Below are 72,089 nucleotides of genomic sequence, written 5' to 3'. Positions count from 1 at the left end.
GTATACTCCATTTATGCAAAGCACGCTTAAAATTAGGCGGGTCGAATAAAAGCGGCTGCCGCCTCAGTGTTGCGTCGGACGAAGCCATCGGGGAAACAGCGTCTCACGTTCCTCGTCACAACACCTCTATTTAGATTGCTTTGGCTGCGGGCTTCCTATATTTCGCATCATAACTCCGGGCTGCCACGATAAATCACTATTATCCAGTATTAAATCGCCGTTATAAGATTGTATGTACGCGACGTAATGTTCTACCTGCATTTGGTAATTGCTCTGCACCGAATTCTTGGAACGGTATTCTACCCCTTTACCGACACGCGGTGACGTAGCGATGCTGACTACGTGTCGCAATGAAATGTATGACTAATGCCTGGTTCACTCAGTTGCTGTTACGGTGCGGATCAAGTGCGGGGATGTTTATCGTACGACATGCTGTTCACACACATGCGCTCTTGACACCGTAAATGCTTGTGTTTGACCAATCACGGTTGTGTTTGCACGCATACCTGGGCAAATTACTTCTAAAATATAATTCAATTACATTAATTAAAATGTAACTGGAGTAATGGGTAAAGTTCATTATTCATTACTTAAGTCGAAATGTAATGAAATTACATTGCAATTACTACAACAAAGTAAAGATATTACAAAGTCATTACCGCGAGCTAAATCTTGACGATATTGCGAATGTGGAAATTCATTGTAAGACAACACTATGTTGTAACAACAATATATATTTGATTCTGCGCCAACTGAGTGCGTCACCGTTCATAGTGGGCGTTGGAATTTAATTCTGTTTCTGCCAAGTGCCAACACAGAACACACACTCGATTATTTTGTAAAAAAGTAATGAGTAATGTCATTAGAATTACTGCACAAATGTAATTAAATTGCATTACAAACTACATAATGTCAAAAGTAATGCATTACATTACAAATTACCAGAAAAAGTAGTTACATCACTACCCAGGTACGCCTGCATTCCACCAAGCCTCCGTTCGACAGACAACCATGAACGGGCAACATTGATGTGGTCGGCGAAACTTTGAATTCTATTAAGAGGGAATACCAGTTCCCTCTCCCACGTGCGTTTTCCAAGGCGCGCGATTTGATGCCTTTTCTCAGCAATCAACGGTCAAATTTTGATCCCTGTGATATCATTGGAAACAGGACGACGAGATCTGAGGACGGGAGGGGTCGGAATATTAGAATTTGTCTCAGGCTTCTTGTGGATACCTTCCAAACTTTGATCACAAAATAATTGAGCACAATTTAAAAATTCCGAGCCCCACATGTTACAGATCTTGTCGTCCCCTTTCCAATAAGACCACTCGCATTAAAATCTGACCGCTGGTTACGGAGAAAAAGCTTCAAATATGTGCCATACAGAATGCATGTGGCGAGAGGGAGCTGGTATGCCCTCTTAAAGTGTATCATGTCATACGAAGCAGTTAGAGCTTCTTGTTTCGCCAACGGCCTTTCAACCCACAGGGATACACGCGATACATTAGATGCCACAGGGGTGGCATCTAATGTATTGCTCCGTGGACGAAAGCGCACTGGGCAAACGCGATGCATCCTGGACAAGTCCTGGTCGCACGTCACAGCCAACCTCAAGGCACACGTGACCTTAAAGATGGCCGCGCCCGTGATCGACGGTCACACGGTTTGTAAACAATGAGGTTGTCGTTGCTGCGTGACGTTTTGGATGTCTTTCGACCACCGTGATTACTTTTATCCGATAATCTCGCTGTAAAACGCGCAGTTTAGCACATAAGGCCTCGTGCTGTTGACGACTTCCAAAGATGTGATGACGACCACAGCGTTAAGACTCACTAGAGCCGATGCGATGTACTTAAACTAAGGAGAAATGGGCTACCATGTGGAGGAAGAAGCACCGCATACTTTACGCTGGCAAAACACGTTCATCTCTTGGCTTTATGACGACGGAAATGTGTCGGTAAGTGGCAAAACAACATGCAAACAAAGTCACATGACCTCAAAATGACGTTTTCTATGAAGTGCGACAAGGCGGCGGTTCGGCCAGAAGCGCCCGCTTGAGGGTCGTTACAAAGATGGCGGATTTCTGTCACCCCTATGTTTCAACCGAGGCAGCCATGTTAGAAAAGCGACGGCAACAGCCGAGCAGTGCTGCGCCTGCTGTCATTGGCCAGCTGCATAGATGTGCAGCCAGCTGCATAGTAACACGTATCGCATAGAGTTCGGTTGAGCTCAACTGTTGCGGTGCGCGTTTCGGTGCTTCGTTGCCATGACAACCGTCCCGCAACGCATCCGTAACGCATGGAAATGCAACAGTGTGAACCAGGCATAAAGAGGGTCAAAACCCGGGCTGGTTGGTACCGCATGCTAAAATGGATGAAACCACCAGTGCCGAGAAGAAAAAGGGCGACGAACACACGTTAAAGAGGCACTGAAGTGTAAAGACTTGTACGCCTTCCGCCTCTTCCGCAAAAACTGTCACGATGGGTAGAGTCCTGCGACTAGGTCTCCTTAAAGGTGTTGTGACACTTGGTTTCCAGCTTTCCCAGATAAATACGAAAAACTATTCTATCACCCGATATCATCCCATATTCAAGTTTTTAGGTCCAGGACGTGAACACGTACGGAGAAAAACGGCCCCGAAGAAGCGACATGGGTGACGTCACACAGAGGCAGCGAGGGAAGACGCGCGTCTCCCAAGCCAAAATGGGGGAGAGGGGTCCGTGAGGTCACACCGTGGGTCGTCGTTTCGTGGCTGCGCCTATTTTCCGAACCAAGCTAGCGAGAGGAAAAATTATTTTTTCCACGCTGTTCTCATAATGAGTACGACGCATATAAATTATGCTTCAACACATCAGAGAAAGTGTCGCAACACCTTTAAACGATCTCTCGCGGTGATAGGACAAGTTTTTGTTAGGGTATCAATGAGAGCCTGATACGCATCGTCGTGCTTTTCGTGAGGGGGAGGAAGAGGGAAAGCGTAAACTTCGGTTTCTTTCGCTTGAAAATCTTGAACGAGGCAAAGGACGAATCATGTTCCGTTGTGTATCGGTGTCAAGGTAACGCCATCTTTCATTTCGCGAGGAGAAATTTCTGCACTTTTGTACCCCTTTAAAAAGGCGACACGTTGCCCTCAATCGTAACCCTCAGTGCGGCATTGTGTCGCCCGTTTAAAGGGGCACTCAAACACAAAAACTTCTCGCACAATGAAAGATGTGGTTACCTTGACAGGAATACAAAGGGAACCGAATCGTCCGTTGCGCCGTTTGTGATCTATGAGCGAACGAAACCGCAATTCACGCTTTCTCCTACGACACCCAGTATTTCAATTCCAAATATTTGAATTTTTTGAATGTTTTCAAATTGTTACCGAGTTTCAGAAAATGTTAAAAATATTGTCAAATTTAAATATTTCAAAAAATTGAAAATATTCAAATATTTTCAATTCGGATGTATATAGAAATACAACACTTTCGTTCCGCAACGTTAATGTATTGCATTCTAGTGCCCGTTCAATGTGTGTCGCCGTCATCTTTCTTCCCGGTAAGGAGGGTTCTATCGATATTGGTAATATATTAAGACTTTTATTTCAGATTTTTCTTATATTCTTCCTCGGCTTCTGCGGACAAAATTGGCGTGCATACGTGCTGATCCGTAGCATTCTGCTCATAAGACTTTTATTAGTAGACCACTTTACTGTTTACAAACAAGAGGCGCTATCTGCGCATGCGCATTGTTGGTATGGGCAAAACACACTGAACGTAGCCGTGCGAATGCTTTCCGCAAGTGCGACATCGGCGGTGTTGCACTGCTACGCAGCTGTCGACTGTCTGTTTGCACAATACCCAAAATACGAGTACTATTTCTTGAGCTACGAAGGAATGAGACAAGTGTTGCTACAAGACGAAGTTGTTTATGAACGGTATACGACATGACGATCCCTTTGAGCTGCACGTCGGCATCTGGACAGCCCTGCCACAAAACATTCCGCCGGTCACAATCGCATTGTAGTTTATCTAATATTTTCGCAGAGCCAGTTCACTGCTGATACTGTGCAAGCGTACAAGTCACTGGAAGCACGCAATTACTTCACCTTAGGCCAGCTGTTTGATCGAGACGTTTCTGAAAACAGCGCGGATTTGCTACCGTGCACGGATTCATGTTAGCGTCGTTTATTTGTACACAGGTGTCGTGAGGAAATCTCACAAAGGCGATGTCAGGGAATATTTTAACTGATCAAAACGATTCCAACACAGAAAAACGATACACAACCAAACGATTTTTACATTCTGCGTTGCGTGGAAACTGATGAAAAGTGATTTCGCCACGCTTCCCCATCGCGTTGTGTACCCGAGGGATACACAGCTTTGCGGCATGCCTACTTTGCATGAAAACGATCACCCCAATTGATTGCTGCTTTGCCCACACGAAGCAGACGACCTGCTGACTTCAGCGCCGCCGCAAGCCGTGACGTCACCCGCCCCTGAGCCCCTAGGTCATGGATTACGCTTCGCCGCCGCGCAAAGCATGCTGGTGGACACTATGAGCTTTATCAGCCTATCAGCCGACGCATTTTTCCCGCTTCTTGCCCACCAGAGCAAAATATAACCTCGAACCGGCCTTCTCGTAACGTCACATGTTTGTAAAGAGAGGGTCGTCTATACGAAGGAGTCCAGCGTTTTTTTTTTTTTTTTCATTTTTCCCCAAAGGCGTCTGGTGCAGCGCAAGAATGCAGTCACGTGATGTAGCTTCCGATCTGTTGTAGCGGAACGAATAGACGTCGCCGCGAGCGACGTCATAGTCACGTGACCTACCGGTACTCCTCGCCCACTGGTGGGCAAAACAAACGCATGCGGGCGTCGGCGCAAGCGGGAAACGTGAAATATACCATGGCATAAGCTCTGTATTTTAACTACCTGTAAGCGGATTGTTTTTGTGTCGTGATGCCACTTAGCTGTTGTGCAATCGGCTGCACTAGTCGTGCACGGGCAGGCAGTGCCTTAGTTTTTTCCGCATCCCCAAAGCACCTGCGAGACGGCAGAAATGGCTCAATGCCATTCGGAGGAAGGACTGGAAGCCTTTGAACGACGATCGGGTCTGTAGTGCTCACTTCATCCGAAGTACGAGAACAAATAACAGTGTCAATTTTTCTTTTTATGTGTCTCACAAAATGCGTTTTGCCGCTGTTAGGGTGCACTAAACAACTCCAGATGGGCGTGTGTTGCTGCCGCGCCGTAACTTGCAGGCTGTCCCTCTGATGCGGAAAATCACCCAGACTGGGTACCGACCGTGTTTTCTTTTCTTGCTACATCTTCGGAAAGGCAAGCAAAGAAATGCGAAAGGTTCGAGAGAGCAGCCAAACACCGGTGTTACGATGTGCCAGGTAACACATTCTGAAGGGAGAGTTACCTCGTGTGCGGTTGACATCTAAAATGCAATCGATTTTATGCAGGTAATCGGACAGAATCGTCACCTGCAACATGGCATACTGATGATACAACACTCCAAACAGGTAAACATAAATCAGTGAGCAATCGCATATTGTGCCATTCTAAGAATGCAAATATAAAATTAGCACAATTCTATACAGAGGAATGCTGTCGTGGTGCCGATACAGCACCAGGAAATTTTGCTGCAAATGACGGTAATTTTCGTTATTCACTGGTCAAATTCCTCATCCTGACAAATGTGGCTTTAAACAGTGGAATGTTATTCTGTTTTTTTAATTGTTCGTTTCTTGCTTGTCTTGTTATCTGTTTCCAGTGAAATGTTGTTTTCACCACCACAGAGACCAGTGGCCAAAGCAGGACACACACAGAGGAGCTACTACAGCAGAAGATTCAAGAGCTAGAAACTTTGCAAGATCGAATGGCCCAATATCAGGAAGAATGCCAGACATTACGTAGCGAGAACCTACGACTAAGAGAAATGACGATAACATCCAAATGGGGATACAAAAGTCTGCAGGGGAAGTCTTCTACAATAGCGTACCTCACAGGGCTTACAAATGAAGAGGTTTTCAAGTGGGTAGCGGAACTCTATGAACCTGCAAAACATTTGTGCCAGAAACTCGGTGCTCATGATCAGATATTGCTTGCCCTAATGAGGCTTCGCCTTGACCTCCATTTGTGTCTTCTTGCCCAAATGTTTGACGTCATGACAACAGCTTCCGAGATCTTTCAGTATGTGATAGGTGTGCTGGCGCGGGAGCTAACTGGGTTGATTGTGTGGCCCGATGACACTGCCTTCTATGTATTCCTACCTCGCCTGTCCAAGAAGAGACAGTTCAAGAATGTAAGAGTGATTGTGGACTGCACCGAAGTACGCATTGAAAGGGCCAGCAGTACTACGATGCAGAGTACAACATGGACTAGTTACAAGCATGCCAATACGATGAAATTTCTTATTGGTATCACACCAAATGGGCTGATATCCTATGTGTCCGAGTGCAGGGGATGGAAAGTGAGCGACAAGCAACTAGTTTAAACTGAACTGATTTCACGCAACATCTTCAGTATGGTGGTGCTGTAATGGCTGATAGAGGGTTCAATGTTGCAGAGGAACTGGGTGCACTAGGAGTTCAGTTGGTCGTCCCTGCATATACAAAGGGCAAAACGCAGCTCAGTCGTACTGAGGTGTACACATCTAGGGAGATATCTAGGCGACGAATTCGAGTAGAGCAGGTGATTGGCCGTATGAAGCGGTACCGCATGTTGAGAAATGTTGTACCATACCACCTGAAAGACTACTTGAATGATATCATCAGAATCATTGCAGCTCTGACAAATCTCCTTCCGAAGTTTGCATAAGATGTTTACAGCTCACTGCTGAACATGGAAAGTGTGTTGCTCTTGTCCTTTGCAAGATTCCCACCATTCATGGTTTTCTGTGGTCCTGAACTTTTGCAGATTTCGTACATAGATTACAATGTTTTTATGCTTGTGTGTTTTGAATGTGTGAGTTTTTAAATAAATGTGTGTAATACATGCCACCAGTTCTGAAAAGACTGCTTTTTCTTCGAGCTGAAGCAAGGGAATCACAGGATCCAGGTATTGAAAATGTGTGTGTGCACGTATACAGCTACCCATTCTCGTTCCCCTGTTGTCCTTCAATGTGCAATTGGGCTCTGTACCGCCATCTCGGCGGCGAACTGCCCATTCCATCATCATTAATTTGTCTGTGTGCATGTGTGTATATAAATACGGAATGAAGGAAATGAAGCTAGAGGTAGGGGAAGCACTACAGTAGATTATTTGCAAAGACAGAAATGCAAGACACAATAAAGCTAAAAAGGAACAAAGGACAGACTATGCGTGGCACGTCATCAAACTCTGCAGCACATAGTCCCTGAAAAATAGCTTCACTCTCTCCTTGTGCTTCTCCATGAATGACAGGTCCCTCCTAATTCGTGTAACCACGAACTCTTGGGTTCCATTCTCCCCTCGACTTCCTCCCACCAAGCACACGAAGTCACAATAGTTCACGTCAACGCACTCCATGCCAACTTGAACCTGGTATGCATAGTTGTGGTTTGGCTTCAGGCTTTAGTTTTCATCCAAGTAAAAGGTTTTGTCCTTCACATTCAGGAGATCCATACCCCTGTATTTATAGGAGCACTTTATCTCCAGTATACCTTGTCCACAACAAAGGCAGTACACTAGTCCATCAGGACTTGCAGCAATATATCCAATGTCTTTATGAACCTGCAGCCCAGACTGCACACAGACAAAACCTTCGTGGTTCCTCTCCATCATCGCAACATATGCTTTTCTTGCAGTGTCTTCATTTTCAACACCAAACTTTATGGCTTTAGGCAATTTGTGCCTTCTCTCAAAGCTGACAAGTCGTGGCTCAATGATATCTTGCGCCTTTCGTAGAAGTGATGCTGTACTTTTGCATTTGATGATGCTATCAAGCGTGGAAGCTGTTACTCGCCCGCACCTTTGTTCATACCACGCAAGGCACTGCCTTTGCTCTCTTGTGGCACGTTCTACCGCAGTACACTCATCAGCACTGAGGGAGAATGTCTCGGAGATGCGTGCCACCTCTTCTTGTGACGTCTGCATACCCCTCATTTCAAAGATGGTATTCGGAGGAGCGGCAGCATCACCACCACATTCCTCAGCACTGTCCGTCTCTTCATCCAGTGAAGAGTACTTTTCAAATGCCGTGAATATAACGGCATCTGGAATGACATTCTTCAGGGAGTCGAGCACATCAGGGTAACACGTGAAGGATGGGGCAGTCGCTGCAGTCCTTCGACTTTTTCCTGCTTTTTGCAACCCTACCATGTTTGTGCTCCACATAGCATAGGTGCTTCATGCGAGCGGGCTCTACCTGGAACAGATAAGTAAAGTGCCAGTATCACATCATATTTGTTTCTACAGACACTTATTTTGGATGATATGGGTACCACATAATGAATGTGAAGGCTTAAATTATCAGAAGAAAACCTGGTGTATGTTCAAGTACAGTCAACCCTTGATTTGTAAACACCGAGCATTCCTTGCGAAATCTTTCACAAAACCAGGAATTCACAGGTTTGTAATGATCGGAAGGCGTGAAAGCATGACAACGACACGAGGTGCCACGAAACCTGTAATCACGCATAACTCAATATGTTCAGTTAATTGTAGAAATAGCTTGCATTTACCTTCTTTCTCATTGATCCTACTTGTTACCATAATAAGCAATGAACAGTAACGCAGACAATGATGGCACGTGAGCAAAATAGGCATGAATTAAAAAAAAAGGACATCAGACATCAACAAGACAGTGCGGTCTTACCTTCTCCCTATACTGGTTGTTCCATTGGCAAAGGATGGAGGTAGACGATCGCCTCAGCCCAGATGACACGTAAAATTCTACTTTGAACAGAAGAGCTGCCACATGGCTGCAGACTTCACCAAGCCTGGAAATAGATGGATGTGGGAGCTGTCAAGTGGATGAAATAGACGCACAACAACACACTGCTCACCAACCTATCACGAACTGGGATACTGCTACACTCCATGTCAAAACGCGAACGCGAAAGAACACATTCCATGTCCACAAAAACCATCAGCTAATTAATCTGCATTGCTTCTAGTGTAGCCTGCATTGCTAGTCCTTTTTTTCGGTCATACGTCTCGTGCTCTCAAAGTGTCCCCATGCATTCTTGTTCGTGTTTCAAATGGAAGCATCCGCGCCTGCTTGTCGGTATCTGCGCACAAACGGAGATTATGACGCAGGCTTAAAGGGCAAGGTTCCTAAGTAGTAAACGTGCTTACGACGTGAATGTACTTACCCACTCATGCGTGTACAGTGGGCACTGATCACGCTGCCGTCGTCACTTTTCACAAGCGTCCACGTAGAGTACTGCAGCGAACGCTGTGACGGAAGGAAACAGACTGAATATTGTCCTGACGTGTCCTTCGCACATCATTCCGTAGGCCTTTGAGGGACTTATACGCTTTCATCGACTCCTGCGTGAAAGGGCCCGGCGTGGTTACCAGGTACACGTAAATGTCCCCAAACGTTACCGGCGGCCACACGCTTGGGTCGTCTGCTCAATCTGTGAGACTGTACGGGTCAATGTACTGATGTCCATCGACAGATATATTCTCAAAATATCGCTGCTTCGCGTCTGCAGGCAACGAATTCACGTACGTATCGGTAGCCGCGGTAGCCATTCCGTAGCCGCAACAGCAACAAGCATAGCTCCGGAGGCGGCCGTTGCCCACCACTACAGCGCTGCAATCGCTCCGGCGTGAATGTTTACATAAGACGGGGAACTCTATTTCTTTTGATCGCATGTCCAGGAACGCGACGGAATCGCAGGCTACGCGACTGCCTGTGTCAGCTGAAGAAACGGGCTTTAAAACCATTTTACCCATCGAGCTTTCCATGTCGTTTGAGTGTTTTCGTCTCGCGAACAAAGCGGATTTTAAACCGCTGGGCTCAGCGCGTTTTCAAATTGAAAAGACGCGAGTGCCTCTGCAGTAGGCAGAAATGCATGTGTATTTTAAAATCTGTTTCATTCGTTTTTAGTTTTGTTCCATTTTCCTGTAAAGAGGAACAGGTTCCATTCAATATGTAGCCCTGTTTCAATATTTGTAAATGGAGTTGATTTAATCTAGAGGCAAGGGGGTAAAATGAAAAATGTTTTTGTCCAGATTTACCGAGACGAAGTGTAATGTACTGGTATACGGGGTTCGGGTCTGTGGAGATGCAATTTTCCAGAAGTTTCGAATTGCCGTATAAACAACGTTCGTAATATTGAGAATTGAAGAAAAAAAAATTATTCAAAATCGAAGCCTCTTCGAAAACGTTTTGTGCGCCTTGGATACAGAGCCGTTCGGATGGAGGTGCGAGAAGGGCAGCCGCCCTGGGCGCCCTCGCCAGAGAAGGCGCTGAACGGCAGGCCCTGGCAGGCCCTGGCAGAACGGCAGGCCCCGGTTAGACAGTATAAATAGGGAATGAAGAGAATTTGAATTTACGATCTCTGCAGTGCGAATGACCGTTTTCTGTACTTTGTTAGAGAACTTCTGACGGCAGTGAAGGAGGGGGTGGGGGCTTCATGCTTACCCTGCCCCAGGTGCACACACGCCTCGGGAGGGTTCTGCTTGGATACATTAGCATACATTAGAGAACAAACCATAGTGTACGTGACGGGAATTGACTGACTGACTGACTGATGACTGACTGAACTGACGTGACTTCCTTCTTTCACCATTAAGCCACAGTGTAGTACAAATTATATATATTTTAGCGCACAAATAAAAAATATGACACGTTTATTTCAATGTAATACCCAGCGCGAAGTCCGACTAGAATTTGCAAACGGATGGAGTTGTCACTTAGACATGCAAAAATTCCGGCAGTTTTAACTAGCTGAAATATAAGAACACCTTTCATATATTTTCTTCACAGAGGGAATTGAAACAAAATAGAATTACTGGACATAAACTAATTTTCACGGAGTATGGTTTATGAAACTACGAGAGTTCACCATGGAAATTAAAACAGGAGCGCATTTTATTTGGTCAAACTCAAAAACGCGTCTCTGCTGTTCATACTGTGGCTTAATTTGCGGTTGAGATTATGTTGAATCCGGTTGATGATGATGTCACTCCGCGATCTCATCTAAGAATCAGATCAGATCTCACCTAAAAATACGTGGCCTCTTTCAATAGTCCATTTCCTTCAATTATTGTGCTCCATGAAACAACGTGCCTAACCATACCGGAATATCAATTCACTTCCCTCTAGCGAACGCGTTTACCACGAAACAATATCATTCAAAGAGCATAATCCCCGTGAGTCTCTCGTTCATCATTAGTACGGAGTCACGTCATAACACTCCAACGTATGGCAGCACCGCATTCCAGGCACTGGAGTTGGGGGAGATTCCGCTCTCCTAGCCAATGACAGGCCTCCCCGAGACAAGCTGCAGCTTGCGAAGGAAGCGGTTGCGGGAACATGGCAATGACTTCGCGAAGTAATACAGCAGTGAAAACTCAGTGTGCACATGAAACGGAACATTGCGGGCTTTTGGTATCCTTTGATCCGGCTTCCTTGCGATTAACGAGTGGAAACATGTTTAGAATTGACCCCACGTTTCGTTTTCGTATTATTATTTTATTTCCAACATATAGATGAACGTGCACGGGCTGATTGATGGCGGACCAAACACTGGCTACGCAACAGAGCAGCAGCAGTACACGGTGACAGGGATGTACACACATATACAAACATTGAAAATATCTTAGTTTTATGAGGATTGTGGCTGTGTTCCTGAGGAGTGGGTGACGCGGAATGTGGGCACGCAAACGTACGAAGAATGCAGTTGAAGAAGAACCGTCTCGAAAGTGCGTTCCATGGCGTAGCGGAGGTCGATTTTTGGCGCACTCAGTTTCGTAAGATTACAAGTTTCTGTATTTAGGTGAATACCATTCACAAGTTGAGCGTTCTTTAGCAGCGGAATTGTTTGTGTCTGGGATTTTGTTCCAGATGACGTGCAAAGGGAGGGCGTTGTCCATTTCCTGCCACTCTAAGAAAAAAAGGAGTAAAACGGGGAGTAATTGCAGCTTCTACTCCCCTAGTCTACAATTACTCCCCATTTTAGTCCCCTAACCCGACATTTAGTCCCGACGTTTACTCCCCAGGACTGCAAATTGTCACTAAACTTCGAGAATGGCCTCTTGAATGCGACAGTCTACGTAAATATGTGCCCTTTGTCAATCTGAACGACATAAGGCTGTATAACTCAGACAACGTAGCAACTTTTCAGCCACACAGAGTAAGAAACAGTTAGCGCATCTTTCTTCGCAAATTGTGCCCTAGTATGGCGCAAGAGCTTATATCACTCGATATATCACGGTTGACGGTTTACTTCAAAGTATTTTCATGCATGCACACCAATTATGTACATGGGACTCTTACAACAGCGCCTGAAATGCGGTCTCCACTCTGTGACATTCATTTACTCCCGTGCATTTACTGCCGAAAGGGACTATTTTTTGTGCCAATGCATTTAGTCCCCAAAAGGAGTAAAAGTACTCCTTTTTTTCTTAGAGTGTGGTGGCACTAGTATAGGATACAAACGAACGCATTATGTTACTCATACTAGGCGTGTATTTTGCTCTGAAAGAAGGAAGTCACTGAAAATGTTAGCCAGCTGTAGGACTCGAACCCGCATCTTCTGGATTACCGGTACTGGACTCTACCAATTGAGCTAAGCTAACACACCTCCCCATCCACTTCCAAGGTTGCGCCATTTGAATCATCATCACCGCATCACCACCAGCAATGGGGTAGAGTATCGCCCGTGGCGATGAAATTCCCCGTTCATCATCTCGAAATAAAGTTTTTTTGTTGTTTTTCCTCTGCAACTGAAGCGCGGAAGGTCGCGCGTGCTACCCGTCAGTTCCACCCACGCGTTCGCCCAGTTCTCGAGCCCGTCACTTCACCAGCGGTGAAGGATGGCGTGGGAGGCTCGAACTATACAAGGCGACCTCGAACTCGAACTCGAATACCGCCCCAGCCTACGCCTGATGAGACGTCAGAACCGCGTTGTACGAGTTCGACGGAGGGTAATCGTGCGTGAGTGCCGACGCGCTGTCGGATTAAGCGAGTGATATCATGCTTCCTACATCGCGCGTCTTTACACGTCGCGTGAGTAGCAGCGTTTGCATACACTCTAAGAAAAGAAGGTAGAAATTTCTACCCATCTTGGTAAAACTGTATTGCAACCACATTTCAGTAGTAATAGGTCTGGTCCATTTGACGGCAACCCCGCCAGGGCAGCGCCACCGTCGCGTCTGGGCCGAATCACTCGCTATTTTTCCCTGCGCGGCGCGTGTGCGGAGGGTTGTCCACGTGATTATCGGCGGGGGAGGGCTGCGTGCGCGCGTACCCTCTCACATTTTTTAGCCTGGGCAGACTTCTTTGGCCTACTTCACATATTTTTCCGATACAGCAGGTGAGCGGTTTACATGCAGAGACATGCAAAGAAGGGTCATACACAAAAAGGACAAGTGAAAATATATTTATTAATGCCATTCAAGTTGAGATATATTTATTAAAGCCAATAGTGCTGGGAATTGTGCCAATTGTGATGCCAATCAGGTGAAGGAGAAAAACGCAGCCGAAAAACCTTCACCACCTGTAACAGGGCGGTGCTCGGGTGGAGGGTTGCTGTGGTGGGCGGAGCGTGACCGGAGGGCTGCGTGCGCGCTTACCCTTCACCCTGAGCTGACTTCTTTCAACCTTTTTCCTACTTCGGCCGACTTCCTTCCCGCGACAGGTGTGTGGCGCTCGAGTGGAGGGCTGCTGTTGTGGGCGTCGCGTGGCCGGAGGGCTGCGTGCGCGTTTACCATTCAGCCTGGGCCGCCGACTTTCGTCATTTTTCAGCCTGAGTCGACTTGAATCGTAATTTTTCCAGCTACAGCAGGTGTGCAGTTTACATGCAAATGATAGCCATACACAAAAGTACAAGTGAAAATATATTTATTAAAGTCATTAGGAATTATGTTATGACTCTACGTGAATGGGAAAAACTTAGCCAAAAATCTGACATAGAAGGAACACAATACACGTAACAATACTTATTACAGGTATGATACATTAGCATTGAATAGGTATCACAAATCAAACACAATTTTTTGATTAACAGTAATCACAAGTTTTCAATGAATCAGAAGGGATAGCGCATTTAATCAAAGAAGATATTCTTAATCAATACGATTACAATCAAAATTACAAGTGCTATTATAAAAAGTCTGAGATGTTAGAATCTGATAGGTGTAAGTAATTTCAAGCACAATAGCTAAGTTTAATATTCCAATATGACACAAATTTAATTAATCAATTTCTGTTGAATTGAATAGCGCAGACATAAGGCAATAATTTGAATCAACACCTAGCATTAATATAGAACCAATCATCCAACATGTAGGGAATTAATAGCTACACCATATCAAAACGAGAAACGATCACCACATTTAATCGAAGAAGATATTCTGACTCAATATGATTATAAACAAAATTATAAGTTGTATTATAAAAAGTCTAACATTCCTATACGTGAGAACCATCTTTGCAATAGCGGGAAGTTCTGATAGTTGTATGTAATTAACTGTGAACAGCAGAGACCCTGGAAGACTATGGGACACGAACACAAGACGAAATAAAATCTATACCAATACATTGATTAATCAAAACAGCATAGTAACCTATCATCCAGAAAATCAGAAGAAAAAATCAAACTCATCAGGAAATAGACATGTTAAAAATGAACTTCACCACATAGCACGCTCCTAGCCAACAAACAGAACAAAGAACGACACGAACACAAGAGGAAATAAAATCTATACCAATACAAAGAAGATATTCCATTTCACCACATACCACGCTCCTAGACAACAAACAGGACAAAGAACGACACGAACACAAGAGGAAATAAAATCTATACCAATACAAAGAAGATATTCCACTTCAGCACATACCACACTCCTAGCCAACAAACAGAACAAAGAACGACACGAACACAAGAGGAAATAAAATCTATACCACTACAAAGAAGATATTCATAATCAAAACAACATAATAATCTATCATTCAGTAAATCAGAAGAAAAAATCAAACTCATCAGAAATTAGACATGTTAAAAATGAACTTCACCACATAGCACGCTCCTAGCCAACAAACAGAACAAAGAACGACACGAACACAAGAGTGAATAAAATATATACCACTACAACGAAGATATTCCTGATCAAAACAACAGAGTAATCTATCATTCAGAAAATCAGAAGAAAAAAAATCAAACTCATCAGAAAATATACATGTTAAAAATGAACTTCACCACATAGCACACTCCTAGCCAACAAACACAACAAAGAACGATACGAACACAAGAGGAAATAAAATCTATACCACTACAAAGAAGATATTCCTAATCAAAGAACAGAGTAACCTATTATTCAGAAAATCAAAAGAAAAATCAAACTCATCAAAAAGTAGACATGTTAAAAACTTCACCACATAGCACGCTCCTAGCCAACAACCAGATCTAATGATATCTGCCCTGATTTGTTGAAGACGGGTGCCGATAGATGTATGGAAGACCACGGAACACGAACGACACGAGGAAATAAAATCTATACCAGTACAAAAAAGATATTCTTAATCAATATGATGACAATCAAATTACAAACTGTATTATAAAAAGTCTGAGACGTGAGAACCATCATATCTGTCATAACATTTCGAGCGCAATAGGGAATCTCAATTTCATATTCCAGCATTACTCAACTTTTAATTTCTGATTAAGTGAACAGCATAGACGTAAGGAAATAACGAGAAACAACACAATCAACAGCTACAATCAATAGAGAGCCAAACCTGCGCACCATCCAACACATAGAGAAATAATAGCTAATCAATCTATCAAAAAGGCGAAATAGCACAGACTTAACGCTGAAGAACAGAGGAACACGCGGCGACACGTAAACATCAACAGAGGAAAATAATCTATCATTGAACCATCATAAAATCGATCAATATACAATTTTCATTCTAACAAACACTACGAACCTTGATGGAGGTATCCAAGACATAGGAAATATGCACGGTTTTCACTCTTTTCCTCAAAGCCGGGAGACTTTATGTCTCTATCTATGTGACCATAGCACCGCGCATGCTTTATCACTCAAAGGGTTATGGGCTATATTTCTTCGTTCAGCAAACGGGGTGCTCTAGAGGTCAGATAAGAGAGTTCAAAGGCGATATATTTTATTGTGCAGAGCAAATAGATGTCGATATCACTCGAGGGTGTCACTATCTTTTCGCATCCTTTCCCTGAAACGGAAATCTTTCGTCAAAGTGGTTGACAAGTCGGCTCAGTTTGTAGAGATGCGATATTGTTATTGAAGATGTAGAGAAAGTCCAAATTATTAATTGGTAGCAATGATACTAAATGAAAAAGAGAAACAAATCTAATTACATCAATTCTTGTAACATCTTGCAATAGAAATTTCTAATGAACCACACAGAAATATCAAATGTGAAATGCAACTCAGAGTTATGAGGTATTCCCGTCTTAGAGGTACTTACTTATGTCAAGCGAGTGAACAATTGGAACAAATACAAGACAATAATTATCTCGAGCGGTAAGTTCACAACTAATAGAATACCGGTCGAGTGAATACTTGAAACAAAATCAAAACAATAATTCTCACGACAGGTGGAGATTATAGCATTCTAAACCAGATAATAAAGTTTTAATCAATAAAATAAACATAGATATGCTTTTAATTAAGTGTAGATGTGCACTTGAAAACAGAAGAGACAATTGCTCTACATTGAAAAGATGGACAGATTTTGTATTCGATACCATAAGTCATGGGAAGATGTGATCAAAAACTACTTCGAAAAGGAGGAGCCGCGAAACGATTTCATTATCGCTGCATTTCAATACGTCCTAGACATGGTCGTATTCGGAGATAGGGTACAAACTACAGAACTGAAGGTGCAAGAATTTATATGCCGAATCTACAATACTTATAAAAATATCTGCACATCAACGTCGGAAGGGCCACTGGGATTGATGGCGGAGTTTTTGAGGTTTGCCAACAAAGAATTGAAATACACTAGACCAGATGTAATTGTAATCATTGCAAGGGGCATTGCGTACATCAAGAAAGCAGTCGGATCAAATTATCATATACAAGCGGTCTATATCGCACGATTCATTACGGATTTGTTGAAATTACACATATCTGAGATGGAAAGTACATAAAATCTTATCCCGTGATATATTCCGCTACCACGGCAACGCAATTATTTTCTTCTACCAGTCTCTGCAACGATGTCGAATCAACAGAAGTTCAATATTGTCGCGCAAGGTCTGATGCATTATCACCTATTGAAACTCAACAAACATATCAATTGCGGTGGACCACCGGACGATTTTCATCTAATACTCTCTTGTACGCCATTCAAGAATCTTCATACAAAGAAAGGAAACATCGATAAGAGACTGTGCAAGTTCATCGCGACAAAGTGCAAGTTGTAGAAGCAATACAAACACGGCGACAACATAGCGCCTGCGTTAATCAACGCTGGATTCAAGCGCCCAATAATCAGAATAAACTATTTAATGTCTTCGGAATTCATCAATGAAGGCAACAAACGAAAACTTCAGAGTTTGAAATAGAACTGTAATTTATCGAAATAAACAAGTGTATAACTGAAACAATAATTGTAATCTTTGTTATCATTATAATGAATTCTGCGCATCACAGTGAAAACACCTTATGATTAGATTGAAGATCACTAAGGAAGCGAATATTCCACAATTTGTGTAAGAATTCTCATATGGAATGAGACCAGACCACCAAATAGGTTTTACTCGACTACACTCTGTACGAGTTCATCACCCGAAGGATAGAATTGCCGGAGAAGGATCGGTCATTGAAATTTAGAGACACGATACATCAGCCTATGATTACAAAAAAGGATCACTAATCTCGTGTGAAAACTTATCATATTTCTCAATCAGTTGCACTAGCCCAGACATAGTAAGAAAAGGCGTCTTTGACAAACAACTCGATTGAAGTACAAATAAATAAATATTTTTGTCAGCACAGTTGTCCATTTGTATGACTGGATAGGAAAAATGAGCCGTCCAAGATATGGCAAAACGGGAAATAAGGCAAGGTAACTCATCACGACGGGATAACTCAAAGCGTTCGCGACACACTGTCATCGACTTTTACAATCGCATTCGGGTTCAGTGCCTGGGAGATAATACGAAGGCTTCGCGAAAAGCGAATCTATTATCAGATGCCACAATGCAAACGAAAGATTTTACGAGCATAACGTGCAGGCCAAGTCTACATTTCTAAACACGTAGTCTTCTTAACACACGACACAAAAACGTATATGAAATAATTTCAAAGTGGCAATCAGATTTTGGGAGAAGCGGATCACACAACTGCCATCAGAAATGCTTAACCAGTATACAATGAAGATGAGCGTTATGCATAAACACAATGGAAGATATGTTATATTAATTATAATAAGCAGATCAGCGCAGGTCACACATAAACGTAGATCCAATTCACAAAATATACTAGAGATTTCCCGTAACCATACAGAAAAACTATCACATTATTTTAGTGTCATAGCATCCGGGCACTACAAATGGAAAGGCCATGCTTTAATTTTATAAGTCTTTAGCTCATGACATTGTAAAACGCAAATTCCACACTAATCATTTTCTTCATTAAATTTTCAAAGTCGAAACTGCACGCTATTTCTTGCATTTTTCTAAAGATATAGATTAAAAAGTTGTGCATATACTCACACATATTGTGGATTATTTGCTAAAATTTACCGATTCACATTCAGGAGAAGTGGTGACTACCACACATCAGTAAGAGTTTAATTACAATTTGAACAGGTATTGCGATTTATGATCAGTGTTGTAGAATGTGTAATTTCACAATATGCAAGCTTTAGGTCGCTCACTTTGACGAGCACTCTTTCACGATGTCAGAGAAGTTCTTCGAATGGATTGATACTGTAGCAGCAGCGTCATAATCATCACCAGCACCGCCATCGGTTACGCGCAGCACTGCGCGTGACCCGAGCTTTCGTTTTCGGTTCATCGCCATTAACCGTCATTAAACCCATCAACCTCAGTAGAGCCTGGTCGCCTCATTTCTCGCTCTACAACTGGTGACCCGAACGTGATGTCTTAGCGTTCCACCATCATGAACGGTGACCAGCACTCCACCAGCTCTTCGCCTCCCAGCCGGCCACCGCCACCTCTTGAGGCTTCTGTGGCACCGCTCCGCCTGCCGCCTTTCTCCGCCGCGGACCGTATTCTGGATTTTGCTGGCCTTCCATCACCAGAAACCGTTGCCGCCCTGGCCCCCCGCACCTCCCCTCCACCGGTGGACGTTGCAATCAATGCCATCAGCACGTCGCTCCAGCAACTCCAGACTACGGTGGCGGCCCTGGTGAACCGGGTGGACGCCATTCCCCCGCAGCGACCACGTTCCCCTCGGCGCCCGTTTTGCCGTCGCTGCTCGCCATCCCGTCAACGGTCTCCTTCGCCCTCTCAGCACCACTTCTGCTGGTATCATCGAAAATTCGGCGATGCCGCAAGGAACTGCCAGGCCCCTTGCTCGTGGCCGGGAAACGCTCCCCCCAACCATTAACGGCTGGCATGGCTGGGGGCGACAACAGCCGGCTCTTCCGGATCACGGACCACGTGTCCGGCTGTCGCTTCCTGGTGGATACCGGGGCTGACGTGAGCGTCGTTCCACCAACCCCCGCAGAAAAACGACACCGACAACCAGACTTGGCTTTGCAGGCCGTCAACAAGTCCACCATCTCAACTTACGGTCAACGCTCCGTCACCCTTGACCTCGGCCTGCGCAGAGTATTTCGTTGGGTTTTTACCATCGCCGACCTCCCCTTCGCAATCCTTGGCGCCGACTTCCTCCACCATTTCGACCTTCTTGTGGATATTAGACGCCAGCGCCTCGTCGACAACACTACTTCTTTGCACGTTTACGGAGCTCCAGCGCATATAGCCGCCATTAGTCCCACCATACGGCTACCGTTGCCCACTGCTTTCGCCGACATTGTCACGGAGTTCCCCGCTGTCCTGCGCCAATCGCACGCCTCTTGCCCACCTCGCCACAGCGTCACTCACCACATCGTGACACGGGGCCCCCCTGTCTTCGCTCGCCCCAGACGGCTGGCTCCGGAGCGCCTCGTCATTGCCAAGAGGGAATTTGAGCACATGCTCGAACTGGGGATCATTCGGCCTTCCTCCAGCCCGTGGTCTTCCGCTCTCCACATGGTGCCCAAAGCAACACCTGGTGATTGGCGCCCATGTGGGGACTACCGTGCACTCAACATCGTCACGGTACCGGACAGATACCCGCTTCCCCATATTCAGGACTTCACCGCGAATCTTGACGGAGCGACCATCTTCTCCAAGATAGACCTCATCAAAGCCTATCACCAAATTCCCGTCCATCCCCCTGACATCCCGAAGACTGCTATAACCACCCCTTTTGGCCTCTTTGAATACGTGCGGATGCCCTTTGGCCTGCGTAATGCTGCGCAGACATTCCAACGATTCATCAACGAAGTGCTCCGCGGCCTGGACTTCACATTCGCATACATGGATGACATCCTCGTCGCAAGTCCATCTCCGGAGGCTCATCGCGCCCATCTGCGCGCCCTGTTCTCGCGCCTGGAGGACTACGGAGTCTCCATCAATGCCGCGAAGTGCGAGTTTGGCGTTACCACCCTTACCTTCCTGGGACACACCATCACCCCGCAAGGCATCCGGCCACTCGCATCCAAGGTCCAGGCCATCCGAGACTTTCCTGCCCCCACTTCTCGCAAAGGACTTCGTTCATTCCTCGGCCTCGTGACTTTCTACCGACGTTTTGTGCCTCGCTGTGCTGCCTTGCTCCAGCCTCTCTACGCAGCTCTCGGCGCTGACCATCCGAAAGAGGCCCGTGCTGCCACTCTGGAGTGGACACCGGCAGCAGAACGCGCGTTCGAAGAGGTCAAGCAGGCCCTGGCAGATGCTGTGCTGCTCCACCATCCTCGTCCTGACGCCGAGACAGCGTTGTTCGTCGACGCCTCCACTGCTGCTGTCGGCGCAGTCTTGCAGCAGCGTCAGGATGGCCACTGGAAACCTCTCGGTTTCTTTTCCCAGCGCCTCTCGCCAGCAGAAACACGCTACAGCACCTTCGGGCGTGAGCTCCTCGCCGCCTACCTGGCATGCAGACACTACCGCCATTTTCTCGAGGGCCGCCCGTTTGTGCTGTACACCGACCACAAGCCTCTCATGTTCGCCCTGCGATCGGCCTCCCTCAACCACTCGCCTCGTGAAACCCGCCACATGTGCTACCTCTTGGAGTTCACGACCGATGTGCGACACGTCGCAGGCGAAGACAATGCCGCTGCCGACGCACTCTCGCGGCCGGACGTCAATGCTCTCCATCCGCCCCCCGCGGTCGATTTGGACGGCATCGCCCAGGCGCAACAGGCTGATCAAGAGCTCGCCGCCCTTCGCTCACCCCCCGCCTCATCCACCACTTTTCGGGAGATCTCGCTCCCCGGTTCGACGGCAAGTCTATGGTGCGACACCTCTACTGGTACCCCGCGCCCTTTCGTTCCCCTGGCCTTCCGCCGGCATGTTTTCAACGCCCTCCACTCGCTGTCCCACCCTGGCGTGCGCGGCACGCAAAAGATCGTCGCAGAGCGCTACATATGGCCTCGCATGAATGCCGACGTCCGTGACTGGGCGCGGGCCTGCCTGGCCTGCCAGCGGTCCAAAATCTACCGCCACACCATCTCGCCTCCATCGCGGTTCCTTCCGCCAGATGCACGTTTCGACCAGGTCCACATCGACTTGGTCGGCCCGCTTCCTCCGGCCCAAGGCTACCGCTACCTGCTCTCGTGCATCGACCGCTTTACCCGCTGGCCGGAGGTAACGCCGATCCCTGACATCACGGCAGAGACGGTGGCCCACGCATTCCTCTTCTCCTGGGTTTCCCGATTCGGCGTCCCGTCCACTGTAACCACGGACAGAGGACGCCAGTTTGAATCGGCCCTCTTCGGTCACCTGTGCAGCGCCCTCGGAACCCATCACATCCGAACCACGGCCTACCATCCGGCTGCCAACGGCCTGGTCGAGCGCCTTCATCGGCAGCTCAAGGCTTCCCTCCGCGCCACTGACCACGGCGACACAACCTGGCCCGAGCGTCTACCCTTCGTCCTGCTTGGCCTTCGCGCCGCGATCCGCCAGGATGACTGCAGCGCGGCCCACATGGTCTACGGCTGCCCGCTCCGCCTTCCCGGAGCATTCTTCAGCCCATCGGCCCCGCTCGTGCACGACCCTTCCTCCTACATCGACCGTCTCCGCCAGCTCTTCCGGGACCTCAAGCCCACGCCTACCCGCTCCGCTCCCGCAACACGCGTGTTCGTGAGCCCCGACCTTAATCAAGCCACCCACGTCTTCGTCCGCCGGGACTCTGTGCGCTCCAGCTTGCAGCCTCCCTATGACGGCCCCTACAGGGTCATCTCGCGAGCCGCGAAGTTTTTCCGCCTCGATCTTCCACGGGGACCTGACACTGTGGCCATCGACAGGCTTAAGCCCGCATTCCTGGAGTCTGCACCTCTGGTATCGCCCGACCAGCCCTCCCTACGTCCGTGCTCAGCTCCTGTCTCCGGCATTCCTTCCCCTCCACGTCGAGTGCATTGGGCGCCGCAGCTCGCACACTACGAGCCGCCCGCCGCCTCGGGTCCGCCTCCTGCACTCCTTGGCCTCGGCGCCCGACCTTTCCGCCAACCTCGGCCCTCCTCGCCAGCCTTGTCATCCGCCACGGGGGGGAGCCCTGTAGCAGCAGCGTCATAATCATCACCAGCACCGCCATCGGTTACGCGCAGCACTGCGCGTGACCCGAGCTTTCGTTTTCGGTTCATCGCCATTAACCGTCATTAAACCCATCAACCTCAGTAGAGCCTGGTCGCCTCATTTCTCGCTCTACAATACTTTCTGTATACACTATAACATAATGCGAATTCTTTATGTCGTGGATATTAAAAGTTACGAATATTTTTCGAACGAAAATTTACTTAAGACTCGAAGAAAGGGTTACCCGCGTCGTCGAAGACGTTTCGGCAACACGCCGGGCCGCGTTTCCCTAATGCCGTACCCGAAACCGAACGCGATTCTGCGCCCGACACGTTAACGCGATTTTTTTTTTTTTTTTACGCGAAACGCGAGTTTCGACTTTGAAAATTTAAAGAAGAAAATAATTAGTGTGGAATTTGCGTTTTACAATGTTCTGAGCTAAAGACTTATAAAATTAAAGCATGGCTTTTCCATTTCATTCATTTCATTTCCATTCATTTGTAGTGCCCGGATGCTATGACACTAAAATAATCTGATAGTTTTTCTGTATGGTTACGGGAAATCTCTAGTATATTTTGTGAATTGGATCTACGTTTATGTGTGACCTGCGCTGATCTGCTTATTATAATTAATATAACATATCTTCCATTGTGTTTATGCATAACGCTCATCTTCATTGTATACTGGTTAAGCATTTCTGATGGCAGTTGTGTGATCCGCTTCTCCCAAAATCTGATTGCCACTTGGAAATTATTTCATATACGTTTTTGTGTCGTGTGTTAAGAAGACTACGTGTTTAGAAATGTAGACTTGGCCTGCACGTTATGCTCGTAAAATCTTTCGTTTGCATTGTGGCATCTGATAATAGATTCGCTTTTCGCGAAGCCTTCGTATTATCTCCCAGGCACTGAACCCGAATGTGATTGTAAAAGTCGATGACAGTGTGTCGCGAACGCTTTGAGTTATCCCGTCGCGATCACTTATCTTGCCTTATTTCCCGTTTTGCCATATCTTGGACGGCTCATTTTTCCTATCCAGTCACACAAATGGACAACTGTGCTCACAAAAATATTTATTTATTTGTTCCGTACTTCAATCGAGTTGCTTGTCAAAGACGCCTTCTCTTCTTCTTTTACTATGTCTGGGCTAGTGCAACTGATTGAGAAATATGATAAGTTTTCACATGAGATTAGTGATCCTTTTTTGTAATCATAGACTAATGTATCATGTCTCTAAATTTCAATGACCGATCCTTCTCCGGCAATTCTATCCTTCGGGTGATGAACTTGTACAGAGTGTAGTCGAGTAAAACCTATTTGGTGGTCTGGTCTCATTCCATATGAGAATTCTTACACAAATTGTGGAATATTCGTTTCCTTAGCGATCTTCAATCTAATCATAAGGTGTTTTCACTGTGATGCGCAGAATTCATTATAATGATAACAAAGATTACAATTATGGTTTCAGTTATACACTTGTTTATTTCGATAAATTACAGTTGTATTTCAAACTCTGAAGTTTTCGTTTGTTGCCTTCATTGATGAATTCCGAAGACATTAAATAGTTTATTCTGATTATTGGGCGCTTGAAGCCAGCGTTGATTAACGCAGGCGCTATGTTGTCGCCGTGTTTGTATTGCTTCAACAACTTGCACTTTGTCGCGATGAACTTGCACAGTCTCTTATCGATGTTTCCTTTCTTGAATGGCGTACAAGAGAGTATTAGATGAAAATCGTCCGGTGGTCCACCGCAATTGATATGTTTGTTGAGTTTCAATAGGTGATAATGCATCAGACCTTGCGCGACAATATTGAACTTCTGTTCATTCGACATCGTTGCAGAGACTGGTAGAAGAAAATAATTGCGTTGCCGTGGTAGTGGAATATATCACGTGATAAGATTTTATGTACTTTCCATCTCAGATATGTGTAATTTCAACAAATCCGTAATGAATCGTGCGATATAGACCGCTTGTATATGATAATTTGATCTTGCTGCTTTCTTACTGCTTTCTTGATGTACGCAATGCCCATTGCAATGATTACAATTACATCTGGTCTAGTGTATTCCAATTCTTCGTTGGCAAACCTCAAAAACTCCGCCATCAACCCCAATGGCCCTTCCGACGTTGATGTTCAGATATTTTTATAAGTATTGTAGATTCGGCATATAAATTCTTGCACCTTCAGTTCTGTAGTTTGTACCATATCTCCGAATACGACCATGTCTAGGACGTATTGAAATGCAGCGATAATGAAATCGTTTCGCGGCTCCTCCTTTTCGAAGCAGTTTTTTATCACATCTTCCCATGACTTATGGTATCGAATACAAAATCTGTCCATCTTTTCAATGTAGAGCAATTGTCTCTTCTGTTTTCAAGTGCACATCTACACTTCATTAAAAGCATATCCATGTTTATTTTATTGATTAAAATTTTATTATCTGGTTTAGAATGCTATAATCTCCACCTGTCGTGAGAATTATTGTTTTGATTTTGTTTCAAGTATTCACTCGACTGATATTCTATTAGTTGTGACTCGAGATAATTATTGTCTTGTATTTGTTCCAATTGTTCACTCGCTTGACATAAGTAAGTACCTCTAAGACGGGAATGCCTCATAACTCTGAGTTGCATTTCACATTTGATATTTCTGTGTGGTTCATTAGAAATTTCTGTTGCAAGATATTACAAAAATTGATGTAATTAGATTTGTTTCTCTTTTTCATTGAGTATCATTGCTACATTTGGACTTTCTCTACATCTTCAATAACAATATCGCATCTCTACAAACTTAGCCGACTTGTCAACCACTTTGACGAAAGATTTCCGTTTCAGGGAAAGGATACGAAAAGATAGTGACACCCTCGAGTGATATCGACATCTATTTGCGCTGCACAATAAAATATATCGCCTTTGAACTCTCTTATCTGACCTCCAGAGCGCCCCGTTTGCTGGACGAAGTAATATAGCCCCTAGCCCTTTGAGTGATAAAGCATGCGCGGTGCTATGGTCACATAGATAGAGACATAAAGTCTCCCGGCTTTGAGGAAAAGAGTGAAAACCGTGCATATTTCCTATGTCTTGGATACTTCCATCAAGGTTCGTAGTGTTTGTTAGAATGAAAATTGTATATTGATCGATTTTATGATGGTTCAATGATAGATTATTTTCCTCTGTTGATGTTTACGTGTCGCCGCGTGTTCCTCTGTTCTTCAGCGTTACGTCTGTGCTATTTCGCCTTTTTGATAGTTTGATTAGCCATTATTTCTCTATGTGTTGGATGGTGCGCAGGTTTGGCTCTCTATTAATTGTAGCTGTTGATTGTGTTGTTTCTCGTTATTTCCTTACGTCTATGCTGTTCACTTAATCAGAAATTAAAAGTTGAGTAATGCTGGAATATGAAAGTATGACTATCCTTTGCATGTAAACAGCCTACTGCACACCTTTTGTAGCTGGAAAAATTACGATTCACCACATAGCACGCTCCTAGCCAACAACCAGATCTAATGATATCTGCCCTGATTTGTTGAAGACAGGTGCCGATAGATGTATGGAAGACCGCGGAACACGAGCGACAATAGGAAATAAAATCTATACCACTACAAAGAAGATATTCTTAATCAGTACGATTACAATCAAATTACAAGTTGTATTATAAAAAGTCTAATATAACTCTATATAACATAATGCGAATTCTTTATGTCGTGGATATTAAAAGTTACGAATATTTTTCGAATGAAAATTTACTTAAAACTCGAAGAAAGGGTCACCCGCGTCCTCGAAGACGTTTCGCGAAGTAATCCAGCAGTGAAAACTCAGTGTGCACATGAAACGGAACATTGCGGGCTTTCGGTATCCTTTGATCCGGCTTCCTTGCGATTAACGAGTGGAAATATGTTTAGAATTGACCTCACTTCCCGATATTACAACGAAATCAATGTATAAGCGTCCCGCATTTTGAATGGTTGATGGTGCGTGACGTCAGCATTACGTCTGGCTATTGCGCCAGGGCATCGCGGAGCTGGGCATCATCGCAAAAGAGTGCAGTGAATACTCGGTCGGTTTCGAGCCATTATTTACTTTTTTTCCGGAAACAATTTTTGGAAATGTTTACCGTCGGCAGCGCATCACAATGTATTTAAAAAAGTGCACGTTGTATACCTGTTTATTGCCCCATTAATGCAATCATGACTTAAACACAAGAACAGTAGGATTGCCTTGTTTGCTGTGGATCCACATGCTTGGATTCTGTGGATCCACATGGGGCCCGTCCTGTGCTGACCTTCATCGTGTGCACTGCTCCCTGTTGCTTGGCGTTGTGCGCTATAGCCTGCCTGTCCTTTATGGGCTCTCCAACACTCACGAGCGGGAGCTGCTCAATATTCGAGCCAGAAGTCTCCGTCTCTGTTTGGGAGTGCCAAAGACAACGGAAACCTTCTATGTTTTGGCGGAGGCACGCGAGCCGTCGGTGCTTATTATTCGCGATAGTGTCGCCTTACACGCGTACACACGTTATCTTGCCCGCCATCCAGCCCATTACCTCTGTGACATTGCGCAACGTTATCCCGCATCTGCATTCGGACAAGCTATTTGCCGTTTACGAAGCAACATCCCCTCAACTTCCGCCCGGACCTCCTTTGCGCCACCCATGTGGACACTTCACTACACCACTGTACAAACGTCAATTCCGGGCCTTAGGAAAAAGAAGGTTGTGCCAACAGTTGTGGCCTGCCAACTGACCTTGTTCCACATCTACAGTCACCACCGGCATCGAACCCAAATATACACCGATGCTTCAGTCTCTCTAGTTGGGTCGTCTGCTGCCTTCTGCATCTCAGAGGATGGAGCTGAGCACGGCTTCAAGCTCCCTCTTATGTCATCTGCTGAGGCCGAGGCATTCGCACTACTGGCCGCTTTGAGACATGTCTCCTCGTGTGCGCCCAGGGCCTGGTCGGTCCTCACCAACAGTAAAGTGGCTCTGGAGGCGCTGGCCTCTTACTTTGCCGCAGTCATCAGTGACACCTACACCACGATCATCGCCCTGCACTCTGAACTTGTATCACTGGGACACGAAGTGGTGTTCCAATGGATTCCGAGCCATGTCGGAATTTCAGGCAATGATCGTGCTGACGCTCTTGCTCGGCAAGCCCACGACGCTGAGCAACCAACTGTCTTTCTCCTTGCGCACTCTATGTGCCAGCTGAAAATCCGCCGCTTCACTGCCAACCGCACACAGCTCTTCCAGCAAGAAGCTATACGAACCAATGCCTACCTTAAATCCATTGACCCTTTAATGACATATGCTGTGCCTGGCCGCATCCCGCGAATCGAGGAATCGTTGCTTCGTCGGCTGCGGCTGAATGTGGCCCGAACTCCTCTCCTCCTATTTAAGATGAATCAGCACCCATCACCTCTTTGCCCAACGTGCAACGTAGAAGCCGATGTGCCACACATTCTCATTGCCTGCCAGCGGTACGAAGACCACCGATCGAGTCTCCGGCGCCGCCTTGCTCATCTAGGCTACCGAGAGCTTTCCCTCGCGGTGCTACTTGGCCCTACCCAGCACGCTGAAGTCACGGTCTGCGCTGACACGATTCCTTCGGGAATCTAAACTCCTAGGCATTCTCTGATGCGTCCTATGCGCGACGATTAGTGAAGGAGCTGTTTCTTCTGTATTTTTTGATAGTTTTCTGTATCCCAGCTGTTTTCTGTTTGCTTGAAAACATTAGGGAATAGCAAGCCCACACCGTGGCTAACCTTTCCCTTCCCTTTTTTCTTACTTTGCATTAAACATATCCCCCCCCCCCTTGTTTGCACGCTTGAATGCATGCTGCAGTAGCTGTGTTGGATTATTATTCTACGATCGTCCGCTGTGGAATGCTCGTCAGCTGCTGAAAATAGCCCTATCCCTTGGAAGCGGATGCTTCGATCAACACCATCTAGATAGTATTCATCACCCCACGTGACCCAGCATCACACACGAATGCCTGCTGTGGATGCTGCTATGACGTCAATGAAAGAGCGAACAAGAGAACAGCTCGAAGCAACTCGCAAAGCTCGCGCAGGCCTCCGTGAGTTGGGCAGTACGAAGGCCTTCTACTATCTAGGGGGTGTTGCTTTGACCCTCTCTGTCACGCTGCTGGTCCCTTTTATCTAGAACCGCGTTTCATCTAGCCAGTCAAACACCGTATTCTCGTTTAATTCTTAACGTCCGTGACTGACGTCATTAGCTTCCGCGAGGTGCACGGAAATAAAAACGTGGATTAGAGCGATAGAAGTACAAGGAGTGCGTAAGCCCCTTCCAGCAGGGTCGTGCACTAACTAAGCTGCTTTGTAAGCGCAGTGCGACATAAACTATTCAGATAGAATCACATGGGATTACGTGTGGAACACATTCTCGCAGCGGACTATTGCACAGATAGACTACAATTACGAAGTGAGAAAAGCCTTCACGGGACGGCTTTGCGCGGGACAGTGTGGTAACAACAGTTTCGCGTCACCGTGTGCCCGGTGTTTAATTAAGCCTTATTATTCGTCAGTGCTGAAAAAAAAAAGTGCCCGTACACAGACAGCGGACTTAAGGCGCTTAGCTTCACGTAAATTTTCCATTTGCGAAAAGATGACGGCGCATGCGCGAGACGGTAGTGGGTCTTAGCGTCAATTTGCCGAAGCAAACTGGCGGGCACGTGGCGCAGAAGCGTTCGAAGTAGGGCCTTGTAACGGACAGCACTGGCCCGTGAAAAGCCGAACCTGGCCCGATCAAGGCATAGAAACCTTAAGCAGTATCCCAATGGGAATTTGCCAACTACCGTTGACCGGTCGGCCAACGGCAGTCGGTTGGCAAACGACTTCATCGGCCAAAAATGACTGAAACAAGCGTGGGCAAATGTCATTAACACAGTGTGTTGGCCAACGGACGCTGGCCCCACAACACGCCCTGACACCTTGCTGACGTGTAGTTAAGCTTTGGCATGCACCATCTGGCTAAGATGGGGTGGTCGTCGCAAAGAGACTCACCGAAAAGAACACAGAGCCGCTCTTTTATTTATTTTTTGGTAATAGCAATGCATATCACGAGACTGAAACCGTATTATGTTCTGTAGATTCTTCACTAACGAGTGTCCAAAAGTTTCCACAAGATGACTTGAAAAAAACAATCGAAAAAGATTTACTGCGTCAGTGGGGGTATCTTTCAGAGCGTTCTTTTTTTCATTCAATTCATTGGAATAAAGGTATTCCGAGGTTATTCTATCATCTTGCGTTTTGCCGCCGTTTAGTAGATCTGCACGTTTCGCAGCGCGCAATACCGTTTTTAGTTTCGGTTTCAAAAACTCTGTGGGGAACTATGTGCAACCACTGCTAGGACGTACGTGTACCCATGCGCTGTCCTCATGATGTAAAGCAGTGTTGCCAATTTAGCAATTTTGTAGCTAGACTTAGCTACGTTTGGTGTCAGCTAGCTACACTGTAAATCTTTTCACACCTTTAAAGGTGTAATAGCGTGCATGCCGCACGCCTTTTTAGGTGTAATTTTCGTAACACCATAATGGAGCACGGTTTCGCACAAATTTTCTTTGCTCGAGTGTTGTCTGTCCTCCAAAAATTCAGTTTTGCAACACCTCAACATTGTTCAACAGTATTGTAGACACTTGCGCGTACTCGATTATCGATAGCGATGCATATATGCATTAGCTCGTACCTACGATATCCAAGACATAATGAAAGCAAGATTTGCACTGACACTTGATCTTTATTAATGCTTTCCAAATTTTGTAAAATATCACCCTGGAGATGCAATGTTACGCAACCAGGTTGAATGTTCATAGCGCACACCTTTAAAGGTGTGAAAAAGTTTACAGTGTACGAAAATTTTCGTTCAGCTACGACCCAAGTGGAAGTTGCCGACAGCCAACCAACGGCCAGTGGTCGGTTTTTGGTCGGCAAGCGACTTAGTCGACCACTGCCATCTTGGACCAACGTTGGTCTGATGTAGATCACAGTGGACGTTGGGCCGAGAACGTTGTGCGACGTTTTGTGGCTAGAGATTCGCATAATAAAGACGGGCCAATGTCGGCCCTGCACTGCAAACAAACTCGAAAACAATGCAGCTGAAGAAAATACACTTTGACGGTTGGCTAAAAGTCTGATGACAGTTGGCTGACGACTCTTTCGGTCGGCCAACGTTGGCGCAATGTTGCATAATGATAGGCAGGGCGAGGTTTGGCAAGCCGTTGGCCAGGGGGCAGATCTGTTCCAACGAACGAGCTCGTTGGCCAAGCGCTTGCCAAGCACGGCTAGGTTGGCCAGCGAAGCTCTTGCCAAGCTTGGTTCAATCTCGGTATGTTGCCTTGCGGAGAGGGAAAGCGGAATGGTGTAACACTGCATAAGTTCGACTTTCGATTGGCCAATTGTCTCAAACCAAAAGCAGTAAGAAAGAGAGACGTTATCTTCATGGTGAGCTAATACGACAATTAATTCTTCATTTCAGTGTTGTTTGTGTACGCGTAGAATTAAACTTAGACACCTCACCCTTCATTTTTACTCACACGCGAACAGGACTCTCGAATTTGTGAAAGATAGCGAGACTACCTACCCAAGCAAACAGTGGCCAATGGCCAGAGGTTGGCACGGGCCTGGCCGGCCTTTCGCCAACACGTTCTTTGGCCAACAAAGCAAAATTTGAGGTTGGCCAAAGTATGGCACACCAAAGTTTCAGAAATGCTTGAATGCCATGCATTGTAGAAATACGTTGGCCAAATTTCTGCCAATGTATCAAGTAATTCAAGTCGTTTTCAGACAAAGTGTAATGTGAAGTTTTCAAAGGTGCATAACAGCACTTTTCTCTTCCTTACAACTGTTCTAGTAAACCAATGGACACTTTGGTGCTCACAGTTGTACCTGTATTTGAAGAGCGATTTTCTCACCTGTGCCTCGTTTCCATGTCTATGTATCAATGTATTACACAGCCATTCTTTTATTTCAAGGAAGTGAATTTGAAATATACAGGGTGTTTGCTCTAACGTGTCCAGAAATTTTGTTTAAAGCGAGCTATAAAAGAGCAGTACCTGTTTCTTACTCAAGTAGCAGAAATGTACCACTTGCGTTTCTTTTATCGCTCGCTTTAAATGCAATTTCTGGACACGTTTGAGCAAACACTCTGTATATGTCTTGTTTTCACTGTGCGATACAGGAGTGTGTCAATACATGAACGACACGGCCGAAGGAGCATTTCAATTGCACATATGTATATAGTATCTGTTCTTCCTCAGGAAAGAAATGCATTTTCGTTTCTTTGTGAGCTGTTTGGTTCTGGTGGTCTCGGGCATATTGCGAGCTTTTATGATTCTCCCCTACGCCGACAGAGACAGACAATTGAGTATGGATACCAGCGATGCCATATAACCGCTTTGGCCTAACTTGGCACAATGCAAGCTGTCCAATGATTTGCAAGTCATAGGCAAGGGTACACATCTGTAACAAGAAACAAGTTTGTTGGCCGATAACGCACCAACCAAGGCCGGGTAGGACAGCCTAGCTATTATCAAAATTGGCCCGACCTTTGTTTGTTGGTTGGGTATAGTTGGCCCATCGTGTCTGTTAATCGATTGGCGGGCATCGAGCCGACAAAGGACCTGCGCTATTGCCCAGACTTGGTTCTACACTGGCCCTGTGTTGGCTCCATGTCTTATAGGTCAGTCTGCTACATTGGCCCAAGATTGGCAGTATTAAGTATGGCTGAGTAAGGCTATTGTCAATCCCCAAGCTGGGCCCAACCTCTTTCTTTCTTTTTTTTTTTTTTTTGTTGCAAAGACGGCCCAACGACGAACGTGCTTCTAGGCCGGAAGCACAAGTCGTGCCGGCATTTTGCCGACGCTGTTTTATCCCTTGGGATGCTAGAAGGAAACCTCCAAAACTGGTACGTTCAGGCGAGGATAGACCCACACTGAATCAGCTACCGTTGCTGCGGCGCATGTAAAAAGGAAACCGGCACGCATACACAAAGCTCAACGCAAAAAGGTTTTTGGAGCAGTAACACACAGCCCTAATCAACGAAACCGCAAGATATGAAGGAAACAAAGTGTGGCGGCCTGTGGACGGCGATGAAGAACTGTCTCTGCTGCCACGCGCCACTGCGCCTGGCAGCCAGTTCTACCGGCATCGTCTTAGCGTGAGGCCACGCACATCTTCCCGCTGGGACATTCCACCATCGCCGGTCAGGACTCATGTAGAGGAACACCACCTCTTCTACATTTGGTGACCTTAACAACGAACACGATGTTCGGCGTATGTCGGCCCTTTTACCATACCAAATTTGGCAACCTTTAGCTAGACCATATTCGAAGCCATCACTGAAGGTACGGTGCACCGTTCTACCCGAGGAACCGCTAGACGATGACGTCAATTCACTGCGGTTCACTCAACGTACTTCATCGCAAGTCGCAACACCCGGCCGCACAAAACCATGGTCTCGCATTCTGCGTCACATCGCCACACGCTTCGCGATAGCAATGCTCAGGCTTTCGCCAGCGGCACCTTCCCATAACGCTCCCATACCGGTCGCGGTGCGCCGTTGGCGACTGCATGGCCCCATCCTCATCGCCAGGCCAGTCCCAAGAACCCTGCCTGCATCGCCTTCCCAGCACGCTTCCAGTTGCGGACAAGAGGAATCGGGACCAACGTTCCACCAGGAACACGCACGGAGGCCACAGTGAGTTTTCCTCCCGGTCTCCCCGTGCTTAACGATGGTCCTCCCCGGCGTTCTCCTTTGCGACAACAGCAAGAGCTCACCGCTCACGAACTGGTCGCTGTTCTGTCGCCGCTCTCTCTGCATCACATCGGCCTACCTACCGGCTCTCCGCTTCGGCCCGCCCCTGGAACCCGCCCGGTCAGCGCTTGTCCGCACAATTCACCCACTCCGTCTGCCCATTTAGCACAAGACGCAAGTCCAGCCGTACCTGTACCACGTGTGGCCCCCTCTCTCCTCTGCTCTAACCTCTACACGGCTCCGCGTCTGATGGGGTAGTGATGTGGCAGCCCGTGGACGACGATGAAGACATGCCTCTGCTGTCGCACGCTACTGCGCCTGGCAGCCAGTTCTACCGGCACCATCCTAGGGTGAGGCCATTGACATCTGCCCGCTGGGACATTCCATCATCGCCGATCAGGACTCGTGTGGAGGAGGACCACCGTCCTCTACAAAAGAAAGCAGACGTGCACATACAGACGCGACACGGACGCCACATGGGGACGCGGTTTCCGCTGCTGCCCCGTTGCCTCTGCCAGCATTGACTGTTACCCTGGACAGGGGTGGACAGTGACAAAACCCGTAGCCAACGGAAGCAGCGGAGCAAGCGTTGCCAACAGTTTTCGAAATTGTGCCTCCTTTCACGGGCTAAAAAGACGCGACGTTTCCTCGGCTGATTCAATATGGCTGCCTCCGAGCGCATACATTGAGAGAGGGAAGAGCCCCGTTCAAGTTCTTTGCTCTCCTCCGATCCTCCTCCCCGCCGTTCCTTCTAGCCTCTCTCGATAGCTGCGTTCTTTTTACCTGCACCTTCTGAACTAGTGCAAGGAGTGCAACACCCCTGCATTATTTTTGTCATGCACTCTCAGTGCACCTGCACGTCCCCATTCTTATTGGGAAAGTGCTGACCTAGTTCTGCACTAGTTCTGGATGTTCTTGTACGACAATCCTGGTCGTGCAACGGAAGGGTGCAGAGTAGCAGACTACAAGATGGTGGAGAGCACTTCGTTTGTGGCCCGCTGTTGTCCGCGTATAATTCAAAATGGGGAGTATTTTTGACACTAAGCTCTATTTGTGTGTGCTTCTTTTTAAACACCTGTCAGGCTTCGTGTTCGCACAGTTAACGTACAAGTAAACTATAGATACGTACGCTCGTCACCTGGCCCTTTCGACCCCTGGATCTGTGTCACAAGGCTGGTATCGTCTCCAAACGTAGAATGACGCGATCCGGATGAACAACATGGGTGCACATTGTGGAAAGGCTCTCACTAGTACTTGACGTATCATGTGTGTCCGAAGCAGAACACTCCAGTTGCGAAAGCAATTATTCGGACATTATTCAGAGCATTTGCTGTCTTAAAAGAGGACGCTATAAGGAAGGAAAGTCTCCCAATACCCGCTTCTGAATTGTTAGTGCAAACAAAGCGGAAGAAACAACTTTATTTTCGACCTTGGAGAGTGGGGAGTTTCATCGCCACAGGCGATACTCTACCCCATTGCTGGATGGAATGGGGGGAATAAAATAACGAGCCCCTTCACAATAACGATCGAAGTCCGATGGTGTCCAGAAATGTCAGAAGAGCTTTGAGCGCAGAGCGTTGCTGGGCTGTATTGGGCCAGGGACCAAGCAATTTCGATAGGGAGAAAGTGTGAGAGTCCAGCTGACGAAGAGACTCGGAGAGTGTGCTTCGGGAAGGTTCGTAGTGAGGGCAATGAAGAAGTATGTGCTCCAGATCCTCAAGAGCACCACAGTGGCAGCAGGTGGGAGAGTCAACTTGCCTCAAGCGGCAACGCCACTGAGCTGTAAATGCCACATCGAGGCGTATGTGGTGGATTAATGCAGCATCTTGACGAGAGGTGTTTCGTGGCATGCGGAAAGCGAGCGTGGGATCACCTCTGTTCAACATAGAGAGGGGAAGAATGTCGGTTGTCCGTTGGCGGGAAGCCAGGGGTGTCACTAGGCGTCGCAGAATGGAACGGCGGTCTCCTCTCAGCAGAACAATACGGGTCCGTTTCCGATACGAGAGTGCTGCTTCTGCGGCGCTTTCGGCCTGCTCGTTCCCCACGACACCACAGTGGGCTGGAACCCACTGGAGAACTAGCCTGTGGCCTGCGGCGTAGATAGTGTGGTAAGCCATTAGCACGTCTGTGACTAGGGGTGCGGATGGGCCTCGTATGCCGGAATTTTCAATTGCTTGAAGGGCAGATTTGGAGTCTGTAAAGACTGCCCATTCCCGTGGTGGAAAATCAGCGATGTCTTGTAGAAAGAAAAGAATGGCATAGAGTTCCGCAGCTGTGGAGGAGGTTGGATGTGAGAGGCGTCTTCCGTGCACGACGCCTTCGGATGGAATGACGAAGGCTGAGGCGGACTTGTTGTTTCGGGACGCGCCATCAGTATATGCTGCCGTAAACGTAGAAAACTTCGCGTCTACCAGAGCATGAAAATGGGCTCGGAGGACTTGAGGGGGGACCTGATCTCTTCTTTCCAGAAGGTTTGGGAGGCGTACAAAAATGGGCAGTAGCGTTAGAGACCAGGGGGCTTCCGGCGGTATAGTGTCCTTAGTTATGAAGCCAGTGAGAGTCTGGCGTGTCCTCTGCGCTACTCGATAGAAGTCGCTTTCAGGGCGGTATCGAATTTTCCTGAGTAGCGGGTGGCGGGGAATGTGAGCACGCAAACGGAGGTAGTGCCGAGCCGTTTCCCGTTCACGGAGAACTTCAATCGGGAGCTTCCTCACTTCCTTCTGCACTTCCTCATTCGTTTTAGGAGCCGGAGGTGCTATGTCAGTGCAACTGGTTCAGAACTGAGTCTACACCTTGCGTGCACTAAAGAACTGGTGCAGCACAAGTGCAGCACTTTTCTTTCAACAAGAACGCACCTGTTAAGATTTCTATGGGTTAGGCTCAGGCAGCTATATATATTTTTTTTTTCATGTCTGGGAACATGTCACACACCAGAAAACCGGAGCCTGCAGGCTGCATTCTGATCCCACAGTTCTTTTGCCTTTGGGCCCGAACCAGCATCCTGTTAGACGTGAAAGAACTGATGTTCTGAGGCTGGAACAACATTGAAGGGACAAATACATACAAAGCCTCAATTTGCCTTAGAAATTAACGATGAAAGATGCTGAGCTCATTTGGTAGAGCCCTGGACCGGCAATCCAGAAGATGTGGGTTCGAGTCCTACAGCTGGCTAACCTTTTCAGTGACTTTCATTTTTCATCCTGTTATACCCACGACACTTGTCCTCAAGTTTGGTCTCAGCTCTTTGTTGCACGCTTTTGACCCCATGTGGGAACATGCTCATGTGCTATCTTCGTGCCTACCACTTTATTTCGCGGGTTGGTCGCACGGCGGCGCCAATATTTTCTCAAATGGAGGATTTTCCAATTTTCTGTCGTTACGAAGCCACGCGCCATCAAAAATTGTACTCGGAAATAGTGATGTGTCGTTCGTGGACGAACCCTTCAAATTGAACTAGTCATTCGGGTGAACTGAACGAACTAGTTCAACAACAAGCAAAACATTAGTTCCGCAGTTCAGTTCATTGGGCCTCTCGACACACACAACACATACGCTTTGATACGCTAGTCACTGAAGCTAGTCTCACATCTGCGCCATCTATGGAACGTTTTGTAAAACTAACAAAGCGCATGCGCGCAAGAAGAGGGGCGGGCGGGAGAACACCACTATGCATACGAGTGTTGTGCGAAGCGCTGTGGCTGTGGCCTTGAGTGGCTGTGACGCTGCGCTCTATTGGACTGTATGAAGGTGTGAAGGTATTGAACTGGATGAACTAAAAACTAAAAGACGCTGCGGGTCGTTTTGAAGTACTCGCAGGGCTTGCCGTTGCCTGTCATAGCTTTTGCTCGTCCACAGCGCATGCGCTTGAGGAAAAGCGCGGACGGCGCGGGGAAGGAGAGCCTCAAGTGGACTGTATGAAGGTGTGAAGGAACTGGACTGGATGAACTAAAGAACTAAACGATGCCGCGGGTCGTTTTGAAGTACTCGCGGGCCTGCCGTTGCATGTCGGAGCTTTTGTCGTCCACAGCGCATGCGCTTGAGGAACAGCGCGGGCGGCGCGGGGAAGGGGAGCTGGGAGAGCCTCAAGTGGACTGTATGAAGGTGTGAAGGAACTGGACTGGATGAACTAAAGAACTAAACGATGCCGCGGGTCGTTTTGAAGTACTCGCGGGCCTGCCGTTGCATGTCGGAGCTTTTGTCGTCCACAGCGCATGCGCTTGAGGAACAGCGCGGGCGGCGCGGGGAAGGGGAGCTGGGAGAGCCTCAAGTGGACTGTATGAAGGTGTGAAGGAACTGGACTGGATGAACTAAAGAACTAAACGATGCCGCGGGTCGTTTTCAAGTACTCGCAGGGCCTGCCGTTGCCTGTCGGAGCTGTTGCTCGTCCACAGCGCATGCGCTTCAGGAAAAGCGTGGGCGGCGGGGGCAGGGAGAGCCAGCGGAGCGGCTTTGAACGCCGTATGGAGTGAAGTACTTTGGGCAAGTGAACTCTATGAACGACGAACGCTGAAGAAGAGTCAATCTTTTAGATCTTTTGCGCTGAGATGCGCTGAACTCCCCCTGGCAGTTGTGAACTGCTGGTGGCGCCGTTATGTTCTGACTTCTGACTGACTGCTTGTGGCTGGCACGCTCTGGATCGGTCACGCTATTTTCGCAGCAATACACTGCAAACTTCACAATTTTTCTCCACAACGCTAGACTTTGTACTTTTTATTTGACCTCACGTATGCATTGGCAAGTTAACACATGCGAAAGAAAGTTAAAAGAAAAACACACCGCAAAATCTAACTCACTCAACAATAACACAATAAACAATGCAAGATAAGAAACCACAGCATAAAAACGACAAGACAGATTATAATTCACTGTAATGATAAAGGTAGCATCATGGAAAGTATAAAACAAGCACTGACCACAGCATAAAAAACGACGATAAAATATGTAATTGACAAAACGACGATAAAAACAATGTACCAGTACCACAACACTATAGAGAGCTTTAACTTGAGGCACCGCCAAAACATAGTTGATTACATGTTCGCATTCAAGAACAACAAGCTCCTCACATTCTTTGCAGACAACCTGTTCCGCCTCTCAGTGACTATTCGGCCGGCTTTCGAAAATATACGCTCGGATGGCACAGACGTGGCGGGAATACACATTCTGCTCTTGACGACTTCATAAACGCGAGTGGTAGACTTGCTTTCTGTCCTGCCACGAAAGCAGAGGGTCGTCGTCTCTGGACACCAGGGGCTCCTTCAAATATCTGTCGAGCTCAACAATTCCTGCTGCTGTCGGATTTTGAACACGCAAGTGCGAGACACGAGCCTCTAACGACTTCCACAGCGAAGACGAGGCTTCTGGGCTGGCACTGATCGTGGCGTTTCCTCTTCTTCTGGGTTGCAATGCGCGGTTTCTACCCTGCTGACATGATGGCTGATCGAGCGGTACGACGCTTCATACGAAGCTCTTTTTGAAAAACCGTACTGTTTGAAGCGAGGATCAAATACCGTAGCTTCTGCTAGCATGCTGTTACCCTCAATGTTATCAAATCGGCGCTTAACCTGAGCCTTCATAGCCTTTGCCATGTTTCGACATTGCCTAGGGAGGTCATCCTTCTCTACTTCGTCGATATGCTGCATTAGTCCGTTTGCCAAGAGAATCACCTTGGAGATTGTTACGTTCTTTTCGCTGCTCATCTCTTCGGTCACCTCCTTAAAGGGCTTCAAGATTTCGCACGCCTTTTCGAGGATTGTCCATTCCGTTGATACTAAGGGATGAAGGTCCGCCTCAAGTATTACAATTGCTGAGAGCACAGCATCCCTAACATACAGCATTCTCGTGAACATATCATAAGTGCAGTGCCACCTCGTAACGACATCTTGCTTTAGCTTCACGGGGTCAAGGCCCATTTGTTGTTGAATCGTTTCCAGCTTGGCCGTGCCGTGCGCACTGTGTTTCAAGAAAGTAACTATGTTTTTTACTTTAGTTTGCACCTCACTAATTTCCTTCACTCCTGCTTGAACTATAAGATTCAGTGTGTGTGCAAAGCATGGAAAATGTTTCCATCCCAGCAAGCGGATCGCAGCTGTGATGTTTGCCGCATTATCACTGACGACGGCACAAACTTTTTCTTGTATTTCCCATTCGACAACAACTCGACGGAGTTCGGCGGCAATGTTTTCTGCAGTGTGGCGGTTTTGCCACGCAAAGCAATCGAGAAGGCGAGCTCTGAGCGCGCCATTGGTGTGGATGAAATTAGCAGTGAGAGCGATGTAACTCTGATTGGAGAGCGATGTCCAGCCGTCCGTTGTGAGGCAAATCGAACTGATGCCCGTAAGTTCGTTCTTTACTTGTTCATGCACCTTATTGTACATCTGTGGAATGTGCACCGTCGAGAGGGTCTTTCTGCTGGGAAGCTGGTATCCGGGATTTAACATCGCGAGAAACGTCTTGAATTCTTGACCCTCCACGAGTGAAAAGGGCTCATATTCCTTGGCGATCATTTTCACAAGTTGTTCATTTTGCCGAATAGTTTTCGATAGAGACATTGGTTGCCTGCTGTATGCCATAATAGACTGCTGCATTATCCGACTTGGTCGTGTCGTGGGCTGCTGATCACGAGATGATGCTGGAGTAGCACTGCATGCAAACAATATCCACAAGCGTGGTCGTGCATGGCGTTGTGTTACCGGTACTTCTTGGTTTTTTCGTATTTGTGAACACCGAATGAGATTACTTAACCTCTCCTCCGTCCCTTCCCTTTTTTTACACAAAATTTATCAGTATTTTCTTCTTTTTTTTTCAGGGACTGAAACCATAAGGGAAGCAAAAACCTCTTGGAACCCTAATTTTTTCGGGAACCGTAACCCGAACGTAACCGTAATTCGCCATCGGCAATTAACCGAATCGGTAACCTGAACCGAAAAATGTGATTCAGGATACCGGTTCATACGAATCGGTTCAAGTTTGAACGCGAACTTCGGATGCGACATTTGTCGCTTTATAACTCTGATTAGTGGTGTAATACTTGCTGCTATTTCAAGTAGATCTCTTCGTCATATGTCTGTATTTCCTTTTCGTTTTTCATTCAGAAGTTGTGCAGACAACGTACCGTCTTATATGCTTGGACACATAATCGGGTGGCATACGCGTCGTCTGACTTGTATTGCGCACGTCCCTCATGGGTTATGGATTGTATTTTGGTGATTGTTTAAGTTACCATTACCAAGCGTTGCACATTGTTTGATCCGGATCTGTTTGCTTTGCCGCAGAACGCACGCAGTTTTTCTTACCGTGTGCACGAAACAGAGACCAGAAGAAATTATTTTACAGGGAATGTCGCAAACGGCAAAAGCGCGTCGAAGAAAGAGTGAACTCTTTCTTCGAGGTGGTGGGGGGTGACACTGTACCACACTGTTGGAGCGCAACAGATAAGTACGCTTATTTTTACCCGTTTCCACTTCGTATCTCATTTTGCGAAATCCACGCAGCCTGCTATGTATAGGACCCATTGAAAACGGTTAAAATATACCGGTTCAACTACTTGGTTACATGTAACCGCGATTAAAACGGCGAATCCGGTAACCGTAACCGAACCGAAATTCGTTTCGGTTGTCCCTGTTTTTCTTTTTTTTCTTAACCACGCATGCTGCGTGATCTGAACTGGCTTCTTCCCCTGTGTTACTAACTTGATTCGTTCGAGCCTTGTTTCGTCAACATAAGATTAACGTACGTGTCATAATCAAGACACGACAAACCTTGACCTAGGACCCAGCCTTCGTTTTCCCAAGTACTTCATCATGACAGTGTTCGAACTCCGATGCAAAGTATTTGCGTACACCTTTCAACTAAGGAGGAGGAAGACTTGTGTGAAATTTAGGGGCTAGGGGGAAACCGAATGTAGGAAGCGAATATTAATGGGACACAACGATTTGTGCCAAATGAGAGCAAATCGGTGAATGGAAAGCGATTGAATTGAATGCATATCGGTTGCCGAACCTGTAAATGAACAAGCCAACTTACCTTGCGCCAGAAGAAGAAGGTATAGCAGCGCCATAGGCGGCATCCCTTGGTTGATGTGTCGGTGACTCACGTCGCGGTAGCTGTGATGGAGGCTCGTCAACATTTTCTTCCGGCCCATTTGCTGCATCCAGGTCCACACCCACATGTTTTGCCTTGATGTGGCGCCCTTGGTTTGCAGTGTTACCTCCCTTGTACGAGAGCACAGTCGCACAGACTACTGTAAATACAGCCCATATTGAACTTCGTTTCCCTCGGAGAGAACCTTCCCCAGACATGTCAGGAAATGTCTTAAAAACAAACTCCAGTATTAGGACAACCAAAAAGGCTGTTCGTAATGGTCAGGTGGACGGCAGCAAGGTGACAGATACTCCTGTGAGCAACACCGTCTGTGAATAACGACGACCACCGAAAAGAAAGGTAGCCAGGCCACAGTCCGAGGAAAACAAAATTTTATTGCAGACCATAGATAAGGGAAAAGGGTTGGGCATAATATGTTAGCAGTAAGTCAGGAAGTTGATGCTGCCCTTGGAGAAGTTCAACCAAGTATGGATAATGCAAAGCCCGATAGAGTCTCACGGGCGCCACAGTCTTTTCATGACCTCTCTATCCCCTTCTAGTGAGCGCGCGATGTTGGTCCGGGCATCTCCAAGATTGCTATTGGTGTGCTGAGGCTGGAACACATAGAACCAAACATACATAACAAAAATATACGTTAGCTTACCTCAGTTGGTAAAATCCCTGGACCGATAATCCAGAAGATGTGGATTCGAGTCCTACAGCTGGCCAACCTTTTCAGTGACTTCCGTCTTTCATCATTAATCTCCAAGATTGCTGCCAATAAGAGCAGCTACAATTTTTTCTGTATTGCACAGAAGAAAAAACGTAGCAGCGCAGCTACATTCGCGGCTGACATTGTGGAAACCAAGGGTCATATTCCAGACAAGTAATACGTTTATAATGAGAGCTGCCGTTGGTCGTTGAATGAAGAAAGAGTGATGAAACGTCACGCACTCCTAACCAATATTCGATCATTTAAGTATGCAGTTACATCGTTGTAGCCGGGCCGTCGCGTCACAGACAGCATAAGAGCAAAACCAGAAACACACATTTTTAATGTAAAAAAAAGCACGCATAACCTATAAAATCATTTATCTGACATGCTGAAAGAAATGTCTTCTGATTGCTCTATAAAGAGAGCAAGATCGTAGAAGTAACAGCATGTAAACAACAGTACTGCAGACGCTTGTTAGATGGTGCTTCCGCCCTCGAACTCCGCGAATTTGAATCAATGAACAATCGCGAAACAACATGAATGAATAGAGTTAAAACTGCAGTTACTCTATCACACTTCTGTGTTCTCTAGCTCGCTCCACGCAGACATATGTGATGAGAAAACAGGGGCGGATCTAGACCCTCGGTTTGGGGGGGAGGGGTTCTTTGTCGGAGCGCGTAGTGGGGTAGAGGGAAATCCAATGTATAAACTGATGTTTTGGGGGCGATCGTCCCCCCCCCCTCCCCCGTTGCAGCCGCCACTGTCGGAAAAACACGATTGCAACATTAAACGACGACGGTATCTTGCATTACTATTGATCTGTGCATTACCCTACTGAAAAATCTCACAAAGATTCTCTCATCTAGATCTCACAGAAGTGTAAGAGAAATCTTGTGGGATAACGGAACAAAATCTCACAGCATTTCTCTTAAAAATTCTCTCACACATTCTCTTAGGAATTCACTCATACTTTCTCTTAAGAATTCTCTCATACTTTCTCACAGACATTCTCTCATGCTTTCTCATAAAACTTCTCTTAAGCCTTCTCGCACACTTCCTTTAGAAATGTGTGAGAAACAGTACTAGGATCATGATATGTGAATACAGCAGATGAAACGTGAAAAATATGTTCATCATTATTTATTTAAATCATTCAAAAAGCTCCTCATATGAGTTGCGAATGCACTGAGCCTTTTGGGGGTAGGGGTTTCTGATGGCCGGCTTTCGACATACTTCTGATAGCCATCTGAAACAGAAAAGAGTAACCACATTGAACTAATTACAGCACAAGATTGGGACACATAGAAAGGCTACAGACAAGTGTTCACACACATATGTGTACATATGTGTTCACCCGAACGAAATCACATTGCAGTATTAATAATTGGCTAGTTTTGCCCGCACCCAGCACACATTATTAGTTCAAGTCCAAATAGTATTTCATTAGGTGCATGTCTAGTTTAGCGGCGCCACTCGATTTCAAACTTCTAATTTACATACCTGGATAGAATTTTGCATGGTGCATCGTAATCCAAAACAATCAAGCGGCGGTCGGTTCCACGAACCCCTCCAGAGATCAGTTTCCCCGGGAAAGTTTCGGCAGCGGCGACCATGTCATCTCCATGCGCCCATTGTTTACGGATGACAGCTTACGCACACCTCGCACTCTTCCCAGCATGCCTTTCGCCTGTTCCCTCCGGGGAACAGGCGAACGGGGAACAGGCGAGTTCCCGCCGGTCCGGGGGGGGGGCGGTAGCCCCCCCCCCCCCCCCCCCCCCCCCCCCCCCCCCCCCCCCCGCAGTTGTTCGAGACTGTGCTGACAGAAGACAGTGCCAATTTTGGCGCGGAGCAATTGCGTGAGGAGGAGGCCGACTGTCGTCCGATAGCGGAGTTGCTGTGCGTCTTAGCAACGAACAGGCAAAAGGCATGCTGGGAAGAGTGCAAGGTGTGCGTAAGCTGTCATAGGTAAACAATGGGCGCATGGAGATGACATGGTCGCCGCTGCCGAAACTTTCCAGGGGAAACTGATCTCTGGAGGAATTTGTGGAACCGACCGCCGCTTGATTATTCTGGATTACGATGCACCATGCAAAATTCTATCCAGGTATGTAGATTAGAAGTTTGAAATCGAGTGGCGCCGCTAAACTAGACATGCACCTTTCATTATACATTTTAACACAGAATGTGTAAACACCAGCAACTGATTTGACCAATAATAGACCTCTGTGATCATTTGTCGTTATTAGAACTTAGAGAAAATTTTAAAAGTCTACATTACAGAGTAGTCCCAATAAGCCTTTTTTCCCCTTGGTTCTTTACATCGCTTTGGCCCTTTTAATTTTCCATTTCTGTCGAGCAACGCATTATAAAAAAATCAAAGTATTGTTCGAATGAGCTAACAACTCCTCCTACCATAGACTGTATAACAACCATCAGAATCACGCTGGACACAGCGATAATTCTGGCCTGTAAGACAGACTATACAGGTTGCTTATGACAAACCTATGAGCTATACTTAGATCCTCATAGCCTTTTTGTTTTCTCAAAACTCTCAAACTCAAACCTTTGCAGATGGGCATTATGGCCCAGTGAAAAAAAAACTGCAAAGACCCCCCATCAGCATATTCCTAAAAAATTAACTGTTTACAGCAGCTTGATACTGTGCTCTGCATTATAGCTTATCTTTTTGAGACTGTCCAGTTTCTTGTGCCTTTCCTCCTGTCTCTTGTCAGAGATATTAAAAGGAATGTCAAACATTACTTCGGATGACCCACCAACAGGTGTGTTCCCTCGTGCAAAAAATACCTATTTGCAGTTGTGTTTATTCTGTTTTTACATCAGTTGTTTTCCCCCACCTCAAGGAAGCGTCCCATATGTTTGTGCATGTCCACTGATATAATTAGGCTATAACTTATCTTCCAGTGCTGCATTATCAACAGGCGATTATTATTAATACTAAACATAAAAACCAAACCAAACGAGCTTGAGATTATTTAAAGAAAAACCGCTACGCAGTGCGCAACATCAAGAGCCTGTAAACATGTATATACCGTATGCACATTCTAAAGGAAGTGTTTGAATGTCTGGAAGTGTGTGCATGCCTTTCGTATGGTGACAGGTGCCTTGGCATGCATGCATGATTAAGTAAAATGATATACTAAATTTCAGACTTCACCTGAGGCGTATGTGAGACCTATTGCAATTCAACTTTGGATTTTGAGCATAATATGCAGCAGACAATGAAATATTTATTGGGAACACTCACTCGCAAGGGCTTGCACTTTCTTGGGGGTGAGTCCAGGCTTTGGTGCCACACCCGCTTTTGCGTACCGGTTGCTTGGGTTGCCACCTAAGCTCCGACCCTGTAGCTCATTCTCTGTCCAAAGTTGCCGTGACAACTCTCGACAGAATGCAGAGTCTTTCTTGGATGACATTGCCCAGTGCATTTTGTCTTTTGGGACGTACACATCATTTCCTAGGTGCACCTGAAATGTAGACACATTTAGGTAGTTTGCTGGGCTAAATACTACTTGTGGCTGATTTCACGTCCGATCAGGCAAGGACGTTTCATCAATCCTATCGATTTTCATTATTTTTTATACGCAGAAGCGCATCGTAGATATACGAGTTTTAAAAGTATTCTTGTGAATGTTTTGATGTTTCAGTATGCATCCAGGTCCACATCCAATATCTGTAAGAGGCACACATATGATAGCTACATTAAATGAAAGAGCATTAAAATCTGAGTAAACTGAGGCCAACTATGAGGGACATTTACAGCCAGAGAAATCACAGGTCTACGTTGGAGCAAAATTGTTCGAGGCAGCAGTTTCACTATTTTTTATATCACAAAACGTTGGACCTGCATGTCGAAATTTGCGCTTGGCCCACTGGCCTGGATTCACGCTCAAGCACAAAAAAGTTCACTAGAATGTCTGAAAGTTCAGGAGATATATGCGTACAAAAATGGCAAAAGTGATACACTCCTATTATTGCCAGATTTTACTCAAGCTAGTTACAACAAAAATTTGTAGAAATCATTTGTTGTACCACTATTCATCATCACAATTGATGGGCTTCTAAATATAAAAAATAATGAAAATCCAGGATGTTGATGGGTCCTGCATGCCAGATCTGACACGTGAAAAATGCCTTGCGTACAGATTGCCCCCTCCCCCTTTTCACGAGAAACACTTGAACAGAACAATGATCGCGAAAAGCACCTTTCATTTAAAAAAATATATAATACAGCGGACATGAACAAAGTGTGGCAAATTCTAATTCAATTTCTTTCAGTTTCAATATTGGTTGTTTCTTAATAAGAATAGCTCCGTATACGAAGAGGGGAGTCAAGTCCTGTAGATCACATAAACAAAATACAGAAGCCAACACTGAAGATTTTTGTTTAAGTTTAATTTGTACAAGCTTTCGCGTGGAGGTCCACGCTTCCTCAGGTACAACCTACCTGGTACCTGAGGAAGCGTGGACCTCCACGCGAAAGCTTGTACAAATTAAACTTAAACAAAAATCTTCAGTGTCGGCTTCTGTATTTTGTTTATAAGAATAGCTCCAAAGACGAGTCAACCTGGACTGTGGCTAGATGTATGTACAATAGGCAGTGCCACATTTTGTAGGACATTTTCTAGCAAGCTTGGGAGTAAATACCAGGTTATAGTCTGCACAAAGATCTGAATGTGACTGTACTGAATTGCAGCTGAATCAGAGTGTCTTAAATAACCACAAAATGTCCCAGCTTTCTTACTGTTATGCAAAGTGTATTTATAAAAATGCAAATCTGTGAGAAATATTTTTGTGGGAATGTTTGACCCGATGCTGGCCAAGAGTTATTTCACAATTCTAAAAAAAGCAAAAATACACTCTAAAATATGTACCTGCTGTGTACCCGACGAAATAAGGGGTTCGTAAGAAACAGAGGGTTCATAGACTGTGCGCCTTCGAGAACCGTCTCATTCATGAGGTTCGGGCTGCAGCGTGAACACTTTTAAACGGTACATAGCGGGTTTGTGAAGACTCCGACACCTCATATCATTCTATTTTGCTTTTTTAGCATTCACTTGTAATATATGCTAAGGTTACGCAGACTTACCTTGTCATCCACAACGGAAAAAGGTGGCACAGGGCTGGTGTTCTCTATGTGGTCCGTGGAAAAGCTCCGCATTCGACCTGTGCAGCTCTTGGCCGATCGCTGTGTTGGAGTTTTTTGGTGCCTCGGTGATGTCTGGATTGTAGCAGCCTGGGGAGGGGTCTGCACAGCTATTAGGGGAGTAGATGTCACAGGTTCAGCACCTGCACCCCCTCGTGTGAGCTCCATAGGGTTGAGACTCTGCTGCTCTTCTTGGCAGGCAATGCTGGAGGATTGCTGCAAGTCAAATAATGTTTGTAGATCCATTAAGCGGTGCAACCATGAACTAGAGGACAATCTTGTAAGTCAAATTACGCTTACAACATGAAAGGGTGACACCGAGCTTATATTCTCCATCTGGTCTGTGAAGTGGTGTCTTCGACCTGCGTGCCTCTTTGTGGTTTGCTGTGCTGTTGTAATTTGGCGTTTCGCTTGCACTCGTGATGTCTCAACTGTAGGAGTCAGGGGAGGGGTCTGGATATCCATTAGGGGTAGGGATGCCATAGGTTCAGCAACAGTTCCCCCTGGTGTGAGCTCCACAGGCTGCGGACTCAGCCTTTCCTCGTCGCAGGCAATGCCGTAAGTCTGCTGCAAGTCAAATAGGGTTTGCATTGGGTAAAGGACGAACGCTATGACCCCCACAACTTTTAGCAGCCACTTACTGTCCAGTGGCCATCATCATCGGTTTCAGAAGCACTTAAAGTGTGCCAAGCCGCCTGCAGATGTTTGGATGAGTCAAGAAGGCCACATATGTTTTGCGTAGACCCTTGCTGCTCAGATGGCATAGGGATAATATCTGTAAGGAAACAAACACGGAAACAAATCCGGTGAGATAGTCAGCAGTCTTCCATAAAAAAAAAACTCAGACAGGCGATCTGAATACTTAAATACATACCAAATTTCTTCAAAAGGGTGTCTTGAAGCTGGCGACAGAGGGTCCTCTCTGCAGAGAGCTCTTTCTCCACGGATTTTATCTTTTTTTCCAGGGCTCCGATATTCTCTTCCAGGCTTTCAACCTTCTCTTGGAGTTTTCGCTTGGCTTTCACTTCAGCTTCAAGCATGTTCACATAGTGCTTTATCTTGCTCTGACTATCAGCTTCAGAATGCTGTTTTGCAGGTCCCAGTGCTTGTGCAGACTTTGTTGCAAGCCCATCACCATCCGAGCCTTGCTCCTCCATTCTTTTCCCCATCACTCTCCTCATGTCTTTGTGCCTTGCTTCTTTTTCGTTGCTTCTCCTTTGTCTCTTTGACAGTGTTCTAGTTTGTGACTGAGCCGGAAAGCATGATTCTTATTAGGAATAGGGTCATTTCATACCAAACATCCCAGACATTGCGCTCAACTCGATTTCTTTCAAATAAATTGTGGTTGACTGTCTCCATGCAGCCAATTATCTCCCAGCTTATTTTTGCCGCAAAAGTTTTCCACGCAGTGGCCGCCATGTGAAAGATTGTGATGAGGAATATGACCTAGCTGGTAAAAAAAAAATTAACAAAATAGGTTTTTCGCAAATTCCGACCAAGTCTCATCTTAGTGAAGGCAAAGAATAACCCTTCTGTGCCAAGACCATTGAAGGTTGATCGACACCTTTATCGAGAGTTTATGCCCTGAGAAAACTGTAAAATTTCGTGAACTCTAGGAATTGTTTTACAGAACTCTGCCATTTTTAGAGCAATTTAAATTGTTTAGCATTGCTGTCTAGGAGGCATAGAATGTGTTCAAAATGTGTTGAAGCGCACTGACTTCAAAGTGTACACACACACACACAAATGCATTTAACCATAACACATTACATTTTACCACATATTCAGCCGTCAATTGCACACTGAGGTGGTCCTAATAAAAATATCAGACAAATTGCATTTGATAGTGCAACCCTTGAACATTGTTACAAAGTTTCATCGAAATACTTTGTTTTGGCATAAAAAAAAAAGAAAAAGATTGTCCACTCTGGCACTCATACGGCATTACCCCGGAAAGATGCTTCAGCTCAAGACTCATCGCTGCCGCCAAACACACACAGGACCGGTCCAACCCAATTTGCGTATTTCAACGAAGGAAAGATTAAAAACAACCCGTAGAAGAATTATCTTCCAACTTCACGTTTTCATGAGAACGGCCTAATGCTAGCAGGCTATTTCGCCCGTGCTGTAACAAGCTACAAGGCAAGAAAACCTTTGTGTGTTCTGCGGCTTAGCAGAAGAAATGTGAAAACATATCACAACAAAATGGTTCATAACTCATAAAGGGCGTATGCAATACATGCCATATGACGTGTATGATTATGGATCCAAGCGCATAAGATGGTATGTTGTCAACACGACTTCTCAAAAATTAGCGGGGAGTTAATTGGCTGCATGAGGAGGGTCAACCACAATTTATTTTCAAGAAATCGGGGATGGTCAAGCGCAATGTCTGGGATGTTGGGCATGGAATTACCCAATAGCGCAGCATTTTGGTATCAAAGTGCCACACTGACATTCTTTTGGTTGGCATTGCACCTAACGGAAACTGGAGCGACTTCACCTATCGTGAACACAGTGTAAATTAACATAACAGAGAAGTCGCAACAAAGACCTGACCTAACCCAACCAGCAGCCGGTCCACGTGTTCTTTATGTCTGTTGTCATTACGGCTCCAGTTTCTTCTATAGCTAGCGCAATCATTTCGCTGTCACATGCAAATCAACCCGGTTCAAAGTGCACCACAATCACTACTTGCAATGGTTCCGACTTGCAAAAGGGCAACACCAACCAAATCGTTCCTGTACATTCCACTCACCTGGCTTTCGCGGGCGTCGCTCTTTAGAATTCTTGGGATTGCCAAGTTTTCTTCAAGCATCAATTTGATAATGTCGCTTTCCGATTCTGTGACAGAACAAACCATGTAACCGGAATGTCTTCCGTATGACTGTTAAACGTGACAGAGGCACATGGCCGCGTCCAAGTGACAAGCGTGAAAATACTTTGAAACTTACCTCCAAGCATACGAATTTCAGCTGGATAATAATCAGCCATGCGTCCATCTTCGCCGTACCAAAACGTCGGCTTTGTCACCTTTTTGAAGCCACGTGTGGTTGTGTTCGTAAAGTCTTTGATCAGGTTCACTGGAACGATCGCTTCCATTCCGTCCTCCACATATTTAACGTAGGCGTGCATTGTGTACACCGAATAAGAGCTTCTTCAAAAGAACGATCCGTAATCACGTTAAAGCAGTAAATCGGTAGGACAACCCGGACCACACATACCTCGCACTGAAAAGCGAAAGTGTCAACGCTGTCAAACACAGACTCGCCCTACAACAACTCACAACTCCCGCGGTTTCCTGTAGTCGTCCTACGCGCCGTAGCACGACGCACGACCGAGCATACATCCGTGCGCTGAAACATCTAGTCCCCGGGCAGCATCGCTCTGCGAAGTGGTGTACAAGTTTTGCGGTGCTCCATTTCTTATCAGATGAATGCTTTTTAATAGGACGTCCGTTTACGCTTTCCGACGTCCGACGTCCCACATTTTTTTTAGTTGCCCGCGTTATGGAGCAGTTGACAATAATGAGGCTGGTACATGGGCAGTTAGCAGACGAAAAGTGCGGTACAGTTTCTGTCAAAAGTCACACTCCGAATAAATAAAACAGACTTGATGAAATATGCATAATAGCTTTTTCGTAACACTGGGAGGTAACTTTAGAATTTCGTCCGGTCTAGCAAAAGAGCGCAAAAACGACAGCTCCACAGGCGCGCAGCATACAGACGGCTACACTGATCGAGAAAACGCAAAGCAAAGAGAAGTAGGTACACATTTCCCCGTGATTTCGATATTGCCTCATTTCGTGCGGCCGTCGATCTGCCAATTGAAAATGCCCAGCCGGAGGAGGACTGGAGCTAAAAGGAGAAAGAAACAGTATCTTTACAAGGATGCTCCATTCATTGTACCACGAACGACCATGTACAACCGAAAGAGGAACCTGTTCGGCCTGCGGAACGCGCTATCAAGTGCTACCACTGATGAGTCTCGTGCTAACACCGAGGACCTCCATGGAATACACAGCAACGTGACGGCACATCAACACGATCCACGTGCAACGACGAACTGCGCAAGTGTCGACGGAGATTCATCCTGTGTTTTAGAGGAGCCTCATAATAACTTGCGGGAATCTGTGGGGGAAATGTTTGTGTCCAGCCTTGGAGTCACACTCGAAGACCGGTCGTCTGCCCCTGGTACCTCGCGCATGAGTACGGACGATGTTTTGAGTCATGGCGAAAACAGTGAGAGTGACAGTGATGATAATTATTCCAGTACAGAAGACTGTACTGTATATGACACAGACCCTGAAAACAACGTCCTTAGTTCCCCAACGTCGCCTGTTTGTGAAAATGCCTTCGAAGAGGATATTGACACCGATGCAGAACCTGAGGTTCTTTCAGATGCTTGGCGAGAATATGGGGAAACGACACTGCCAAACTCACCAACGAAGAAAGTCGAGGCCATATGCATGATAATGTCATTCATCGTCAGTCATGGTTTAACGTGGTCTGCCGTCGACGACCTGCTAAAAATGATAAACTCGCTCTTTGGTTCCTCCAGCAATGTGCTTCCACAGAGCAAGTATATGCTTCGAAAGCTCTGGATGCCAAAGGGCAATAAGGGTGCTAAGCACCATTTTTATTGTTGCTATTGCAAGTCACTGCTTCAGGAAGAGAGCGACAAAGCTGAGATGGAATGCTCGACATGCAACTTCTCGCGCAAGCAGTCAGAACTCCGATGTGATGGTCAATTCTTCAGTATTCTGGACATAGGTGAGCAAGTAAAAAGTGTCGTGATGCGGAATGCAACTGCTCTTCACAAGAACCTCGAGAAACTACGTGAGGATCGGATGCTGGACACTGTCGCTGACATCACGAGTGGCGCACTTCTCAGAAAGCTACACGACGAGGGTCAGATGACGTGGTCAGACCTCACACTGACGTTCAGCACAGACGGCAGTCCGATCTATAAATCATCAAAGGTCTCAATGTGGCCCATACAATTTATCTTAAATGAACTGCCACCAGAAGAAAGGTTTCGCAACTGCATGCTTGGAGGGTTGTGGTTTGGGAAATCTCACCCAAACATGCTTGTGTTCCTCGAGAAGTTTGTTGAGGCGATAAACTCAATGACTCCACTGAAATGGCAAAGTGATGGAGAGGTGATTTTGTCAAAAGTCTCCGTCATCTGCTGCTGCGCAGACACCCCAGCACGCGCCGCCATTCAGAATCACATACTCTTCAGCGGGTACTTTCCATGTCCGTGGTGCTTCACCAAGGGTGAACATACTGATGGTATGTAACAGAATCTTGTGTAAAATGAAACATGATGAAAAAATGACACATAATGAACACATTTTTGCATTCTTATTTTCAGGTACAATGCGATTCCCAGATACCAGCGCAGTTAGGGAGAGAACAGTGAGTGGAGTTGTCAGGGACATGGCGTTGGCACTGGAGTATGGCCGCCCTGTCAACGGACTTAAAGGGCCTTCTGCTCTAGTCAACCTGCAGCATTTTGACATCATATGGAGTCAAAGCATCGACTATATGCACTGTGTCCTCCTCGGAGTGACAAAGCAGCTCACCGAGATCATGATTTCAGCAAGTGCTGCAGGTAGGATCGTGCTAACGGTACTTGAGGAATTATGTGATCACACGCAATATTTGGTTCATGCAGGTAGCAACGTCACCCTTGAAGCCATTGACAAGCGTCTTCTAGTCATCAGACCCTGCCATAGCTTCACCAGGCTGCCAAGGTCTCTGACCGAGCGCAGCTACTGGAAAGCAAGTGAATGGAGGCATTGGCTCCTGTTCTACAGCCTTCCGTGTACCGTCGGCATTGTTCCAATGCAGCATTGGAACCAGATGAAACGACTCGCTGAGGCTGTGTACCTGTTGTTGGGCACTAAATTGACCGCAGTAATGCTGCAGCGAGCCAGTAAGTAACTTTTCTGTTCATTGCTCTGCACATTCAGAGTCCCTGTAAATCCCAGCACGAGCTTCCATGAGACACATGTTAGCGTTATCGACTCCAGCATATGTGAAAAGGGTATGACGAAAATGCACTTGGTATCGATAAAATTCTTTAAAATGGCGAAGACAGTTATTTCCGTGTAATATATTTCTGGGTACTTTGGGTATATATCTTTGGGTGAGCTTTAATTTCACGCAAAGGAACCTTCTGGTGGGCAAAACAGATCGACCACTGTGACTTCACACATTATCTCAGTTGTCTCGGACGTAAACCTTGCAGTTAAACGTGGACTGCATAGCACATAGTAAATGTAAACGACGCAAACCTCGTCATCGTAGTTAGTACGACCTCTCAACACACACAATTCAGGTACTTACCTGAGCGAATAAGGCACAGATTTAACAGAAAAGCCACTGGCATGAAAGGAGAACTCACGGTTGCCCCTGAGCCCCTTATTAACAGCTTGCAGCTAAACAACATGACAAACACAGAAGAACATAACTAAAGAAGGTAATTAATAAAATGAGAATGGTAACATAATTTTAAGTAATCATGCTGACCCAGGTCATGATGTGAGCAAATGTTCGAATTGAGGAATTGTGCGGTGACCAATTGTCGGCACGCCGGGAAGAAAATTCATCGTCCATGTCTATTCTTCTGTGTTACTATATTAAGATATGCAGGAATAAGCCCAATCTCTCACCCTATCCTAGTTAATGCTATACTCATAGTATCCATGATAGGCAAGCCTGAGCGATGGGCAGGACACGTAAACAGACACAAACATGAAGTCTGTGTCTGTTTGCGTGTCCTGCCCATCGCTCAGGCTTGCCTATCATGGAATTTATCCACCAGCTAGCCTGCATTTACGCCATTTTGTCAATGACTCATAGTATCTATCTCATTCTTGCATTCTTGCCTTTTCCTAGGTGACCTGCTGACAGAATTTGTCACAAGGCATGCAGCAATCAACGGAAAGACCAAGATGACATACAATGTCCACCTACTGCTTCACCTTGCAAAGTCGACAGAGAACCTGGGCCCACTGTGGGCACACTCCTCATTTGTATTTGAGGGGGGCAATGGTACTCTGTTGAAATATGTAACTGCGGCCAAAGGAGCACCCTTTCAGGTGCTAGAGAGGGCAGCCATGACACAGGTGCTCGATCTAGCTCTGTCCACTCTGCCATTGTCCGCGCATATAAATATTCTTTGTGAAAATATGCTAGGGTACCCTAAAATTCAGAGTGCAACACAGATAGGTGATGCGTATGTTCTCGGCCGATCAAAGCCTGTGTCCAACTTTTCTCTGGCAGAGGGAGCTGCACTCCAGCAAGTTTGTGGTTGCAATCCACAATTTGCTGTCGAGTGTTACCGCATTGTCATGAAGGGCATGGTGTTCCATAGCCAAGCCTACACACGCCCGTCTAAAAGTGACAGCAGTGTTGTAGTGACACATTCGTGTGAGTATTTTCAAATTCGAAAAATATATCGACTCAAAGTAGAAGGACAAGAGAAGTGTGTCTTGTTGTGTAAAAACATACTGTTCACAGACATGTCTAATGACACACGACTGCCCAGTTACCTCCAAGAGTGCACGGTGTCCCCTCACGTGACTTTACATGCCATTCCGGTATCTGAAGTTCAAAGCGTTTGCCTGTTCATTAATCTCCCGAATGAAAGAAAGTCATACGTCTGCAGACTACCAAATCACATAGAGCGAGACTGATGTGATGAGTCAAACTGAATTGAATAATGAAGGTGATTGACCATGTGTGTTTACACCACCTATATACTGGCACTTTCTCCCGCACTCTGACTTTTTTACGAGTTCACTAGCTTCACAGTTGCTTGCTGTTTCAGTCGCAAGAAGCTGGGAAGTTGTTGGATAGAAAATTTTATTGCCAGTAACAAAATAGTCACCTACTGGTTTCTACAGACATGCATTTTATGCAGATTATGTGTTACAAGTTGAACTAGTCTTCATGGTTGGTCTTCCAAACCATGTACAGCAGTTTTGCCCCTGTTAGGTGGCTATTTTTCATAGGGGAAAGAAGTACTGAGAATGAATTGCCTTTGTTATTTCTTCAAAAGGCAGAACTGCTTTTGCACCCAATTTCATTTCACAATATTGTTTGTTTTACTTACTTAGTTTTGTGATAACTTTTTCCCACCTTAGTAACTTTGTTCATTTTACATAGCTTTCCTGTCACACCTTGTATAGTAGTATAACGCGTATAGTAATTGTATATGATGCCGGTAAGGGTGCTTGAGACAGATATGAAGAAAATGCTGGAAATATAATGGGAGCACACATACCTCTCTAACAGGAGAACTTGTTTGGTTACTTTGAGTTGTACAATGCAGTATGATTGTTTTGCATCCGAATAAAAGCAGTTTTGAACGAGCATGTGGTACATGATATGTCTTCTGGACATTTTTGTATGTTTCCTTTCCATCAGTAGGTGGAGTGTGGTACAGTTTTGCGCCTTTTAATGTGGGGTCATGTTAATTTTTTTGGATGGCAAGTCACAGCTGTTATGGGACTCCTTACATATGATGAAATTCAGCAAATGATGTTTGAAAACCTCAAAGCTACCTCTCTGTTCCAAAGATGGAACTAGCAGACCAATATTTATGATGTTCATTGGTTCTAAACTTATGGACCAGCAATATTTCAATTAAAATTCAGACAACTTTATAATACATATAAAATGTAGACACGCCCTACAGTGCCACAGGATCCCTTAGCCCTGTGAGGTTCTCTTACAATTCGTGTGCGAATTTTTTTCACAGAATTCACTTTCAAATTTCTAACAAATCATGCCTGTCTTCATGTGGGTTCCCCAGAAAGGTCTTCTGTCATATGTTGTTTCAGAAGTCTATAAGAAAATTTTGTAAGAGAAATGTTATCAGAGAAAATGCATTTCTGTAAGAGGCTCTGTTTGTGAGAAGTCGATCACGAATTCTGTGAGAAAGGTTTTCTCTTATAGAATCTCACAAGGTGGACAAATAATCTTGAGAGATCTTACAGGTCACTTCTTTTCTCATAAACTCTTCTACTGATATTTCTCTTAAAGGTGCACCTCACACTCGTTTTTTGTAGGATTTTGTAAGAGACAGGACGTATCCTAAGAGAAAACCAAAGAGAAAACACCACTCCTGTGAGAAATCTTAAGAGAAACCAACTTTTCTGTGAGAAAGTTTGTGGGATTTTTCAATAGGGTACTATCCTCGTTAAACAAAGTACCGCCTGTGTGACAACTGACGTAAAAAATTACATTTGCTTTGTTGATGTGCTCGAGCCTTTGGAAAACCACACTGCAAGATCATTTTATCATTTTGCTGTGTATCTCTCTTGGTCGAGCAACTTTCCGGCCCGTGACGTAACTATATTACGTGAAAGTGTTTATTGCGAACTGGTGAACGAATGAACTATTCTTTTTAACAGTTCAATGGAGTGAACTGAACTAAATGAATTAGTTCACCAAAGTCAACTCACTTGCCCATCACCACTCGGAAACAAACATGAGGTAAAATTTGACAGTGTCCCATCTTACGTGTAAATATACTACAAATTATTATTATTATTATCATTATTTGACAGTGTGTTAGGCATGACTTGGAAGATAACGAAGTTTTGGGCTGAAGAATTAACTTGAAGCAGTTTCTGCGCAACTGCGCATGCTCAGAAGACGTCAACCGCACGGTATCTCTCTGGAGCACAGGGGTGACACAAACCACACGTTGTTGTAACTACCCTCAAGCGGGTGCTCTTCGCAAAACCGCCATCTTGTTGGCGTCACACGTCATAAGCAACGTCATTTTGAGGCCATGTGACTTACGTTACATGTCGCTTTAGCGCTTGCCGGCATACCCCCGTTGGCATAAAGTCAAGAGATGAACGTATTTTGCCAGCGCAAACTATACGGTGCCTCTTCCGTATTCCTTCTCTCCTTGGATTAAGTACATCACATCAGCTCAGTGTACCTTAAAGCTAGGTCATCATGACATCCTTGGGAGTGGTCAACAGTACAAGCCGTCACATACAACACTGTGCGTTTTACTAAGAGATTATCGGATAAAAATAATTACCGAGATCCAAAAAGGTCCAAAACGGCGCATAGAATGACCAAATGCGTTGTTTACAAACGGTTTGGCCGCCGATGACGGACGCGGCCATCTTTAAGGTCACGTGTGCGGTGACGTTAGCTGTGACGTGTGACCACGACCTGTACAGAACGCACTGCGTTCGCCCAGCAGTGTTTCTTCTATGGAACAATACATTGGGTACCACCCTGTGCTCCGGAGCTATGCCGGTTGGAAAATCTCATCATGGCTGCGTCGTCTGCTAATATTACACCCGCACGAAAGCGTTTTACGATCACCGATTATCTTTATTTTCGCCGTGAGGTGCTCGCAGAGAACTGCTAAGTCTCCGGCGAATCGGGCTTACACTACGGCAGCAGTAAACAACACTGAGTTTTAGTATATCGTACGCTGTCGCCTTTGCGTACGTAAGGGATACCGTGGTATGTTTACACGTACGTTTTCGCGATTTTTCATTCAATCTAGTTGCGTTACGCAATTTAAAAGTTCATACCGACAGTCTTTTGCTACGGAGAAGCTGTGCTGGCCAATCACTTTTGCAGCAACCATTTCTGCGATTCTGAGTCTTCCCAACATGCCTCTCTCCATGCAGATAGCGTTGATATAAGTGGTTGCAATATCCGTCATTTTGGTCTGTCACCAGTGATATCCGTTTCAATCCAAATCCATCAATTTTCTCCAAAATGGTGGCGCCCAGTAAATAAGGGTGAGCTATAAGTACTGGATGGATGTAATAATAGGGAACTGTATTTCGACCTGCGATTGGCTAGATACCTCAAAAAGTGGGTGGAACCTCAGGTATATGCAGCTCCCATTAATGGCCAGACTCCCTTTTAATACGCGGCACTGGACACAGTGAAGCCACGCTGCCTCCTTGCGTCAGATAATGTAATCCATCATGCTAACTGTGCTTTCGTATTGGCTCTTAAGACCGGCCGCATGACACAACGCCAACTACGCTTCGGCACCGACTGCGCTCCCTCACTGATGGTGCATGGTGCCGCTGCAGTATTTCTCCTGGCGCGCTATTGCGTTTCCTTATGTCCAACGGCGTATGTAGTTGATGAAATATATTTCGTTTCCTTCTTAAGTTGAACACGACTATAGTGGCATGCTATATGCGTAGTTGCTACCGACCAAGTATTAAAGGAAATATAGCAAAACAATAGGAAAGGCCGACCTGCATGCGACGTTTTCTCGACGGAATGCCGTCGTGGGCTCGACAGTTTTCTGTGAGGCTCCGAAAACAATAGGCGCAGAGTTTTCTCGCCGACGTCTGGAGGGAGCAGATGCTTGAGGTCAGCGACGAAAGCGACGCGTCGGCCTTGACCACCTTGACCACGCGGCGCTTGCTGCAAGTGGTTGGCAGTACAGCAGTGGCCTCGCGCTGGCGTGGATAAAGTCACTAAACAGGCAGCAGAGTAGCGACACTGAGCTACGCAGGCGAGCGAGCTCGCCATCTTGTGTCAGGCGCGGCTACGTCAACTAGCAATGGGACTTCAATCTCCCCCTTCGTCGAAAAACAGCGCACAGTCGAGCCAGTTTGCAACGCAGCAAACCGAAGGTAGGAGGTGTTGGTTGAGTCCACTCCATCCAAAACGTTTTGGATGGAGTGGACTCAACCAACACCTCCTAGATAGCATCAGTCCTGCGCGCCACGTGACACAGCGTCACACACGAAGGCCTGCTGTGGATGCTGCTATGACGTCAATGAAAGAGCGAACAAGAGAAAAGCTTCAAGCAGCACGCAAAGCTCACGCGGGCCTCCGCGAGTTGGGCAGTGCGCGGGCCTTCTACTATCTAGGAGGTGTTGACTCTACATGGATGGTGGCTTCTTGGAATGAGAAACCACGTGACAAGACCGGTCCAATGGCGGACACAGAACGGCGGCTCCGGCGCGGAAAACGAATGCGATGCTCTGTACCCCTATTGGGTGAATCTACACTCTTAAAAATGAACTTCACCACATAGCACGCTCCTAGCCAACCATCACCCCGAATGTCAACGTTCTCGCCCTAGATTTGTTGAAAACGGGAGGAGGAGCCTATTTTGTGCCCATTATGCACGGCACAAAATAGGCTCCTCCTCTCGTTTTCAACAAATCAGGGGCCAGAACGTTGTCATTCGGGATGGTGGTTGGCTAGGAGCGTGCTATGTGGTGAAGTTCATTTTTAAGAGTGTAGGTGTGGACAGGCAATGAAAGTAACAGACGACCAGGTTGGCGTACGGACGAAGTGCGAAACAACAATTGAGGACAGAGGAGTATTCCTCTCGTCCCTCTAGTCCCAAAACAACTAGATTCTTGTGACGGTTCTTTGCCTGTATACCCTTGAAAGCCCTGCTGTCCCACAACATGGGAGTGGTGTGCCCGCTTTCTTTTTTATTATATTCCTTATTTTTAGTGCTCATGGGCTTGTGTTAGCAAATTGTAGGCAAGCAGGATCATGTTTTATCTTCTAAACGTGAAACCCTCGTCGTCACACAGAACACCGCTTGGAGCTCCGAAGGCGACGAGCCGTGGAAGCGCAAGAAACCCTCGAGAAATTGTCGTGGTGAGCCTGGTTATGGTCTGTCTGGCTGACATCACGACTGCGGAGCTCGCCGCTTTTCCGTCAAGAAAAAAAGTACTCTGCGCGTCCCGCTTAATGATCGTTCCCTTGATAATTAATCGCTACAAAAATGCATTATACCTGCTTTGGGAATAAATCTTCTCTAGTGTAACTACAGGTTTTCTCGCCCATTGTATAGTTCAAGTGCCATCTGATTTGATCCAGGTACCATTCAGTTTAATCCGGGTAATCTGAATCTGAATTCATGATCCATCTGAATTAATCCATGGTGTTTTTTAAGCACTATAAGCGTGTATTAACACCGGGGGCATCCCCGTAGAGTATTCTATTGGTAGGAAAAGTAAAAAAAAAAACTTCTGATGGGACTGCCGTGTCTTATGTTGAACATTCTCACGACGCCGAGATATTGGGAGTTGGAGCGGGAGTATAGCAAAGAACGCCACTCGTGCTATTGTCTGCTACAGCATATCTTCTGACTGAGCTGCAGGATATTCAACAGGGTTAGAAGAGCACGAAAAGGCATCACTCACATAGCAGGCAACGCCACTGGTACTGTCGTCTCCTACAGAATATCTTCTGACTGAGTTGCAGTATATTCCACGCGGTTTCAAGAGCACGAAAAGGCATGACCACTGATCTCTAATATAGGCTGGATCGCGCATAGGCTGCTCGACAGCGTGGTCACCGGCCGCCATATTGGTGGGCCCAACGCATCCTGTCGTCTGCATTTAGTTCAAGCGGGGCTGCCCGAATCTTTTAAAATTTCCTTTAAATTAAAGGGCATGTCATGCCAGTTTGTTGCAGCTTTAAGTACACTTCACACGGACAGAGAAAGAGGGATAAATTTTTCACAGGTAAGCTCTTTACTTCGAGGAAAAATCTCCTTATTCGTATCGCACGCATCTGACAACTCGGACTTGCTTGCATTGCTACTTCGCTGGTGCCATTTCGTACTAAGAAAGTATGTGTGGCTGCCCTTATAAATCTCAAAACCATGTATTTTCTATAAACAATGCGCTTGTGCTGTACAGGTTCCCCTCACAGTCGCTCAGCTGTGCCGAAGAAGCGGATGCAGAACCTGCGCTAATATGCCAATTTGTTCCACTGTTCTTTTAATTTGTGAGGTACGGTGGAAGTAAATAAACTGCTGTGTTAACCTCGTATGTGCAGTCGCACGTACAGCATGTGTGATAAGTCACGCATGTGTATAATCTTCGTGCACAGCGCTTCGAATTTCTATAATGAGATACGGTGACAGCTGAACAACTGCAACGCACTCGTGACAATAACGTTATTTTAAGATGAGGAATGGGGGAGTTTCATTGCCAGGGGCTATACTCCACCCCATTGCTGGTGGTGATGTGGTGAATAAAATAATGAGCCCCTTCACAAATAAGGGTCGAGGTCTTATTGTAGAACACACACATGGATTCGCGTAGAACATAATACGATAATGGAAGAAGTCAAACGAAAATCATACAACACCAAACCACACAATAACGAACGAGAACCGCGGAACACCACACGAAAACCGAACAACAAACGAAAACAAACAAAAAAATATAGAAACGGAAGTACGTCACAATAATAAACAATGTGAAGTCTTTCTGAGCAAAAAGAATTAATTTTATGGGTTGACATTCACCGAATTCACCTTCATGCGTATGCTCTCTGTGCACGACACTTACGACCCCCTATTCGGAGTACTAGGCAGCGGAGAAGAAAAATAAGGAAATTACCATTCAAAACTACAGGAACACGGCTGAAGCACGTTTCGAACACACCAGCACACTGATTCGTAAGAAAGATTCGTGCTAATCAGCAATGGGGAGCGTTTAAAGCGCAATAAATACTCCAAATCAAATCGCTTCCCATTGTTTCCAATGGGAGCAGCCGGCGCCAGTGGGCCCTCCAACATGGCGACCGGTTGCCGCACCTCTCTCCCACGAGCCCCTCTCCTATGCGCGATCCAGCCTTTATACATAGAGATCAGTGGGCATGACTCACATAGCAGATGGTCCTGTCGTCTGCTACGGAATATCTTGTGACTAAGCTGCAGGATGTGCGTGATGTCTTTCCGTGCCCTTCAAACCACAGGGAATGTCCTACGGCTGAGTCACAAGACATTCCTTCGCAGACGACAGGACCAGCTGGTGTCGTCTGCTATGAGCACCATGCCTTTTCGCGCTCTGCTAACCACGTGGAATGTCCAGCAGATCAGTCACAAGGTATTCCTTAGCAGCCGACATGACCAATGGTGTCGTCTGCTATACTTCCGCTCCAACTCCCGATATCTCCGCGCCGTGCGAATGCTCAACGTAAGGCGCAGCAGAACTTAAATCCAGTCAGCACCTTTTTACTTTTCCTTCCACTACATGTCTGTAGAATATTCTCCTGGCATGTCCCTCGTGTGAAACATGGTTATAGTGCTTAAAAACACCACAGATTAATTCAGATGGCACCTGGACTAATTCAGATGGCACTTGGACTAAAATGAACGGGAAAGCCTGTACCAGAGGTGTTCCATAGGCACTCGTCATACCACCACAACAAGCAAAGTCTTATTCTGAAAGAGTCCTATCCCGAAATTAATTTACCGTATTTGTCTGCAGAGAGCATCAAACGGCAATGCAAAATATGAACGTGGTAGATGTTCCACAGATATATTTAGCCGACTAAACAAGAACCTAACGGCTCAGCAACTGTTCGTGGTTTGGAAGGCTTAGTAGTGTAATAATCGACGGAAAGACACGAAACTGCAAAATAAAAGACCAGTGAGAAACTTTCAAAAAAAAAAAAAGAAGAAAAGTCCGAGGCTATTGAGCGACAGAGCCCGGCAGTTCCTATTGAATTCCTGAGAGAATGCTCGGCTTCAAAGCGAAAGAACAGAACACCTGAGTGGCTGTCGATAAAAACTTGATTGACAGGCGGACATAGAGGCTGGAAATGAGTGGACGGTGTGAGACTCCTCGAAAGCTAAGCCATTATCTAGCGTGCAATAAACTGACGCTTTACTGAAAGCTTTTGATGTCCAATTTCCAAGATAAGCGTGTATCCAGGCTTTAAAGGGGCACTAAAATGCAAAAACAAGTTCACTTCAGCTTACGCTCCACGCTATGTGAATTCCGTACTTGTTATCGTAGTTCAAAACTTTTATTCCTTTACGGAGCTACAGTGGAAATTATAAAGGGACTCTTTCTTGCTTCGGCACTAAGCAGTGAACGTCATTTCAGCTCGTGCATCGCTGTTTTTAGTCCACGTTGCGCGTGCACGCGCGTGCCACGTCATGGAGCAGTTGCGGCGAAAAATATAGTGCTTTATGCGAAGCGGATTGGCGTCGCTATCCGAATTACGAGAAGATCAACGTTGTCAGTGGAACATTCGCGAGAACTGTTGTGGCCTACGATTCTGTGAATCGGTATTGAAAATGCAGCAGTGTGCATTATGCTGCACATATGCGTAACACTACGATCAGACCTGTTGCAAATCCACGCGGCCACGATAGCCATGCGCGCGCTTCTCCTGCTATCTTATTGGATGCCGCCAAACTTTGCCGCCAAAGACTGCTGTGTTTTCATTGCGTTTTCCTTCTAAACGGTTGCGCTGTGTGAACTAACTTTGCTTGCATTATACAAACTGAAAACGGACTTTCATTTGAAAGCAAGCTGTTTTTGCATTTTAGTGCCCCTTTAAATATAAGACGGCATAAACGCCGGGCAGTTGGTGGAAGAGATACATGAAGAAACATAAGCCTGAGCTGGGGACAACGCTCTCAGGAAGGACGACACGTCGTACGGCTCGCGTCAAAGTCAACTTGAACACTACTTCAGCTTTCGATGCGGGTAGAGTGCCATCCTGGCCGCGCCTATAGAGTCACGAAATAGGGGTACAGAGCATCGTATACCTTTTCCTCGGCGGAGCCGCGGTCCGATGTCCGCGATTGGGCAGATTGTGTCACGTGGTTCCTACGTCCAGGAACTCGCCGTCCATGTTGAGTCACCTTCATTCAAAACCGGCTTCCTCGGTTGCAAGCTGGCTCGTCTGCGCGTTGTTTTCAACAGGAGAAGGAGCAGTTGGGGTCCATTTGCTATGCGACGCAGCCGCGGCTGACTCAAGATGGCGGACTCGTTCGCCGGCGTGGCGTAGTGTCGCCACTCTACTCCTTATTTAGTGACTCTAGCAGCGCCTAGCAGAAAACAACGCCTTCATAATGAGGGTCCCCCCGATTTATTTGTAAATATAGATGACCAAAACACCCTCGGCTGTTATTTCTACTAAGTCCGCACTACCAGGGTCCGCAGGCCGGAATGGCGTTCAGGTTAAGGCGGAGTCACTTGTTAAGACGTCAATGGGGAATTTTTGTTCGCAGGGTTCTCGTAAACCTCGCGAAATTTCTACACGAAACAGGTACAGGCGTGTTTTCCTCGAGTTTACCTAGGGATTGACATATTTTTGGAGGGTCTGACGCGATCCACTGATTTTTGGTGAATTAAAGTTTGTAAAATTTTCAAAGATGGGAGGTGAAATAAAATCGCTTCCCTCGTCACACCCGCCCGTGATATTTGATCCAAAATCATTCCCTACAGTAATAGTAATAATAAATTGCTTATTATTTAGAGAGTTATAATAACTAGACCGCATGAGTTCGCCTTAGCGCTGATAGGGAGAGTTTTCTGCTTGAAAGGGGGCGATAAAAAAAACTTCTCGTTGAATGAAAAATATCGTTCCCTTGACAGCAATTCAAGAGGAACGGGTTTCACCCGTCACGTCGTTCGTGGTTTATGTTAATGAGCATAATTAAACGCAATTTACAACTTCCCTATCGCTTTCTTTCTGAGAAAGCCACAACGCAGAGCAGTGTCCCATTCGACCCCTGAAATGATTTATCAAGTCATCGCAGTACGTCATTTGAGGAGATCAATGGGAGTCGGCTCTGCATTGTGTGCGCCAGTGCGTGTGGCGTGAATTACTTGTGGTCGTCTTGCTCTTCTTGGTGCCTTAAGAGAAAAGTGTCACCAACATGCTCAACGTCACGTTTCACCGTATCGCAGTAAACCACCAACGGAATCACGCATACCTGCAATATGACTGCGACTCTACCTGGTACCTCATGCGGATGCGAAGGGTTTGCTGAGGCATGCAAAGAGAAATACGCGGATAGATTGGTCCCTAGCTGCTATGTTGACCAGCTACTGTGCGTTTGTGTGTCACTGCTCGAACATCACGCAAACGCTACTATAGATAGATAGATATTTATTTAATTGTGCCCACGCAAAACTTTAATCTAGGTAACTAACTAACTATAATTGACATCATGACGCATGAGATATTTGCCCATAGAAATACACGAAGCTCAGAAACGAGACTCATAACGTTAGCCACACTGCAAACTTTATGCATTCAACAGTACGGTTATAATTTCACCTTTTCCTAAACCAACCATAATCTCGAATGACATCGTTCTCCCTTCTGATTCGTTGAAAACACGAGATGTACGCCTTCTTTGTGACAATTATGCCGGACATTATTGTAGCAGAAAAGGCGTACGCCTCCTGTTTTCAACAAATAACAAGAGAGCACGATGTCATTCGGGATTATGGTTGGTTAGCCGGTGAAGTTACTGCCATTCCGTTTAATGCGTTAAATTTGCCGCGCGGCTGGGGTATTAACCTTGCCGCTTTATGAAATAACATGTCTCTCATTGATTCGATCTTAGCAATAAAGGTGAATAAAAAATAAATAAAAGAACTCGCCATTTCTTGAAGTTTCACTGTGCAACTGTGCAGGAGGTTTTTTTTTTTATCTTCAACTTTTACAATTACCCAACTTTTCTTAGATGTCTCGCAGGCTTCCAAGACTCTTGTTCATTATCAACTCCACCGGTTAATTAAGAAGCGCCTCAACGCAACACCGCTAATTAATAACCGGGGAGGCCGCATTCTCCGCGGTTTTCTTCCTCCACCTAAACTACCCATCTAATAATCGGGAAGCACGGAATAATTACTCGGAAGAGTAAGCGCTGTCACGAGATTCCTCCCGAAGCTGCGCAATCTTTACCCGCGTTGCTGCATTCTCAGGCTGTAGATGGTGTCGGTGCCGACGGTGTGAACAGGTTGTCGTCGCTGGCCTGATAATTAACTTTTTTTCCTAATGAACGATTTCCAAGTAAGCGTACGCGGATGCGCACAACCACCGACAGGGCGGCCGCATTGTTAGTTGGAAGGTAATCATCGACTACAAAGTTATGCGGACGTATGAGGCCGAGACTTGACGACGTTTCTTGCGCGTGATGACTGAGATGAGATTTCACTCTTTCTGCGTGTCTTCTCTCGCTATTTTGTCGCAAGGCGTGCCAGTACGTATTAGCGTCGCCATGATTACTGGGGAGACAACGCTACCGTAATTTCACGCGTATAAGCCGCACCGCAGATAAGCCGCAGGACGCGTTTTTAGGAACGTTTTGAAAATTTTCTGGCAGATAGGCCGCACTGGCAGATAGGTCGCAGGCCTGATTTGTGCAACAAAGGAGACCATAGAGAAGGCCATAAACCCCGTGGTCCATACTCCGGGGTCGGCATTGTGTACAACAAAGGAGGTCAGCTCTAGAGCCTATCAGATTGCGCCCTTGTTGGGCGTTTTTCGTGGATTGATGGGTCACTGGTCTTCCAGAAGAAGTGAATCACGGTCACCACTTTCGTTAAAGCTGCTTGGGGGAATGCACCAGGAAGATCAATCTACTCGAATGTGGACCCGTCCCTGTTACGCAGTGCATCGGCAGGGCAGTGCTGTTCCAGAGACAGTATCGGCCCTTTCGTTAAAACCGGCGCATGTGGAAAATTCCAGGAAAAAATAGTCATCAGATAAGTCGCACCGGTGGATAAGCCGCAGGGCGCCTGTGAGAAAAAAAAACCGCGCATAAGCCGCGGCTAATACGCGTGAAATTACGGAACTTTCCACGTTGCACAGACAGGGCCGATGCGAATATGGAATATGGAAGTGGTCGATTTCCTACAATTGACTAATGCAATTGATGCAGCCAGCATCGTGCGTCCCAGATTCCTGTCGCACGTTAGAAAACCCTAAAGCGTGAACTGCATGGCCCTAAAAGCGTCCGAATTCTTTCCGAACCGAATTCGGGACCGAACTTTTTCGGAGAACAGAATTCCGGACCGAATTCGGCCAGATCTGGCCAAACCAGATTTCTCCACCTGTGTGACTTCTACTCCTAACAATACGCTGTGCAAGTGCGTCTCTACGCATCAGAGGAGGCAGTGAGTGGGAAGAGGGAGGGCGCCGTAGCCAATGGGGCTTTCCGAGTGGAGTAACCGGGAGAGGAGATATCCGCAGAAAGTTCGGTTACTTGCAGAGCGGATACAGGGATTATCTCATGAAGCTGCATGGTTAAAAGGCGCTGTGCCCCAAGGTTAGAAGTCTTCGACCGAAATTCGGCTTGCTTTTCGGTAACATGCGGTGATGCACAGAAAAAAGTTTGGTCCCGATTGCGGTTCGGGCAGTTTTGGGTAGGTTTTCGTGCCATTCGGTTCGGCCTTAAGTGGTCGGAACCAGAGTTACTGAATACTTCGCTCAGAGTATACACGACATTCACGGGTGAACATAAACGAGCCTTTTGGTGTCACGAAGACTTCCCGTCCTTCCGCGACTTAGGATGCTCGGAACCAGCCACCATGCAGAATGATAACTTTCACTTTCCTGATTTCTTGAAAACGGGAGGTGTACGCCTCTCTGTGGCAAATTGAATTGCCATAAAAAGGCGTATACGGCCCTATCTCTCCTCAAAGCAGAAGCGATAGCAGTATCAGTCGCCATAGCGGTTGGCGCGAACCGTGTTTGCTGCGAAACTGGATATCGTTTTGGCAAAAATCAGGAAGCGGTGCCGAATGGCAAGTATTGCATTCCCTTTCCCCGGCACTATGCCAACAGACGTCTTGCAACATTGACAGCGGCGCTCTCCCATTGGACAAAATCTGCACCTCGGCGGCATCTTGTTGACGCGCCAGTGGAAAACCGCACACTCTTAAAAATAAACTTCACCGCACTATCAACCCTAGTGAGATTGTTCTTGGCCCTGATTTGTAGTAAATAGGAGGCTTACGCCTTCTTTTGTAACAAATAAGTACTGCATAAGCCGTAGAAAAAAAAGAAAAAAGTTATACGCCTGCAGTTTTAAACAAATTAGGGTAGAGACCGATGCCATGTGATGGTGTGCTAGGATACCGTGGGGTGAAGCTCATTTTCAAGAGTGCGGTTTTTTTCCGCCCAGGCAAAACGACCGTAAGCTGCGGCAAACGTTTTTCACACCGCGAATTGCAGCGCTCTGACCGTAACAGCGCGTGCGATTTTGCTTAGAGGGCCTTCATCCATTGTCGTCAAGGGTGGTCAAAGTATGGTCGTCAAAATCGTGGTCCAATGAAGAGAAAGAACGACCGACTACAGACGGCATCCGTCTTTAGCATAGCAGACGAACTTAACGGAGCCGATATGACGTTCCCACACGGCGCCCCCTGGAGTAGAACTTGCTGGTGTATACATCAGTTGGACTACTCTGAAGCTATTCGATGACTCGAGTCCGAATAAGAGACCTTCAGGGGCTCGTAAACTTCGCCCAATTCCAACTCCGTAATCGCTGTCAGCCAATCACAGCGCAGCCTGCTGAGTCGGAGGCTATTACTTTCTGGGGGCCAACGACTCCATGTTTGTGAAAGTGAGCCCCTTTGCGAACCGGTCTCGTGAAATCAATATGGCGACCCGACCAGGCTCGACCACTGTTTCAGGCACGGCATTCCCTACATCAGGCACATGAGAGGCAACACCCAGAAAGCCCAGGAAAAACCCAAGACGGCACGGCCGGCACCGGAATTCGAACCCGGATACCTCCCAGTCTCGACTGGGATTACAATATCAGACACCCAACAGTCCAATGTTTACCATTTTTCACCGTTAAACCCTTAAAAATAAACTTCACCACATGGCACTCTCCTAGCTAGCCACTACCTTGAGTGCCATCGTTCCTTCCCTTGTTTGCAGAAAATGAGGGGCGTACGCCATGGTTGCGGCAATTAGGAACTGCATAGTGCAACAAAAATGGCGTACGGCCCCGGTTTCGTCACATTAATAAATAGATAAATAAATAAATAAAGGGAGAGAGCGTTGTCATTCGGCATGATGGTTGGCGAGGAGCGTGCTATGCGGTGAAGCTCCGTTTTTATACAGGGTGTCCCAGAAAACGTGTCATTGAATTATAATAAAAAAACTACACCACCTAGAGTCATGCGCTCAATGGCATTTGTTCATACTGGGTTTTTGCCACCTCCTCATGTGAATGTCGTGTAACGTAAGTTTAATTATGTAAATTTTTGCGAGCATACGTCGGAAATTTGCCTAGTACCCCACCAATGTGAAGAGCGTGTCTAATTTAGTCAAGCTAATGATAATTGACAGGGATATTCAGGAGCTATCCCATCGACAAAAATAGCCGAACATCATGCTCTACGGAGGTCGCACAGAATAGCGCACGATGAATTTTTCAGCGCAATATTTGTCAGTCCGACGAAAGGAGGTTGCAAACCCAGCCCTCCCCGACATCGCAGAAAGGGATAAAACAGGCACGGCTAATCACGTCCGACTTTCGCTGGAATAATGCTTTCCCTCTCCCAATTTTAGGAACTGTTACTTTTTCTACTATCACTCTGTGGGCTGGCCTCGGAACCTCCTTTCGTCGCACTGAGAGCGATTGCGCTCAAAAAGTCATCTCGCGCTCTGGTCCGGTGCTCCGAAGAGCATGATATTCGGCTATTTTTTTCAATGGGATAGCTCGTGACTATCACTGTGAATTATCATGAACTTGACTGAATTCGGCACGCTCTCCATATTGGTGGGGTAAAAAAGTGACCTTTACTTGGCAAATTTCCGAGTTCAGTTCGCAAATATTTACATAATTAAACTTGGAGTACATGACATTCACATAAGGAGGTGGCAAAAACCTAATAAGAACAAATGCCGTTGACCGCATGATTCTAGGTGGCGTAGTTTTTTTATCATAATTCAATGACAGGTTTCCTGAGACACCCTGTAGTGTAGGTAGAAACGCGACTAGGAAACGGGTTCATTGCGGACAGCGCGTGACTACACCTGGTAGATGAAATTAGATGAAGAGAGAAGACCAGAACCGTCGCGAGGCGAGTTTGCGCAAGGGGTGGAGCTATTCTGAAGCGCCCGCCCTCCCCCGCTCTCTCTCTCACTGCCGTCAGAAGTTTTGTACACAGAGAAAACAAAGCGGTTGTACACTGTTGAGACCGTAAATTCAAATTATCTTCATGTTTACTTTATGCTGTTCAACCAACCTGAGAGGGATTGCCGTTCGGCGCCCTCTCTGGGGAGTGTGCCCGAGGCGGCTGCCCCTCTCGCAGCCCCTTCGTTACGGCTCCGGAGGAGACCCAGTTAGGAGGCGATCCAGACCGATTCACATGGTTGACCGGTATACTTCAAATCCAAGGTATGCAAAGTCCAGAAAGTTGACGTAACACACCTGTTGCAGCTCCGAGCAGTGCATCATTTCAAGTCATCAGAGTCGAAGCGGCTGAAAACAGGAGACATAGTCCTGCTTGAAAGTAAACTTCCTCGAAATATGTGGGATACTGGGATGAATTGTCAGGACATACCCTGGACAAGACGGCTGCGTGAGGTCGTGCCTTGTGAAGCACCAAAGCGGGAAAATGACAAAGACGGCTGTGCAACGCCTGTATTATCTCGAGATATAGACGTTATTCGCCGCGGGAGGATGTTGGGAAAACGTCCCTGTCAAGAGGAAAAGAAGACGTCTCCTCGCGGATGAGTTGCATGGCGCATGCTTGCTGAATGATTCCTACACAAAACATTGCTCGATCTTACAGGGCATTAAACATTTTGTTCATCTTAGCCATCAGGGTTCCCATTGTTCTACAACACCATAAAAGAATGCAAGATAGCCTCGTTTCCACGATGGAAGCGTGCTAGATTCTGGGCTCGTATGCGTGTCTCGAACAAACGTGCCTCTTCGGTGCACAATAATGGTACAATAACGGTCTGAAGGGTAATTCTAATGAATGGCGATCGAAACGAATGGTGGCTGGCTGCTGCTACACGGCCACTTTGAACTACAGTCGACTCGGCACAACGGCAAGCTGCCTTCAACATCACCAACGCTACCAATTAGCGTTCACTTAGATGGTCCTCGACTCGATGAAGGTTCGTGAGACGCCATCGAAGCTGTCGCAGCTCCTCGATAACTGCCGCTGGCAGCCTCGTGCTCACTGAAGAGCCAAGTACTCAATAACAGCTCGTAGGAAAACCGCAATAAATGAATTAATTAACGATTGCACAGCTATAAAGCAACAACAAAGCGAAAATATTTCGCATGGTGAGTCCTGGTGGACAGCTTGAGAGATGAGGCGGGATTTCTTGCGATTTTAAATGCACCTTGTTGCTCCTTTAAAGTGACTATCGCATCTGTGAAAACGTGTGTATGAGAATGATACGGTAATGTTCGGCACAGCCTTCACAGTCTACTTTGACAAGTTTCTTTTCCGAAAACAGCTTACCTATTAAATGAGGATATTTAAAAATTCGCACTCCCTATGCAGCTATGGAAGCCCCAGAGATAGTAACATGATAATGTAAGTCAGGCACCCGATTGGCAGGCGATTGTCTCCGAGCTCGTCTGCTTCATCTCTTGGCTTTATGCCGACGGAAATATGTCGGAAAGAGGTGAAAC

At 46.2% G+C, this 72,089-nt stretch overlaps 2 protein-coding genes and 1 long non-coding RNA gene across 3 annotated transcripts; 1 reads left to right on the top strand and 2 right to left on the bottom strand.

Moving 5' to 3' along the window:
- Positions 1-5,928: 5,928 nt before the first annotated feature.
- LOC135389050 (uncharacterized) lies at positions 5,929-6,486 on the top strand. Its single transcript, XM_064619001.1, has one exon. It carries the CDS (start codon positions 5,929-5,931, stop codon positions 6,484-6,486), a length of 558 nt encoding a protein of 185 aa, XP_064475071.1.
- Positions 6,487-39,032: 32,546 nt separating this feature from the next.
- Positions 39,033-40,208, bottom strand: LOC135389041 (E3 SUMO-protein ligase ZBED1-like). Its single transcript, XM_064618988.1, has one exon. The coding sequence runs from the start codon at positions 40,206-40,208 to the stop codon at positions 39,033-39,035; it is 1,176 nt and encodes a 391-aa protein (XP_064475058.1).
- Positions 40,209-43,624: 3,416 nt separating this feature from the next.
- LOC135372637 (uncharacterized) lies at positions 43,625-45,908 on the bottom strand. Its single transcript, XR_010416046.1, has 2 exons — positions 45,765-45,908; positions 43,625-43,745 (listed from the first exon to the last, which is right to left on the bottom strand). It is a non-coding gene; the product is annotated as an uncharacterized LOC135372637 (long non-coding RNA).
- Between the last annotated feature and the right edge of the window lie 26,181 nt (positions 45,909-72,089).

Source organism: Ornithodoros turicata, chromosome 1, assembly GCF_037126465.1.
Source record: "Ornithodoros turicata isolate Travis chromosome 1, ASM3712646v1, whole genome shotgun sequence".
NCBI classification, from domain to species: Eukaryota; Metazoa; Arthropoda; class Arachnida; order Ixodida; family Argasidae; genus Ornithodoros; species Ornithodoros turicata.
This window is presented reverse-complemented; position numbering and strand designations above follow the sequence as displayed.

Excerpts from the sequence above, each read along its gene's own strand:
- LOC135389050 (XM_064619001.1), top strand. The coding sequence starts at position 5,929 with ATGACGATAACATCCAAATGGGGATACAAAAGTCTGCAGGGGAAGTCT.
- LOC135389041 (XM_064618988.1), bottom strand. The coding sequence starts at position 40,208 with ATGATCGCCAAGGAATATGAGCCCTTTTCACTCGTGGAGGGTCAAGAA.